The sequence below is a fragment of the Acartia tonsa genome, chromosome 1 (assembly GCF_053477335.1).
Source record: "Acartia tonsa isolate MP-2025a chromosome 1, ASM5347733v1, whole genome shotgun sequence".
Taxonomy (NCBI): domain Eukaryota; kingdom Metazoa; phylum Arthropoda; class Copepoda; order Calanoida; family Acartiidae; genus Acartia; species Acartia tonsa.
In genome coordinates this window covers 36,486,883-36,547,830 of record NC_137260.1, presented here as the reverse complement: position 1 = coordinate 36,547,830, position 60,948 = coordinate 36,486,883, and the positions used below count along the sequence as shown (strand labels likewise).

Here is a 60,948-nt window from a genome sequence, read left to right as displayed (position 1 = left end):
TATGTAATTTAATATACTCGCTCGCAATTTGTAACTCTTGTTTAATTTTTACAAAAAAATATCAAAGTTAAAACTAGAAAACAGTTATCAAAAATTATGACGGCATTCATAAGTACCGAAGCATAAGAATATCAAAAGTTTAATAGATATAGTAGAAAAAAAATTTTTCAACTATTCTTCATTATGGGAATGTTGACATACTTATAGAATGGACATTTTTAATAATAGTGTGGCTTCGCTACTAGAATTAGTACCTCGTAAAATGTGCATTTTATAAAGTACTTTTAAGTATCTATAATATGGAAGATTCAAAATATTCCAAATGAGGCAAATTTTGGAAAGTTGTTACATTTCATAAACTATTATATATATATATACATATATAACTGTATTCCTTGAACTTAGATTAGATTGGTGACAATCAAACTAAATTTGTCAAATGCATTCACTGTTTCGAGTTTATTTATATAACTTTAAACAATTTAGTCATTTAAGATATGATATACATGAATATTATACATATACTTGCTTTGTGCATTTCCTAGCAGGTTGAAAGCTTGTAACTTCTCTTACCAGTTTCACCTAGGGAGAAGATAAATTTCAAACTTTGTTTAAACATATTACACCTCATTCTATAGTAAATTCAAGATATTTTGTAAATCAATTCTATTCTGGGAGTTTCCTCCCATTTCGTCTGTGTTTCAGAGAGAATTACAAAATTTTCTGACTTTTTAAATTGCACAAAATGCTATTTTAATTTCTTTTTGATCCAATAACCTTGGCGGCCTTAGAGAGCCTGAAAACAAGATTAATTATTAAACTTTTGATGATACTTAAAGAGTAGTGTGATACATCAGCATTATATACTTAAATGCATATCTATGAACAAAACTTTTAGGATAACTATTAAAATTATAAAATTTAGCAGCTTTATTAATTTACAAAAGATACAATTTTGAAAATTGAATATTAAACTAATGAAAGTTAAATATAGAATTGTTGAAAGTTACTTGTTCATAATATTTAAATTTCATAATTATCATTAATTCTGTATGTTAAGATTGTGATAATGAACTTAATCTCAACATAATGACTGATAAAAAAACAAGTAAAATCTGTTCTTTAGATAGCTGATAGTGCGGTAATCTGTTTTAATGGATATATTATTACTCGGATTAACACCTGATTTTCATGTTTTCTAATAAAATGAAACTTGCATCAGGCTAAAATAACGATTCACCTCTTTAATGACCTTAACCCTATCTCCTCCCCACCTTCTAAAAGAACGAACTGACCAATAAACTATTCCCATGTTAGCAAACTAAATTGAAGATAATTTTTCTTCTGTCATAATATCCACGTATATTCTACATCCATTTCTGTACTTTATAACTTGAAACAGGGATAAAAATTAATAAAATTTCCATATTTGAATCATTTTATTTTTGTGTCTTATCCCTAAAAACAACCCCGTCCTAATTTGCAGCATGTTTTAGAGCTACTTTTCAGAATGATAGAAATCGATTTCCCGTATCGCTTCGAAACCGATTAATATCCGGTGGATTAGAACCGGTTTTCATCCAAAAAATTATGTCAATTATCCAATTTTTTACGAATATAAATCAGGACTTAAAAACTGCTTTTATATTCCTATAATTGTACATTTTATAACCGCGGAAAGCTGTTTATAATACGACTCGAGAAATAACTATTTACACGTCCCTATTCTTCCTTTTAACATGTAGGTTCAGACAGGCTTATTTATTTGTATAAAATATTTCAATTTTTTCTGGCAAGTTTAAGCGCGAAGGTCTTGACTCAGGCTGTTTGATAAATTGAACTTTTTATTTCAACTTGGCTTCTTTCTCTTGAATATTAAATAGCAAAATAGCTTATGTAAAGTAATACATACTATACATATATGTAATTCTGTAGATTTAAAGTAACATCTACTCTAAAACTAGAGCATGTTCGTTTGTCCGTATTTCTATCTCTATCTTATAACTAAATGCGTCCTTCACTTCAGAGGCAGTTTTATCTGATGTATTAAAGTGGCAAAAAGATTACATTTTATGTATTCTATAATTTTTAAGATATGCAATACCAAAATAATTTGCAATTTTTCTTAATAATAATTCAGTTCTATGTTCTTGTTGTTTAACTGATGTTAATTTGTTGTTATTACCCTGTCTACGAATTTATTGTTCTTGTTTAAGTAGGCATGGTTGTGTTGTGTAAGAATAATACAAAAAGATAAATAGATCTTATTTGCTCGCTGGGTTAAAATTTAAATAAACCCAAATATTTTGTGTTCTTATAATATTAATCATAAAATTTTATACAAAGTCTTTTTTTATTTCCAATTATATTTATATTTTCTTTAGTTGTTATAACAATGAAGAATTATTAGGCTCTTAAGATCTCGTAAACGACAAATATAAAATCCCCAACAACAATATTTTTTTGGTATAAGGTATGGCCTATGATTCCATTGGCCAGGGGCGAAGCCATTAATACTTGATAAATGAGAAATTTCAAGAAAAGGATGCCATTTAAGATCTTTTGTATTGAATTTAAGTTAGGATTTCAAATACTTCATAAAAGATATTTAAAAGTATAAGTTTTTTTGTAAATAAGATAGAAATGTGTATTTACTGATTATATATCACACACCTCAAATAAGTCTAAAGTACATAGATTAATACAAAAATATTTATTTTTTTTCGGAAAATGTTTAAAACTTTCATTTAAATTATATAAAAAAATTAACATGAATACTATTCAGAGATATGACTTTTATTTGCGTTTGATTCAAATCGTTTCTAAGACTCGTATTACAGACAATTACCAACAAGAAAGAAAATGAAAATCATGATTTTTTAGACCTCTTAAATTTATTTTTCCTAAATTCCTATTGAATGCGACACAATGATTTAAATTGACAGTAAATAAATGTTAACTACAAGCCGTTCAAATTTAAAGACTTTATAATTGTAAACGGACTATGAACTAGGTTAGGATTTATAAAAGTAGACCACATTCACACACCCAGCAGTTCACACACCACACACACACATACACACACTATCCTAAACACACACCAACATACTTGAAATAAACTTGAGATGCACCAATAATTGTCTTCAAAGTCGATTGTTTACACAATAATGCGAAAATGACAGAATAGTTATTTCTTTCATCGTATTATAAACGGCTTTCCACTGATATAGAATGTACAATTATAAGATTAAAACCAGTTTTTCTAGCCCCGAGAAGCCGAAGGCACGGGCTAAAAAACTGGTTTTAATCTTGTGATTGTACATTTCTATATTCGTAGAAAACTGGATATAATACGATGCTAGACATAGTTTTTTCGTAATGATGAGAACCGGTTCCTATCCACCGGATTCGAATGAATACGATAATAGTTATTTCTCGCATCGTATTATAAACGGCTTTCCGCGGATATAGAAAGTACAATTATGAGATTAAAACCAGTTTTTTTAGCCCCGAGGTGCCGAAGGCAACGGCTAAAAAACTGGTTTTAATCTTATGATTGTACATTTCTATATTCGTAGAAAGCTGGATATAATACGATGCTAGACATAGTTTTTTCGTATGGATGAGAACCGGTTCCTATCCAACGGATTCGAATGAATACGAGAAAAAAATTAAGCAATTTTTAAAAGCGATGGTTATAAGGGTTATATAATACTTTTGTATATGGGAGTGTAACAAATTAAAAGGGGTTGTATCCACTACCCAAGCAAAATTATGGGGGTTAGATTTAGATACACCACACTAGATTTACACCCTCCTACACCCCCCTTGACAAGGATATACATTATACACCCTCCTGATACACTCCCTTGATATAACCATGGGGTAAAATAAGGTGTAAAAGTCATACACCTATTATTCATTTATTTTTACAAACCTGCTTTTTTATAATTATTCAGTTTAGCCGTTAATGAGATCTTACGGGATATACATATATAATCTCATCCACACATGCATTCTAAAAAGGCAGATTCGCAATTTCGCTTAATACTTTTGTATATAATATGACATAATAGCCTGCGTGTTATTCAAATTTACACAGTTAGCTACTCTAACATTTATTGAAATCAAATGAACATTAAAAGTAGAGAAATCTTTTCTCCTTTGCTCTTTAGTAAAAGTTAAACAGTAAATGCACATCAATTATTTTCAACCTCAAAATTGGCGCAGAAAAGACTTCTTTACAACTGTAGTGAGTAAAAGATATTAGATACTAATAAAATGTATTTACTTCAGACTTTAAATTTGACTTTAAATTTAAGTAAAACATCAATTAAAATTTTTAAGGTGAGGACATCCATGTTTATTCTTTTTATAATTTTTACTTATTTTGAATAATATTTGAATTATCCTTTACTAGATTGAAACCAATTGGGTTGGTTTAAAGAACTTGAAGCTAGACATTTGTAGTAGATCCTATGGCACTAAATCCATTGAAGTCCAAACTGTGCATTAAAACCTGTTTTTGTCCAAGGCATTTTGTCCAAGACAAATTTGAATTATCCTTATGAGGATCGTTTCAAATACAGGATTAAAAAGTATAAAAATCATTCTGTTGAATAAGTCCCCTTGAAAATATTACCTAACCATTTCTTTGTAAACCCGTCTTCAATTAAAGACCTTAGAGGCTTAAATAATGAAAAGATAAAATATCTAAATCTTACTGAAATTTTTTCCCTAAATATTATATGTTCTACTTTAATGCATAATAATATTTATTTTAAACGTGCTGTGATATTTCAGGAAATAAACATCTAAACCACAGCTCTGGAATGTTGATCTTAGAAAAAACTGATGACATCATCCGGAGCATCTCGGGGCTAAGTTTGAAAGGGTATGAATGATACCAGCGTCTTTGTTTTAAAATTTAAAAAAAAACAATTTTTCCTTAAAAGACCTACCTGGGACTTGTAAATTAATAAACATACTACAATATCATACATTCATTTGAAAAATAAAAAAATGTCAGGGAGTAAGGGAGGGGACAATGGGCAATTAATTCAATTTAGGAGTTTTTGAAGAAAGGCCATGAAAACCAGAATAATCCCGAAAATATGGTGGAAATTGTAAAGTGATTGTTGATTAAATCTAGAAAACCATAAACTAAGAAAAAAGTTCCAAGAAAAAAAGCAATCATTTGAAAATAAGATTACCAGTATTACAGACTGACATAACCATTCTGTAATTAATTACTAGAAATATCTCCCTGGATCTCTTCAGATGACAGGGAAAGAGAAAAGAGATTTGGGGGCAAGTGATGTGAACACGGAAAAAAGGGGCAGGCAGGCGTGTAGCTGGATGGGCAAGTATATGACCCGCACGCCTTCCTGCCCCTTTTTATCCTGTTTATTTCCCCCACCTCCCTTCTCCATTTCCCTTTCTCGTCTACTTTTAAAAAGGAGGTGGGGATGAAGGGAGTGAAATATAGTATGGGAGGGGGGCCTTGTTTTTATATTTGAACTACTCTCTGTCTGCAAAACTATATATATTCAAAACTAACATAGCGAGTAAAGGCATTTCTTGCGCAAGTCCCCAAACTCAGTCAGAAACTGCTAAATTCTTGCACATTCCCTTTAAGCCAGTCCCCAAAGTCTGAGACTCCTAAAAATTGAATATTCGATCCATTGTCCCCTCCCTTACTCCCTGAATAAATGTATTATGTTGGCTTTAAAGTATAAATGAATTTGATACCAATAAGGAAAATGTAAATATATTTTATGTATACCCAAAATCTATTTGACTGTAACTTTTAAAGAAAATAAGATCAGCTTAACACTATTACAATACAGCAGAAAAGTTATTTTTAAACTTTAGCCAAATTCCATTGATATATGTTGTATTCCATTAAATAAAAAATGTCAAATTACAGCAAATTAAATATGAGCTAAACATAAAAATTAGCTAATTGTCAAAATAGCAATTTACCTATTTCAGATATAAAGAATCTTGTAAAATTTTGCAGTTTTGTATGTCTGTTCATAAAATGCACACAATCTAGACATTCAATTTTCTTAATGTAGATCTTATCACATTATGTAATGGGCCCACACATGGGGTATGGGTCTCATTCCTAGGCGTGCATGGGTGCCCCCAAAGACGTGGATGTAATTTATACCATACAATGAACATTGAACAATGCTTTGCTTACAGCATGAAGTAAAATTGGGTGTTATAGTTAAACAAAAATTTAGAATAACCATCAACAAAAATATAAATCACACTCATGAGGGGCGTACGTACAGGTGCTATGAATGAGGTGAATTGGCCCCACACAAAAGAGCAGACTTAGAACATTTTTACTTTTTTTCTTTTGAGCCTAACATTTCAAGCATACATTAGAGAGTTTGCGGGTTAGACAAATATAATAGAAAATAATTGGTCAAAAATGTTACTTTTCATGGCCTTACTGGGAAGTTTAGTAGGTATTTGTCTTTACAGTTTATACATGTTATATCCTTATTTATGTTGATCTTAATGCCCATAATAATTCTATAATAACCTATGTTTACCCCAATACCAAACACATTCTATATTTGTTTTAAATGCTTACAAATTGTTGCAAGTTTCTTTTGCTGAAACTTTCTGAAAAAAAGAATGTGCAGTTCAAGTCTTGCACAATAGACCTGTTCAAAATTTGGTTTATTTTTACTAGACAAAGAAAAATTGTGTGCAAAATGTATACATGCACAGCACTGTTTCGTTAGTGTCTTTACATTTATGCTATCTCAAGTATTTTCTATAAAACAAAATATTTTTGCTTTTTCATGAAACGTCTTTGATTATTATGCAGCTAATAAATGGTAAGATTCAAACTTATTACTTTTTCTGTGAAACTAAGAAAAACTTGCATTATCGAACAGGTCTATTGAATACACAGGCCGTAGTAATGGCTCACCTAATTAATTCTCATTACACACATTTATTTCAAGTAGAAATTGGCTTCTGCTTGCAAAGAAGAAAAGTTTTCTTATCGTATAACATAAAACGGTAAGGTTATTTTGGTCTAAATCTAAAGATCTCGGAAATTCAGGTAAGCTTTGTATATGTTCTTGACCTTCCCCGCCCATTACATACTATAGGTCGGCAACCGAGCGGTTGCAACTGAAGTTGTCTCTGTCAGAATGCAATGTTGCACTTGCGGCTCCGAGCGCCTGAAATAAAACTTGATTGCTAAGGCTGACCCAAAGTAGGGCGGAAAGTGGCTATTTTTTCTCCAAGCTGGCCAACTTTCATAAACATATGCAGTTATTTTCTACTGCTTGTTGAATCCCCCCCCCCCTCTCCCTTAGGGGAATGTAGATCCTTTTCAAGCGGTTGTAAGGGGTGGACACCTAGGAGGGTGTATCCACTAACCTTAATTTTGACATGGGGGTGGATACATCCCACTTCTGTATGCATCTGATTTTCAGTTTGTTTGATTTTGCTGCTTTTTTTGTGATATTATATGACTTAAATAATTATTTCAATTGTAGAATAAAAAGTACAGTACATTCGTAATACATTGAATTATAAATAATTGCAAAAATATATATTATCATTTATAAACATTATCATATGAATTATTTATCATTTTATCAATTTAGACACAAGTCATATTAATTATGCATTAAGCAAAACATTATCCAAGGAATTTGTATGTCAAATATTAATACTCTATGAATAAATTATTGTAATATTACATGAATAGAAATTGATGTAATTTTATTTGAAAATTTACAAAAATTCACGAAACCTCACTGAAAATATTTTTGTGTAAGACTTGTTTTTGTTAAAACTGGAATGTTCTATAAAGTTGTGACTCTCGGTAAGTCTACATTCCATATTACAATATACAATACTAGCGAATACGCCCCTAGAGGCCTCAAGTGGCATTTTTTAGAAGAGGGTGGGTGGGGTAAGTTGACAAACTACTACCACTTTCTATTTTAATTTTTAAAAATAAAATCAGAAAAAAATTATTTTCTTGGAAGATTTGAGGTACCCTCCCTCAAAATAATCCCAAACCTTTCCTGGACCTCTAAGAAGCTTCATTTTAAATGAAAACCATATCAGTATATCTGTTAGTGAGATCTTAATGTATAGAAACACAGAAGATATCCTGCTTCTTTTAAATCAAACTTCAAGCTTTATTCTCTTCTCAAGTTTTCTATAAGATTTAAAGGAAAGTGATTTTAATTAAGTAGTATTTATTTGTCTTAAAAATACATTAAATCAAAAGTGAAATAATGGGTTGTTAGGACAATTTTGTCTTTGAATGTCCGTTCCTGTCTGTGTAAGTTTACCTACAGTACACGTTACATATATATTTGTTTCCTTCTTGAGACAAGGGATCAGGATTTTGAAAAGTTTATTAATTTCCTATAAATCTCCATATCATGCCAAAATCTTTATTAAACTTTTCATTTCGCCGGGAAATTTTAAAATTATTAGTAATTTTAAGATGAATTAAATTTCTAAACCACTGTATCTGGTTTACATCAATACATATAAACAGATGTATATATGTATATTGTATATAAGGTGCATGCATAAGATTTTATATTAGGGGCTTACGCTCCGGAAATTATCACTATATTACAGAGTTTCCCAAAAAGCTGGTTGTCTGGTTTTCGAATATGGTCCAAATAGGTAATGGGACCAAAATCTAAAGTTGAAGATGCCCCAATAAATTATGTGGCTTTTGTAGGCATTTTTATGGCCAGATATTATGTGTGTTTGCCCATTTGACCGCCAGCAACCTATATAATTGAAGAAAATAGGGATTCATCTCTATCATTGACCCAAAGTTTGGTTAGATTGGACGCAGGACCAATTTTTCTATTTAAATGTTCAAAATTTTATCATACATTTTGGGTGCAATAATAAGTGTATAGCTGTTTTCTATAACTTGTCTGGTAACTTGTCCCTGGTTGAGAGAAATTCAAAGGTTACAATTAGTAATGTTATATAATCTTAGTGTTAGTTGGGACATATAGGAAAACAATTGCAGCATGCTGAAATACAATAAGATAAAACAAGGATGACAACATCCATAAAAGCGAAGCACTAAAACGGTAGGACAAACGGACATTAACACTTGTACAGTGTCAGAACTGAATAATCATAATATAAAAGTATAAGAATCAAAGCAAAATTGTAAGTAAATTTGTTGAAAAACTGCTTGATTCAGGATAATGTTTATGGACATACTAACATTTTTAGGACTTGATTATAGAGTTGCTTCGCTGATTACATTATACTTTGTTGTCCCAGGAATCAATATACCAAAAATCAGATCAATCGGATGATAAGATCACATAAAAATTTGTTGTTAAAAAGTAAAAAAATCAACATGTTTAAAATGGACGTACGGACATTTTGGTGATGATTATAGAGTTGCTACGCATTCTAAATCGTACCTAACTATTTAAGGAATCACCATGCAAAATTTGAAATCGATAGGACAATTCTAACATGCCTAAACTAACGAAAAAAGCTATCCGTTACGGACGTACGGACGGACCGACCCTAATTATAGAAAAGCTTCGCTTTTAAAAAACATTGTATGAATAAGAGTTTTTGAATTTAATTACATTTAAGTTAGATTTGCAAATTAAGTTTGCGTATCTTACTTTTAATCTATTTATTTTCACCTATATATTCTTCAAATACAATAGTCCTTCTAATTATCTACCTATCTCTGTTTTATAAGATTTGTTATTGTAGTTAGACAAATAAGTGGTCCGATCCAAAAGTTAGTTTTGGCCAGGACAAAGATAGGTATTCTATAAAAAAAATATCTTTAGTGTGATGAGTAGATAACAAGGATGACTAAATCAATCATTAGCCAAATGGCATGAATATGTAACTAATAATATCAAAAATAAATTCTCACAAAACCATTTAGGCAGAGAAGGAGCGAAAATATATTTCCAAAGTTTATAATTCATGCATAGAATAAGGAGGAATAGAAATGAAAACCTCAAATATTTTAGGGAATATTGAAGAAAAGTTGCGCTTGCGCAATAAAAACATAATATGAAACTTGAATGGTACACATGTCAAGTTGGGACAAAACTGAAAAAATATCTTTTTAATGAAAATATATCGAAAAGTATTAGATTTTTCCTCTAACTTTATGTCTCTACTGCATAGAAATTAAATTTATGTTTATCTAATATTGTTTACATTTCACCACTGTCAATGTACTTTATGACGCAACTTGCGTAATCACTCGATTACGAAATGTAAACGTAACTTGTGTATAACTCAACAATTAATAAAATAATTTATGATAATAATTGAAATTAAAATACTTAAAAATATATAATTGGATATAAACATCTTTTACTCTCAGACCTTGAAAGAATTAAAAATCAGCTGCTAAGGATTTTTTGTAAACAAATTTATGCGCAACCCTAATACAAATGCCGTGATCATTATTTCTTAACCAAATATTTTTAAAGTAATTTTTTTTTACTAAATTCATGTTGAAATGATTTTTTGTTTAAAGTTTTGCTAATACTATAAGGTTTTAATCCATTGTGAATAGGACAAATATAGCTGGACGATTGGCTGTATGGCTTTTAGTATACTATTAAAAAAGGCATTTATTTTTCATATCATTTCTCGATAATATCTGAAATCATATGATTTTACTACAAGCCTTGTAGCCATTTAGGGCTTTCAAAAGTTCCAATTTTATTTCAGGCTAGCCAGGCAGAATCTTCTACCTGGATTCTATTCTATACTTTATCTTCTTTGAATTCATGTTGCAGACAGAAATACTAAATTACATTTTGAAAACTTGTCCGTGTGCATGGTTTTGGCAATGAAATTGTATTTTGTAGCTAATCTGTGAAAGAAAGTGTTTCTAATCTTCATTATTACATCAGGGTAGGGATATGTTAAGCATAGACATTTTTTTCACCTTTTCACCAGAAAAATTCGAATTATTGAACATCAATTTCGTAAATAATTTTAAAATCAATATTTTAAAAAATACATTAATTGGACCAACTTTATTTTTTAATACGTTTAGGTGTAAGGAAAAGTAATTTTTCTCCAAGTGACATATGCCTGGTCTTTGGAACAATCCTGCTGATTTTTAATCTATCTTTGCTTTTAGCTTATGTTTTACTTTTCTTTTCATAATTTTTTCCTTCTTTTAAAATCCCTTTTTTATGTTTATATTCTGTAAATATGATATCAGCTTTTAATTATAAAATCGATGCCTTATTTGGTGGTGATTTTTAATGAAACATTTAAAATAGAGCCTAAGGTCCATTGGGTGTTAGTGAAAAAGACACAGGCTTCTCATTCTTGTAAGTGTCCAATCTATTCTACAATTTCTTATTCTCTATCTTTCCTTCTTTCTCTCTTCTTCTCTATCTTTCTCTATCTCTCGCAATCTCTCTTACAATTGGTAAATGAGCTGGTGGGCTCTTCAGTTTCCAAACTCATTGAAACCGCCCTTCCAATTTGGGTGTCCACTCGCCAATTCTCTTTCTCTGATTCTCTCTACATTTCCCAACCCCATCAGTGCCCCCCCCCCCCATTCCCACTGACGGGCTGAAACCAACCTCCCCTCTACTCTAGTTTGCTTCCAGCCTCTGTTCAGCGAGGACTCTTTGTTATTGTTAAATTCAAAGTAATAAATGAAATATCCTACAATAAAAGCTGCTGACCATAGCCTATAGTGTATTATTATTGGCTGCTTATTTAGACGCTGGATTAACAGACCAGGCGCGTAAGCTGCTGGCGGATCTATCATAGCCGCCGCGCTGGTTTCCGGTTTTAAAAGTTGTGATTTATTGTGGCTTTTAGCAAACAGGTTAGGTATAGTTTCTCTTACATATTTAGTCTTTCCTTATTAGGATTACAATGTTACTTAGTTAGGTATTAGAATTCATTACAGTGTAATTGAGCAGGATCTTTTAATCCAATTTTATACACATTCTTTAGGAATCTATGTTTAAAATGCAATTAGAGGGCCTCAAAAATTTGTATTAAAAAAGTTTTCTTTTGATTTTTAGAATGTATTGTTTTTTAAAATATTTATATCTTATTATGTATTCATCTTTCGTACCATTCTGTAACTTTTTACTTACTGTTTTCCGTATCAATGAAAAGCAAATCTTTTTTAAACAAAACTCAATATAGTTAGTGAAATTAGGATCTCTTATATTCTATTATATTGATACATATAAGCTATAAATTAGAGATAAAGACTAAGATCACATTTCCACTTTCCTAACCAACACAGCTTTATCAAAGAGAATGGTAGATAAGTCACTCTAGTAAATCAATGACCATTTAAACTTCCCAACTTTTATTCTTATAACATACATTGTTGAATGTTCATTTTCTTAGCTTCTCTCATCTTCAACATTTGTTGAAAACTAATTGGTATTCAGTGAGGGTGGGTCACAATGACCAAGCCAAGAGTGTCTTTCCAGGGCAAAAAATGGTTGTTTTAGTGCACTAAATGTGGTCGTATGTGGCATTTTATTGCCTCAAAGTTGTCATCATTGCCACTAAGACAACAATGCAAGTGTGTGATAGTGGTATCTACAAAATTTTATGTTTTTGTGTATCTTCTCTTGAAAATATAACAAAGCAAAGTTTTATATATTTTTTAAATTTTCAATGTTTACATAAATAATACAAATATTTAATAGTTAAGTAAAGAAAAGGATGTTTTATCTAATAAAAAAGTTATTTGTCGAAATCTTAAAAAAATATTTGAGATAAGTTGTGATGTTTTACTGCGTGTATTCAATTGCTATAAACAAAGAAGTGACATTTAAAATTCAAAGAAAAAATAGTAAATCTTCAGATGAAGTATTCCTTTCTACATCTGTAAACTAAAGTAGCAAAACAAACCATCTTTGCAAATTTTTGGACCAATTTTGAAGTGCTTTTTAGAAATTGTAAGACAAAAGAATATCATAGTGACAAGAGAACAATTAATAGTTATTTCTCCCATCGTATTATAAACGGCTTTCCGCGGATATAGAATGTACAATTATAAGATTAAACCCAGTTTTTTTAGCCCCGAGGTGCCGAAGGCACGGACTAAAAAAAATGGTTTTAATCTTATGATTGTACCTTTTTTTATTCGTAGAAAGCTGGATATAATACGATGCTAGACATAGTTTTTTCGTATGGATGAGAACCGGTTTCTATCCACCTGATTCGAATGAATACGAGAAAATAAAATTAAACATTTAATTTCATATATTAACATTTTATCTATACATGAATGCTACGTATACACAATTTAATTTTAGATATGAATGAATCCAAAATCTTTTTTTTACCAAAAAGCAACAAGCATTCTTTATTTGTATTTCTTTTTATAACTAGATAAGTATATTCATACTTCATATAATAAGTGGTTCTTCTAGCATATAAAAAAAGTTAAATCACAGTATTTTTCTATGTGTGAGACTATATTATACTGTAATGTTAATACAAGATCCTAGTAGTTGTATAAAAGTAGCAGGAATATATATCTCCATCAATTATATTTCTTGACATAACTATAAACATTGTGTTGGTTTTGTTTAAGGTATATTATGTATTATTAAGTTTATTTGTAGTTTCTTACATCCTTTAGGTTATCTTTATTACCTTCTACAAAATAAAGAAAATTTTATTTAGAAAATGGATTATTAAAGATAATAAATTATATAAAGGGAATCAAACAAGTACCTAAGTAAAAATTTATTAAATAAGAAGATACGTGTTACTCATTTGAAAATTACAATGTAAAAAGTTGATTCTTTCAGGCACGGTAAAATTAAATCCCTAAAATAAACAGAAATCTTAAATCCTACTAATTTTATTTAAAAGAAAATTACAAAAATAATGCCTTTTATATAGCAATAAAAAATTAAGTATAAAATGTATTGAAACATGTATTGGAGAACTTATTTTATTACCAATTTTTACAAGTATTGACTCTCCTTACAAACTTTCAATAGTTTTAAAAATATTCTTTTAAAAATGTAGAGTAACCTCAGAAATCTCGGGGATTAAGACAATGGACTATAAATGTATGTGATGTCCAATGATAATAATCAAAATTTTCCCTTTGTAAATAAAAAAATTAGGTATTGAAAAATTTACTACTAGTTTAAGCCAAGCGATCAAGGCTTATATAATATATATATATAATATATATAATATAATAATAATAATTTATTTCGGAAAAACAGAAGAATACAATGATTACAATGGAAAATAGCCGTGTGGCTATACGGATAGAGTAAAAACACTGTGCGTGTTGTTAGTCCATCCGTTTACAAAAGTACTATTACAATTTACAGTTAAATTTATAAGTTATATTTAAAGTATAATTGCATCCATATATCATGCATCTACTGGTTGCCTATAGGGGATGTCGTGGTTGTGATAATATGTCAATATCACACCAATCACTGCTGTGATTATGGTCCATAGGACCGACATGCCATTTGGTTAGTCCACACACCGTGCTGTCCTTATCCTGAAAAAGGCGACGTGCACCAGATCCAAGCGTCAAAGAACACGGTGTGACCATATGACCGTTGGTTTCCCATTGGTGGGTTGACGGGGGGGGGGGGGGGGTTGGAGGTGGGATTCCTAGTGAAATCGTTGGTTATGTTTGGCTCGGTCATGTAGAAGTGACCGAGTCATGACCCACAGTGTCAACTAAAATTAATTTGATTAAAATTGTAAATTGTGTAGTGGTGATTCGATCTCTGAATTCAAGGCATCGTTAAGACATTTTTAAAATTATTAGAATATTGAAGTTTTTGTGGAGACTAAAGCAAAGAGTGAAGAAAAAATTTGACCTTGGGCTAGATTTTTGTAAAACATATTTAAAGAATTGGAAATATGTGTAGAAAAATTCGTTGAATTTCAATTTAACCTTTATCATTTCCAGGAATTTAGAATATTTTGGGTAGTATGATGATATTAATATTAGTATTGGGGTAGGGCAGGAAACGTGCAAATTGGGGAGGCTAAGGAGCTTTGGGTGGCCAGTGAGGCTATTGTATACGCACAAACACAAAAACATACACATAAACATAAACACACGCATTCGTTTTTATACAACAATGTATTTGACGAGCATACGACCCATATGTTATAGGCATGCGTTGTTGTTGTTGCTAGCTTCCCGGGAAATCCGTCCCTAGCATCCCTTCCCCTTTATCCCTTTGACAACAAGACTTAATATTCACTAGAGGTGTCAGTGAGGTCAAAGAAGCCGAAAGTGTCGTCTTGAAAAATGGTTGACCCGGGTGGTAATAATAAAAGGGGGTGGAGAAAAAAGACCGACATTGGGGGAGGAAGCTGCCTTTGCGCAATTTGATTTTTGACCCGGCCGGTTTTTGTCTTTGTTTATTATTATTTAATATGAAAAATGGGGGTAAATTAGACCTATTTGTAAAGGCTTGCCGGGACATGTCACGTGACATGATTAATTCTATTTAATTGCGACTTTCTTGTTATCTAATCATTGCTCTTCCGGTGTTCATACGATTACCATCAAGTTACGTTTAATTTTAAATCTGCCGATAAGTTAAATAATAAGTTTTTCTGTCATGGTTGATCATAGCAACCTGCGACTGTTGATCGACGCTGCCGAGGAAGTCTTGGCTCCCTCTCCCGAACCCGATGTTGGCGGCCCCGTTCCCTTTGCGGTTCCAGATCCTCTGCCAGCTCCGCCGATAGTTTACTCGAGTGAAATTGCTGATTGGTATTATTTTGGGAAGGGCCTGCGCACTAGCTTCCGCGATGCGTGCCGGTTAGCTTTTCGCGCAGGTCTGCAAGAGATTCCCAACCGCGAGTCGCTCAGACTTGTCGACGAAGGCATTCGGCTGCACCGCTTGTTAGGCGATGCAATGCCTACTGTCGACCGCTCGCGTGAAGACAACCAGCATGAGTTGTCGGTCCTCGAGGCTCAGTGCAATGATTACAAGGAGGCGGTCTTAATGGCTACCTCTGCGTATGATATTGTGCTGGACCTCGAGTCGACCATTGAGATCAGTGACAGCGAGCCCGGCCTAGATGGCCAGTATGATGACTGGTCCATGGATTCCGAGTCAGAGGCTGGGTCCGCCGGAGCTAGGTCCGATGTTGGCGAAGCTGGAGACGATGCCGCTGGAGACGACGCCGACTCCCGTGCTGAATCCGAGAATTCCGACGGCCCCACCTTCGAAGAGGATTCCGAGTCAGAACACGAGGAGCGACGCGAGCCAAGCGTCGAAATTCTGGATTAGTTTATTTAACATATTAAAACAAATAAATATATATATTCACCATCCTATTATGTACAAGAATGATTAAACTAATTTGAATACTCCTATATGAATAATAATAAAACGAACAATGATATTAATAAAGACTCATTCGGCTAAAAACTAGTCATTCCAAAATATTTATCTTTTTTGGTTAGATAGATCCAAAGCTATTCTATAATTATACTTAGTCCACTGTTATTATGTGTTTTTGCACCATGGAAGATTCGATTTAATAATTATTAAATTATGGATTGTTTACGTCTGCGACTAAATGAAATTGTTGAACTTAACTTGTTGGATAGATAGATCCAAAGCTGCTCTATAATTAAACTAATTCGTTTGAAAAGAGAAGAGAAAATTTTTTGTTTGCTGTTACTAAGTATTTAAATCGGCTGAGTGAGCTTTGGCATTACTTAATCTGTTCGACAAAATATAAAGTGTTTGCGTAAACAACTTTTAATTGGTAAAAGTGTCGCTGCCGTTAGATTTGATAAAGATTTTATTTTTTTCGAAAAGGAAGAGGAGTGTTTTAAGAATACTTTGGGTATTAGTATAATTTGCAATCTAATGTCCCCTCCCTTCTTAGAAACCTAAAACTGGGATAAGATCAAAAGTAGTATCAAAAGTCCAATAAAATCAGTACATACAAATTATTATAGGCTTGTCAAGTTTCAGATGTTTTTAAAGCAGTTGTAATTGAAGTTAAAATATATACATATACATACACCATGATTTAACTGGGCTCAACGTTTATACTAGGAATGCTTTATCTTAAACGATTTGTTTTTGAATCTATACACAAAATTTTGTTTGCTCTGTCCTAAAAATATAAAGAATTTACTTTTAAAGCAGACATTTAGAGACAATTATATGAACCAGAATAATATAATTAGTTTTTAAGGATTATTTTGAAGTAAATCAATTTTTAAAATATGTATAACAAAATCAATTTAACAAATCTAAGTGTGAAAAACAAAAAGCGACAAGTGACAGTGATTTTAATAATAAAGTAACCAAATAATTTATAAAATTTTAAACAAAAATTTCAAGTTTTTGAATTTTTTACCTTCCCCTTATCCTTGGGCCGGTCTATAACTATCATCGATCTAAACTTGGGTAAACTTTAATACTATCAAAGTTTAATACCAACTCTGAGAAAAAAAACTTTACTTGAAATTTACTTTACCCTCTTTTGTTGTAAGTAAAGCGAGCAGTCGATACATTTTGAACTATGGAAAATATCATGTTGTTATATTTTATTTTGAAATAAAAAAAGCAGGATTAAACTATGGTTTATAGAAAGTTAAAAAAGATTTCCTTAATCCAAAAATACCTATTTTGAACTATTGAAAATATAATGTTTTTTACATTTTATGTTTAAAATTACTTGCCAATACACAGTGTGGCGAAGGCAGGATTAAACTCTGGTTTCTAAAAAGTTGAAAATGTGTTCCTTAACCCAAAAATACAAAATTTTAATATGCAACTTAAGTGAATCCTATTTCTTTGCTCCATGGTGCAATGTAACAATTCTTATAAGATCCTGTAACAGATTTAAATACTTGTTACCTTAAATGTATGTTATATTTTTGATTTAGAATATATAAAATAGAAATTACTTTTATTAGAAGCAAAATTACAAACAAAAATCAATATTTATGTACAAAATTTCACCATAATTAGTAAATTAGAATTTCCAATCTTTCTTTGATAGCAAGTGTTAAATAAAATTATGGTTATTATTTTGTAAAAGAATTATGTTTAGTTGATATTAAGACCCTAGAATAGAAAATACAAGTTTTGAAATTACTTTAATATTTGTTGATTATTCACCGTATAACGTCACAGAATGGCAACCCATCACAGGTCAAATCCAGAATTTTTTCCTTTGAAAACTTTTGATTTTTGATTTTGTTAAAATTTTTTTTACAGACGGGTGATTAATAACTTTTAATTAAAGTGAATCTTAATAAATAGATAGACATAAGATTGTAGACATAATTTAAATCTATTTAGAATTATTTCAATAAAGAAGTGTGTTAGTTATAAATTAAAATAATTGCTATAAACTTTGTCTGCTAAAAATAGAGACAATTGTCATATCAAGTTATGTGTTTGTTATAAATTAAAATAATTGCTATAAACTTTGTCTGCTAAAAATAGAGACAATTGTCATAAAAACTCTATCTATTATTCTGATTCAGAATAATTCATGCTATAAGTTATAAAAGATATCATACTTTGATATTTGAAGCGATAATTTATTTCAACAATAGTTGGAGATATTTGTTTGCAAATTGTTAGTAGATCCTGAAATAACGTTAATTTAGTTGGGAAGTTGAATCTAAATCTACTTACTTAATATTGCTGCTGGAAAATCTGTAATATAAACTAGCGAATACTGCTGAGAAGTTGAAACTAATTTAGCCTTCTTCAAATTTGTTGGTAGAGATAATCTTTATAAAAAGGAGAAAAAGTTTGATAATATAAACTAGCAAATATTGGTGAGAAGTTGAAACTAATTTAGCCTTAAAATTATTGGAAGAGATAATTGTTATATTACCCAAACGTTAAAGAGTCATATTGAAAAATTAAAACAGCTGTAAAAAATATACAAAACACTTGTAACCTCTAAATGTTAAAATTTTTATAAGTTTTTTAGATTTATGAAAAATAAAAATTAAAGTTACTAATAAAGTGTACTAATTAAAATTTGTTTCAGGTAGAGATAATATTACTAAAACTTCCATTGCGATATATTTGGTACTGTTTCTTTGAAACCCACAACTTCAACTGTAAAAAGATATTATTATTTGTTCTTAGAACTTGCTAAATATATAATGTCTTTATTGCGATAATTGTTCCTGGTTCCATAATACCTTCAAAATCTGGTGTAACCTGAAGAAATATTATTTGTCCTTGGAACTTGCTAAATTTCTGATATCTTATGTAAGATATTTTGACAAAATTTTTCCTAGTTTGAATTGCTAAAAAATCTTCTTGCTAAATTTCTATTGTGATATATTCTGCTGTGAAGAGATATTATTAGTTGTCCTTGGACCTTGCTAAATTTCTGATATCTTTATGTAAGATATTTTGCCAAAATTGTTCCTGGTTCGGATTGCTAAAAACCTTCTTCAGAACTCCACAATTTTTCCTGAAAAGAGATATTATTACTCGTTTTTATAACTTGCTAAAATTTACTGTGAATTGATATTATTATACGTTCTTGGAACTTGCTAAAATTTTACTGTAAATTAAAACTGTTCCTTGTCTTTAGAACCGTACTTAATAATATTTTGAACACTTGATATATTAGTCACTGTAAAAAAGGATAGACACTGTAAAAAATGTCGGATACTGAGCACGATATTTCACTTAGAAATATGAGAGAGGAAAGGGATAGAGAAATAAATAATGAAAAAGACAGTTTTTATCAACCGAGAGATAATTTTCATGAACCTAATTATGAAAGGGAAAATTTTCATGATTATGATTATGACAGAGATAATTTTCAACAACCTAATTTTGGCAATAATGAGTATAGATATCAATGGAGCAATAATGATGATTATAAAGGTTTTAATAGTAATCAAGAACGGGAATATGCAAAAAATGGAGAGTATTTTCAGAGAAATTCTAGACAACAAAAACGAAATATCAAAAACTTATTTTTATAGCATTTTAACAAAACTTATAAATCTATAATAATAAAAGAGCAGCTATTGATTAATAACGGAAAAAAAATAATTTCTTTCCTATGGCTAGGTCACATATATAAAATACAATTTTAATGGGCTTGGAATTAGAATTCGAAACCTAACCATTTGTAAGCCTGCAATTTGTTACTTTTCATAAGATACCATTTAACCCTAGCTAAAGAGTAGCTACTTAAATACATATCAAATTTTACATTACGTTTTAGCAATGTCAACAGTAGGCCTTATTGAAAGAGTAAATATTCCTTCTATTTCACTTTTTTGTTCATGTTTAAAGTCAAACAAAATGTTCACATACAATTGAATGTGTGAATACAAACCAATAGAAAGGTTAATTTAGGTTTTTAGAATTTTGGACAATACATAGCTTGAAAATACATAAAAGGAACTTAATTATTAATCTAAAAAGACAAAATTTTATAAGGGATATGGGGGTTGGGGGTGGTAGTATATATGAGGATGAAAAAACCTGTTTTGGGACACAAACTCGAAAATTTGTTTCGCCGAGTTGAATATTTTAAATTTTTAATGCACACTGACACACGCACGTACATCCTTTTACTGTGGTAACACCTGTTTGTACCTAAAAACAAATATTTGCAAGATATTTACCTTGAACTCCAATTTTCATTATTGCCACCCCCTCCTTCTTCCCATTCCTGTCCTCACACTTTCTCTGATTTTTCATCATATTTGTAGTTTTAAATTTGCAGAAATAGTAAAAGGGCCTATTTTTCAAAAAAAAAGCTAGATGATGAAGTAAAGAAAGAACAGTGAGTTGCAATAGTGTACAAATATAAAATTGGTGGCATTGAGTCGGTTTCGTGTCTTTCTCAGTGTGCTCCCTATTGACCTGCAGCTTACTCTGAAGCGCAGAATTCCAGACTGACTTACCCTAATTTTGGACGCACAACGCTTCATAGAAAACTAAAAGTGTTTTTTTATTTAATGGTAGAAGAACATCGCAAATAAATAAGAATTTTACCATACTTCAATATTCTAGATATTTCATTATTTGAAACAATTTGAATTAGATATTGTCCTTTTTTTTATCTTTTACGTATCCATTTAACTCGTTCTTTCTTAAATTGTGATTCTTGCAATGTGTAAACAATCAAAAACACTTTTTTTTTCATGTTGGAAACATTTTATAAAAACATTTTAGTTTTAAAGAACTACCAACTTAAAAAGATTTGTTGTGTTGCTATTGTGATATTTAGATCGGTCTTTATGTAAACATTTATTTTATTTCATTGCCTACTGGCCAACACAAAAACATATAAAAACAAGATGTAATGTTAGTGTATCAAGTATCTCTCATTACCCTATCCACATATTCATATTTATATAGTGGTTTATTAATAAAGGAATGGCAAACAATTAACCACTTGTGACAATCATTTTTAGTATTTTTTAATGTTAGCATTCAAACTATCACAAGTTTTCTTGAACCTTTAAACATATCAACAAGTAGATAGAAGTAAACAAACACAAATATGTAAACTTTTCAATCTGTACAATTGCTGTTTAATTTTAATTTATCACGATAAAACTGCAGACATAATCTGATAATAGAGTAGCTGCGCTACAAAAAAGACGTGAAAACACAAAGAATAGAATGTTTGTTTGGTGTATTGTTGACAATTATTAATTAAAATCAAAGACGGAGCCCGATTCTTAATAATAATAAAATATTTATTTTAAAAAATCATCGCATGCACCTTACGTCGTGGGGTGAGGTCCTCTTATTTTAACTTCAAGCGATTGTCCAAGAATCTTAGCTCATTGTTCATTCGAACTGAACGTTTTGCTCTATCAACAAAATCTTTGTTAGACTACCTTTGTCTGAAAGTTCTAACTTTGCATTAAAATGAGTATCAACTCTTTATGAGCCAAGAGGTTCCCCTCTAACCTAACTTCGAAAATGCGGCGGTTAATTTTTGCTTAACATTTTTAATTAAAAAGTTTTCTTAAGGTTTTACTTTTAGTTTTGTTTTTGCAGATGATCAATAAAAACATAGAATATACAATTCTAGTCAAACTAACCAGGAACTTCAATAATTTCGAGCATTTATTTTTATTTACTAAATTTCTATTCAATAATAATCACATCTTTATCAAACAAAAAGAACTAGGATTTAAAATATTCTTATATAAATAAAATTAAAGGTACAAATTTATTGTGAATGAGTTCGTCCTTTTGATATTCCTTTCTCTGGAATTTAGAATAATCATATATAATTCACCTGACATAACAGCAGTAGAAGTCTTTGTTTTACTATTATTAATAGTGACACCTCCCAAATTGTAATGGGACGATTTAATTTATCTGTCGACTCAATAGATATAGTTTGGCTTATTTTTAATAGTTAGCTCGCATGTCAATATGATATGATTTTACACTCTTTTATACTAGTGTACACTTTAAGGAGAATTAGTGCACCATATGTCTGGATGGTTCGGACTTTTAATAGAAATACTTTCTCAACATTTGCTTCATTTAAATGTTGAGAAAATTGTGCTGAGCTTACTAGGACTACTCTCTCCGTCTATGGACTCAAACTTTATATACATTTATGTTAGACTGGCTTAATATCATATTTAGGTAAAATAGGCTTTCCCAAAATAAATAAATTTTTCGGTAAATGCAAAATTTATTGTAAGGGATTTTTTCGACTTAAATTTTTTGAGCCAAAGACATCTTGTAGTCAAATTAATTAGTCCGTCGGTCAGTCGGTCATAATACAAAATATATGAATGCTCATATTTTCTCCATTAGCTCTATGATTACTTTTTAACGTTTGTCCGCATATGATTTTTTGTACCTCGCTACTAAGGGGTTTTAAAACAAGATTTTGGGAAGGTCTACTATATGTTATATGTAATAGTATACACATTGAACATGCACCTAAATGTACATTGAAAAATTGAAAATATTTTCTCTAAATCCTTTTCCCTGCATTTGCAAAGATTTATAAAACAACATTCTATTTTTCTGTTGTTGAAGATGCATACATATAAAAACATTGAATACAGTAACAGTACATAAAATACATTTGTAAGTTGTTTCTACTCGAATTCATTCATTATTATTTATCATTTTTGTTTCAAAATGATACAACTTACAGTAAATTATCAACCCATCCAACTACCAGTACAAAGCCCACCTATGTAAGACAATCAAAATATGAATCATTTTAAAATTCGTTAATTTGTCAAATGCGATACTAAAGTCAAAGTGACAATAAAATGTATTTTTAAACATAAGGCTACTAATGGTTATAGAATATACGTGGTTATTATGACAGGGGAAAAGTTGTCATCAATTTAGGTTGCTAACATGGTTTTCATTTATTGGCCCATTCGTTCATACAGTAGGGGGAGAGGGGATTGGATAAAGGAGTTGGATGGGGGTATCGTAATAAGTAATAATCTATTCATTAGGTTAATAGTCGTTTAAACTCATTTATAACAACTTTCGATTAAAGAAAATAAATTGCTTCATAGTTCATATGGCTATAATATGTATATTTTTTTTGTAAAAGTTATTATCGTCCATTTTGAACTTTAAAGTACAATGTGAAAATTAATTAATTAACTGCGCTAATCAAAGAATGAAAATAACCATTGGAACGAGGCTCAAGAAAACTAAAAGTAAATAAGAATTATTATTTGTTAAATTCAATTAAATTAATTTAAATGTTACTATAAATAGTTTACATGTTGCAGCTATAAGAACACACTTTTAAAGACGCACAGATTTATTTCTATTGTAAATAAGCTTCGCTGCAAAAGTTTTTGCAGCGGCCGCGTGATAGAAGCATAGGACACACAACATGCGACACCACATCAACTTTTGTCAAGGTTCATGCAACCACGGAGGGAGGGATAGAAAAGTGAAAAAATACTTAAAAATATTTATCGTACCTTAATATAGGTAAAATTCACGCAAATTTTCTTTGGATGTGTAAGAATGGAGATAATTGAGTAGTTTGGATTACAAGCCTTCTGCTCTTTACTATGCCTTAATTTAACACCACCCATACTCCGATTGTGTGCTTGAACGTTTAACTTGAGCTAGTCCTAGTTACTATAAAATTACAAAATTTTCTCGTCCTAATCAATGACTCAAACATTAAGAACAATAGCTATAGACAAGCATAAACACATTTACTTTCAAATTCTAACTAATATTGATTTATCTATTCTTCTAACCCTATATTCTAACATAAAATTTTCCGTGTTTTGATAAGCTTTACATGCATAAACATTAAGCATAATCCCATTTTTACAGTCTCAAACTTAAAGAATAATCACAGCAAATTTTTAGGTTATTAGGGATGATATTGAACTGTGATTTTTCAATATTTAACAAGTATAAAACTGTTCCATAATGTGCCATCTGTCAAACTATTAAATATAGTGGTCAATGTCAAGAAATTTCGGCAATACCTTGGCCTAATAAACTGTAAGAAAACTGGCACAATATTTTAGGTTGTGCAAAAATAAGTTTTAACAAGCTTAATTTCTTGAAGTACATAAGCAATTCATATGGTACAAAAACTTAATGACTTTAACTATTTTATTTCATACCTCCCCCTATATTATTACTAAAGGGTAAAGTTTTAATGGAGTAGGTAAATAAGCCACCTAAAATCTTTGTTGATAATATATTTATGAGGGACGATTTTTTAAAAAAACAATGTATTTAGATTATTGCTCCGTTACTAAAATGCTGGCTTCTATATAATAAAAGTGCAATGAAAAGTTATAGATAAGGTAATTATCAACTTATTTATTATTCATAAGCAACACATGCACACACACACACACACTCAGGAAAGAGAGGAAATGTGTTGTTATGCTCAAATCCGAGTAATTAAGCTCTAGAGTAGACACTCTTTCTAGGTTATTTAGACCAATGCTGGATAATTGATTAACATTTTATTTTTTTATATTATATATTATTTGCTTTTCTGTTCTATTTTTCTTGTAAAAAAACTATTGTCATGCTTGTATTTTTTCTCAATATACCTAGGTTTTCTAAAAGGTTCTCTAAAGAAGGAAATAGTGTAAATAGAGTCAATACCTGACAATTATACCATCTTAAAATCTAATTGAATAATCATCTAAAACCAGTTCTAAGCCTTACTGATCGTTATTTTTTTCTAAGAAATGTAAAATAAATAAATGAATTATTTCCTGTATTTTTATTTTTTTAATCAGAAGAAATAACGATGCAATAAATAACTATTTTCTTAAGAATACCTATACCTTGCTACTATAGCTCAATTACTGTGAATACACGCAAATATAATTAGTTTTTTACATGAAAGTAATATGTTTTTGCCCTAATTTATATGCAATCTTTTCATAGAATAGATTAAACATCAGGGAGTGAGATGATAGGATAAAAGGAACCGGCCATGCACTGCTGAAAAAAGTGCTGTCTTTGGGAGTTGGCTTATGGATGAAAATGTATCTGCAGCAGTTGTAATCAAAGACTTATGTCTTGCTTTTGGTTGCAGGTTTTGGAATTTTTGGCAGCTGATAAGCATGCAAGGATCTCTGTTTGCAAATCTGGATTGTTAATTATAAAAACTTAGGTGGGTTATTGTAGCTGCGGCTGTATAGAATGTGAATAAAGCTGCAGGCCTACCTTTCAAATCTAAATTTTTAATCTTATAAAATTTCTGCCTCTCTATTCCTGGCAAATAAAAACACTGATTATTAGAATTATTAAGTTGTGTTGTTTTGGGTCAGGGTTGTTTTTTTATCATAATTATTAGAAAATTTATTTATATTTATATAAATTTATTGCTGTATTGTAGCTACATTTAAACTGTATATTATAACTTAAGTTCCTTAAAACCTAAAAAAAATTATTTTAAAATTTGAAGTTTTGCGTTAATTATTGAAATAACTGTCCTTACTCTACTTTAAAAATCATTAGCAACAAATATGAACCTAAAATTATTGTGTATTTCAAAATAATAGAAAATACATATCAATCAAAAAATAATTAGCTGTTGTAATTATTGGCATTTAAATGAAAGCTACTATTTACTAGTAGCTTCGCCTTAGCGCTTAGAGGTTCTTTCTCCTCCAGAAAGTGGTTAGCGTAACACCCCCCCCCCACTCCATTATTTTTTTTTTAAAGAAGAAAGGTTTCTAGCCCCACTAACTCCAATACAATTAAATTGTCTAAAACCAGACCTACTCAAATAGTACAGTTCCTGACAAAAGATATCTGCTTGTTTTTTAAATATTAAAAGATATTAAAAACAGTTGGACTTCAGCAACGCGTTTAATATCTAAACATGTTATTTTTTTTATAATTTTACGATATGCCTTGTAGTGTATAGTTTGTGTACAATAAGATCCCAGAAACTAATTTATTACCGGGTCATGGGTAAATAAATAATAATAATAATAATAAAATAATTTTTTTTTATAATTTCGCAAAGCAATTATAAATGATATATTTACTTCAGTGTATTGACCTCTTGAAGATCAGTAATATTCTTGCCTATTTCTTATCAACCTATTACTATTTTTACAACTATGCCGACTCGTTAGACCTGTAAAGAAATATTTTTTTTACTGAAAACATATATACATAGATGGATCTAAATAGTTTTGGCTATTTAATGAACACAGTAATAGTGTCTGACTGATTATGACGTAACAAAAAAAATAGCCAATGAGAGGTCGTTATTGACCAATGGTAAAATTTATGGTGGCCTCTCATTGGCTAATTTTTTTTGTTACGTCATAATCAGTCAGACACTATTACTGTGTTCCTATTTAATTTAAGCATTCCACTTTTATTATTTGATTATGAAAAATATGGTTAGATTTTAAAACTTGGTCTCCAAAATCTAAGAGAAAACCTGTTTATGACCCTAAAATTAAAAATTTTTCCTGTAAGAAAATAAAAATAGAAAAAAAAATGTTCTTAGAAATTTTTAATAATCCAAATATTGAGTAGGTCTAATATACATAGAATTCTAGATATATAATATAAATAGAGAGTCAACCATGCGTGATGAGATCCTATATTGACCGGAGATATTACACATTTCCGTAGCACAATGTGATAAATATGGGAACAAGAGCCTAGACACTCTATAAAATTACCAAGTAAATAAAAAAATTATTTTATTAATCTTTCCAATAAAAGAAAAACATTTAAAAATCTTTTAATAACAGTTTATTTTTTATTTTCTTTTAAAACAGCGTAAAAACTACCCAAAAACTAGACTAAATTCTTTTAAAATACATATGTTTGCTTAGCTGAATTATTCAAACTTGTTAAACAACAAATGTGAAATACTTCATTTCAAATAAGAAAACATAATTTTATGATAGTTTAAATTTTAAAAAATATTTTTAAGAGTGTATGTAGATGAACAAACACTGAATATTTATTATAACAATCTTGGATCTGTCATCAAGCACATACTTACATAAAAAGTGATCAATAAAAGACTAGAAATCTTTTTTTTAAAGATCATATATATAATACAATGGCTATAGCAAGATCACCTCTCCCTATAAAGGTAGGGGAGTGTGGAGAATAATAATCACTGTTTTAAAGATGTAGTATTATTTTCTTGTCCCTTTTAATAGTATATTACTTATCATTTACATTTTAACATCACAGTGAACTTCCAAATAGATTGAAATCCCCCCCCCCTCCCTCAAATTCTAAGATCCCAAGAAGAAATCTTAGATGTCTTTTTGATGATTAGAAACTAAAACTCCTCGAAATAAAAAGTAAAGAATAGTTTTTCTTATGACATCCTTTACAATGTGATTATTAATACTGAAAAAGTATACAATACATATTTGTTGACATAATATAACGTATAATATAACATATTATTATTGCATTAAAGAAAGTACACTTCCAGTAAAGCAGCTACACTATAAATGACAGTAGTTATATCAGGGATAATAAAGGATAATACAATGGGCGATACATCTTTAAACATTTCCTAAGATGATAAATAAAATTTCCCCTCCATTTGATTTAGATTACTGGTTGAAAGGTTTGGACACTACTAGTTTTGAACCAATAAAACCATCAAGATTTAGAACTCATAAGGATATAATATAAAACTTTGGGCTCAATAGTTGTCTAAATCCAATGTACCCTAACTCTAGGAATTGTTCCCAAGTAATTCCAAACAAACTAATCCATTTAATAAATAATATCAATTTATTTTCTTTTTTCATTTTAAATAGTTATTTATCACATCGTGTTATAAACAGCTTTCCGCGTAAATAAAAATATGCAACTGTAATATTAAAACCAGTTTTGTTAGCAACGAGATGCCGTATTGACAGGCTAACAAAACTGGTTTGTATTTTTATTTTTGTAGAAAACTTGAAATAATGCGATACGATATATGATTTTTCAGCGTGGCCTAGAACCGGTTCTAATTCATCGGATATTAATCGGTTTCGAAACCATATTGTAAATCTTTTTGTTTTCATTTGTTCTTGTGCTAAAATTGTTCTTTTTGGTAAAAATACCTCTTTTAAAATTAAAACATGCCTAGAATTAAAACTTAATCAAATGCTAAATTAAAAGCTTATTCTTCCAAACTTAAAATTTAAAATATAAAACTTATTTAAAAAAGGAAATATTTTTGGTGTAAAAAGGAATTTCAATTAGCATACATTTACATTTTAAAATAACATAAGATACAACTGGACTAAACCTGAGTTCTCAGAGCTTTTTAAGCTGAACGTTGCAATGATCTAAGTCGACTTTATGTGATGAAATTTTACTAACATAATATTCTAATAGCATTATCAATATTGAAATGACCATTTTATAAATCTACAAGGATTAAATTTGTTGGGATGAATTTTTATATTGTTCATTTTCCTATCAAAATTGAATTAAAAACTCAGAGAGGAAGGGGACATATAATAGTGTAAATGTTACTCATTCGTTGGTTTATAAAATTTGGGTACTTTTATTGAAGTTTGGTTGTTTGTTTTTACAACCAACGATTTTTATCTTCTTAAGGAGTAATTTTGTTTCACATCATTGGTGATTTACATTAATTTCTTGTCCACTGTCTTATCCCTTAAGATCCCTGTTCAAAACGACTCTAAATCCAGCCTAAAGAAAAAGAAAACAAGGAAATTAAAGATTCTTTGTTTTTTCCCCATAATTTATTTAAAAGTATCCCCCTAGCGGAGCTACTCTTTAATGTAAAAGGTTGCGTTGGTCGGTTGGAAAGTTTTCAATATTATTAATTAATATTTAAGTATAGATGCATTATACAGACAACTACGTGTCCTAAGTGGCAGATATCCTTTCCTTTATTAGCTGGTATATAATATTAATAATTCTTGTAATAGAAATTATGTCATAGCATTTCTTTTCATAACTAGCTTATTATTGTACTTATTGTACTATAGCTCTAATGAAGACTATTTTCTTCACTGAATATTTAATGATTAATACAATGTTTATAAACAAAACAGAGATATTGCACTAGAAAAAGTATTTTATTATATCATTTTCTCTATTAATAATAATGGCTTCACATATCATTACTTTCATGCCTTCTGATTCTTTGACAAAGCCAAAAAGATTTTAACTTTTCCACCAATCCCAAAATATGTCAATGATTTCTGAAATTATATATTTTTTAAAATAAATATTTGGGGAGCTTATGTGGGGTTTGTAGCTTTTTCACCTTTCGTGATTGTTCCCTAATTTTAGTAATAGAAATAGCCTTAAACCTATCCTGGTCAAATAATCATTTATTTAACTTGCAACATATAGGGAGCAAATGTTTCCTCGGGTGCCCTTTCCTATTTTTTATGGAACACTGTTAATGAACAAAAGTGAAAGTAAGTATAGAAGAGGGCGGAAACCTATTTTGAAAGGTATAATTAAAGCAAACAATGTTTCAAGGTGGGGAGGGACAGGAGTGGTCGAAATGAAAAAAAAAATAAGGGGAGAGGGGGCGAATATGTTAGGGAATATTTTTGTATTTGTAATTACATTTCTTTGTGAGGTTCATCCTGTTGATAAGTGTGTGCTAACAGTTTTACATTTTAATACAATTATAGCAAATACAAATAATAATTTTTTTTTTCAAATAAAAAGTAGCTTTAGTTGGTTGACTTTAGATAGTAGATACCCAAAACTTTAACCAAGAAATTAAATAGCTTACCATATTTTAACAATACATTAGATTTCTTTTAAATTGTGCTAAATTTGAAATCATATGAATATGTGAAATTGCCCGCACACCTTTGATGAGATAACCCAATGTAACACCCACAGATATTTACACGTCTGCAAAAATGCTTATTTTGAAATAAAAACACAAATGTCATAGCAGGATTAGAGATTTCCAAGAAAATTGGGTAAGTGGAAGATAGAAAAGTAAAACAAATTGGATTTCATGTATTTGTATTTCCTTTACATCTTTTAATTTCGAGCCTCTAGGTTTTACATTAAATTCTCAGGATAAAATAACCTTTAAAGAACTATCCCCCAAACCATTTAATTTCGTGTACTTCTTTATTATGCAAAACTATAGTAGAACCACAGAGATATATGTTTATAATAATACAAGAATGTTACCATCCTTTATAGACAACTATAATAGACATTTAGTCTGTGCTGAATATTAATAAGAAGTCAGCCATTCATAACTTGTTGTAAAAATATCAGAGGCCAGCTCACACCATTTAAAGGCAAACTTGGCCTCTCCCCAACGCTCCCCGTGATAAACTCAATTCCACGTGATTTAATTCCAGATGCTAACACAAATAACCACTATCAATAAATGGTTTAAAATTTGACCTCGAGCATGGTCGTTGACCTAGCATGACAAGTTTAAGATACCTGTACTGTCCTAATGACAATTAACAGTAAATAATTCACAATTTTTTCTAAAACCAAACTCTTAAAGAGCTTATGTTACTAAATTTGAAATCTGTTACAAAGTCTTCTTTTTGGAAGAAAAAATATTTTTTGATTATATTGGTAACTTGATCAAAACCAATATTCAATATTATAGAAAGATACATGGATAGGCCAATGGAAAATTTAGTGATATTTATCACGAACTAAGCTTCAAACATATTTGTGGGAAAAGGAGAATTAATTTGTCTTCCATTATCCTATCCCTGAAAGCCCGATATCTTGTAAACCAATATTGTTTATATTCTGTAGCACAACGTGTTGTCTATACATAATATTGAGTTTACATTTTTACCCATTTTTCCCTAATATTAAACAGATTTATAAATATTAGCTAATGCAAATGTAAAAACATAAAAGACATTTTCTTTAATAAAAATCTGCTTAAACTTGTTTTTTTTTATAAATGCAACCTGTTTAAAGATTTGAAAGATATATATCTTACATTCTTATGACATTATTATTTTTTTAAAATTCTTCCTTACAATTCTTTTTATTTTGAGTAATGTAAATTACGCAACAAATGTTAAATATATTTTATTGAAAATAAGGTTTAACCTTATTATCTTAGTTTGCTATGCGTAATTTAACATCAAACTAATACCTTAAAATTATTTATGCATAGCTCTAATCCTAACATACTCAAATAATAATTCGACTATTTTCCTATCAATTCTATTGGTGCTGATTCTCCCATTTCCCATGAAAAAAAAAACAACTTTCAAACTAATTGTCTCCACAAGCACTTGTGGGGTTGGGTCCCCCACAGGGAGGAAATCGACCCTCAACTATGAATTTTAGATTTTAGTTTTTTTAAAAATCTATTTCTTTTGTGGAAGGGTTGCTGCTATTTTTTCTTGGGGTGATATACATAGTTATAAACCTTCCATGGAGATCAAAATCGGTTCAGAGGTTAGCTACAATAGACACTAGCAAACAAAAATTACATTCTGTAACTTTTATATAAGGATAATGGGAGTAAGTTGACGAGTGTTCCACCTTACAAATAACAGATTCTAGTGATAATCTTACTTAATCTCATTATCACACATATGTATAGACAATATCAGGGATCATTGGGTTGGCATTTTATCAAGAAATTAAAATAATAATCTGTTTTAAAGATATTCCTGTAGCTTTCCCTGTGTAATTATTTTCCATCTATGTATATCATAAATTCTTTCCCATTTCAGTGTTTTTGAATGATCACTTCTTTTCCTTTTAATTTTCTTTTATTCTAAATTTAGATTAAGTACAGGTTAATCAAATGACTTTTGATATTTGTATAATATTTGTTTATTAGATTTCACAAAATCGAATACCTCTAATTTAAGTTGTTGTTTTGTTATTTTTTCGTTAACTTTGCTTTTGTCCAACATTGTTCCTGGAAAAACTTACTTTTTCCATTCTTTCTGAAAGGAGGTACAACTCAGAATAATGAAAATTGGATAATTATATCAATATTGTTTATTTATAATTTGGTCCAGAAGAAACTTTTCATTATTACAATATGCTACACAAAAGTATCAGAGGTATACTGATAAGTAGATGTAAAATAATACCAATTTCCCTGAAGCTACAAATGCAAAATATATCTAAAGACAAATAATATGTTTTTACTGCTAGGGGTTGACAGTCGCGCCCCCACCTTGGTTGTGGATGAGGGTTGCTGAGGCTGGGAGTTGCTATAAGGGTGGCTTAAGGTGGCAGCTGCTTGGGGCGGCTGAATCTTCCTCTAAGATGCTGCTGCTGCTTATTAAATGTTGCCTAAACTAGTTTATTGACTATTTCAGCGTATATAGCTGCTTAAAAGCCGATTTATCAAGCTGCTGTGGCTAAATGAGGGTTTTAGTTGAGGTAAGTGAACCGTTGAGTTGCCGGGGATTCGTGTGACTGAATTTTATATTCGGTGGATGATGATGGTTAAGGCTTCAAGTGGCTTATTATTTCTTTCACAATTGCGATGATGCAGTGAGGCTTAATGAGTTGCTGTGAAAGTCATGCGGCTGATTGAGTCTTTAGTGGCTAAGGATGCGGCTACCTAGCCCTGATAACTGCCATTGCATAAATTGTTTAAAATTAAGGATAACTAGAAGTAAAAAATATATATATAATTGTGTATGTTACCTAAAGAAAACTACTTTTCCCTCTATATTTGATTTTATAATTTTTGCAAATAAGCCTAGATACAGAAATACATTCCTATCTCATTTTAAAATGCATCCACCCCTTTTTGCGGAGTTTCTGCAATATGACCACATAAACAAATATCATATTATAGTAATGCATTAAATCAGTAGGTTTGTTTTAAAGCAATCACTTGTCCGTTAAATTCAGAATATAGAATGAATAAAAAAAAGGACAGAACAAAAAACAATAAATGTGATAAATAACTTTTATTTAAAACCTAATTTTTGTTTTTTTAATTATAATTCAACATTTTCATGTAGGCACACTTCTTAGGAAGGCTAAATGCAGCTTTGATTAAATATGAAAGTAAAAAATGAGTATTTTTGTGCGCCCAATATGCCAAATAAATCAACAAGAATTATTTGCTGGAATTATACAGTTTGTTAAATCCAAATCTGAGTGTTTGTATGTTGTCGTGAATCCTAAAACAGTTGTTCAGAATTCAAAGATTTTTTACTTGATCTTGATTAGCTTTTCTTCTTGAAATGGAGTACAATTTGTACAGATCTTGTAATTGATTTTTCTCGGCCACGCAATTTATTAACTAATTGAGAAATCTAGCAAAAGGTGAAATGGTAGATATTAAAGATACATTTCATTTATACAAGCACATATAATTTATAACTCTTGAATGCCTGTGTAATTATATCCGTCTGTGTTGCTGATTAACTTTGCTGTGCTAATTAGAGGCAGTATTAACATTTTGTTAAACTATAAAATAAATTTAATTTAGTTTTAAAAGAAACAATAATATTACACAGTTATTCTAATGATTTTAAATGTACATATTTATAGATAAATGTACTTGATTTAAAGATTGTTATGGAAAAAGAAAATAACTTTTGATTAGTTTTGAAAATTATATAAGGCATTATCCAAAATTGTATAAATCAATACAAACTTTGGAAACAAATCAGACAAAAAAATACTTGTATAATCACAAGAACTAGGGAATCAATGATTTTTTTTAGAAAAAATAAATTAGCCAAGACAAATGTCTTGATTTTTTTTTTACATCGAAACCTTATTTCAATTTTTGATTTAACCTTTTCTTACATTTTATTGGTGTATTATTTTTCTTCAAGTGCCATATCCGTGGATAATCACTTTTCCTTGTCCAAACTTTATTTTCCCTGTATACAGGTACAGGAACATATTCTCAACAATTTAATGACTTAGAATCTGGCAATAATAATTTTTTGTTTTTCTTTTGGGCTTTCACAGTGCCGGTTTAGCAGTCACATCACCCCCTCCCCCCTTTTTATTAAAATAAATTAAACTTAAGACATGAAAGGGAGGGATTTTACCCCTGTATCTAACCCCTTCTGGGGCCTTAACCCTGCTGGGCCTAAACCTGCGTTGCCCTTACCATGCGGGACTAGTCAGTACTTAATTTAACCTAACACAACGTGACTATAAGTAATGAACACAAAAATTTTAGAATTAAAAGAATGGGTGTTAGAGCTCCACAGGATACGTTGTGTGAAAGTACCTTCTCTTTTGCCTTAACACCTCTACATCCACTCGTTTTTAAATCTTTATTTCCAGACAAAATAAAAGTAGTTAAAAAAAATAAAAAACTTCAAAATTAAAATTTGAGAAAAAGTTTATTTATATTTAACAGAAAGAAAGTAGCTTAGTTCTAAAAAATAACCCTTTTCCCCTGTTAACACATCCCTGTCTCTTCTGGTGGTCAATAAGTAAATTTGTTACGAATGAAATAAAAATTTGTTTGTTGCAGATGTTGTAAACATTTATGGTTTCCACTTTTGGTACACAAAAATATATTATTTTCCGCAAATTATACTACAGTGATTTTAAATTTGGATGGATCCCAATTTTAGGTTATTAATTTTTAAAAGAGCACATTTTTGTGTTGAATTATTTGGAATTAAGTAAAACAGAAAAGGTGGACTTTTAAGCTTATTCTTCATTTGTATGGGTCCATGGAACCGAAAAACGGTGGTCTCTTACTTTAATCTACTTTAATCTAATGGGTAATTTTGTACATCATTATTCATGATTAGGGATGAAAATGAATTTATCGTCCAATGTCTTACTTCTTAAGATCTCTGAATAAAATTCAAGAATCCATTGTTTGAGTTATGTGTGTGTTTCAAGACAAATGACACTGCGTTTTTACAAATAAAGATAATTTTTTTTTGAATAGTAGATTTGCTTTAAAACAAAATTGCAATATCGCACTAAAACAAGTTTAGTTGCGCCTGAAAATGTCAGAACATGATTTTCATAGGAACCAAAGATTTTAACAATAAATGTTTTCTTTTGTAGCCTAGGTTATCGTTGAACTAACTTCTGCCTTCAGATGATTGGATAAATAGCCTGAATTTGTATAATGATTTGCATCTGTTTTTCTTAAATTAGTTTAATGTTTTACGTTTAGAAAAAAAATTATTTTATGTTCAAATTAAATGTCTAAGTCATTAAAGTATAAAAATGTTTTTATAAAATTAAATGTACCCATAGTTAAACTCTTAGTTATACATGATTACTGATTAGATATGATGCTTTAGATATTTTTATTCTTGTTACTAATCCAAACTCTTATGTATTCAAGCAAAGTGCTTCCTACGTGGTAACAATACTTTAAGGCATATCTATACTCTTGTTTTAATAGACTATTTTAGAGTGCTAGTTTTAGATCCTTACAAGTAACCCTATCTTTCCACCTTCACTCTTGGATGTTGTTGAGTAAAAGTTGAAATGAAATTTTCCATTATAATATTATATTATATCCATCAAAAAGCATAAATTAAGCATGATATATAAAAGATAAATCTGGGTAGGTACTTTAATTAAAAATATGAAAGTTAGACCTTAGTATTTCTACATCTAGGCAGAAAAATGATTCTTATCAGTCTATTAACAATTGTCCAGTGAAGACTGTTCTAATTCTTAACACACAATTGAGTTGTCTGACTTATTGATATTCGAAAATACAGGGATAGATCAATGAACTAGTAATAAATTTGCAAACAATTGTTAGATTGACAGTAAAAGACGAATTCTTTCTCTTCGTCAGAAAATATGTTATCTCCAACTAAAAGTAAGTGCAAGTTTTTAAAATACCTTTTTTTATTTGAAGTAAGGTAAATTCATAAGCCAATTATTTATCCCTAAAGCCCCTGATATTATCAGATATAGAGCATTCATATATAGAGGACGATGAAAGGTAAATTCGTGTTCAGATTTTGTACAGTGCATGTTCTATTTTGTCTGTTTAACAGAAATTTTTAATAATAACTTATTAAATTAGTATACTGTACATTCTCGGGATGCTGGGTACCTGTCACTAGAAACAAATTAAAATATTAATGTGTATTGTTTATGTACTTTTCCTATCTTTCACATTTTTTGCAAGACCAAAAAAAGATTTCCTTGTAAATAATGTAATATCAATCAACTTAAACTAATATACATAACATATTACTTTTAATATTAAGTTTTATTATTCATATAATTATATACTAAATTATGTATATGTGTATATCTTCCTTCTTTATTTTTTATGACTTTAGCTCAGGATATGTAGAAAAGGTACACAAAAATAAAAAAATAAAAGATATAAAGCAATAAACAACCCTTTGATTTGTTTTTAATGACATAACTACTTGCAAAAAGTTTTATTCATCGGTTTTCTTTTCCTCAATTTTAACTTATTATTATGAGTTGTGGATTGCTATCACCTCAGCCTGTTGTCATATCTGAAAAATGTTTCATGTCAATAACAGGCCATAATACGAAATTATTCTAAATAAAAAAAGCAAAGTAAATGGCAAGAAACCAGGGAGGGCGGTGAAACTAAATTTTATAAATAGGTTATCTTATTGCTTCGCTTCAAAACTTTGGGTACTTTTATTGAATTTATTATATGATTCAAAAATATTAAATTCAAAGTTTTTCAACCACAAATCTACAAAAAGGTTTATTTTTCTAACACTAATGGGGATGTATATCAATTTATCGCCCACTGTCTTTTCCCTCAAGGTACTGGGGAAATAACATTTTGTGTTGCGAAATTTATTGTTAGTAAGGATCATTTCCTTAGATCATGAACACGATACCATTACTAATCTTTGATTGACATATCCCTGAGACGATTAACATTATTGTTTTATTTCAGGATGAGTTTACGGTACGCCTATGTGGCGTATGTGTTATGCCTGACCTACGTGGGTAGCTATTCATCCAGCTCTCCTCTGGAGTTTGGTCCAGCACCTAATGTCACAAAAGTACAGGTAATGATTGAATTGCCCTATTTTTCATGTCGTAGGAATGCCAAGTCAAGCTGTATACTTTGGCACAGGATATAATTTTACCAAAAATAAATGTAAAAATTATATTGTTCTTAAATAATTTCTAGAGTTCAGCCTTGCATCTAATGTGATTATAAAACTACCCTGTTTTCTTTAAGCCTTATAATGGCTTGCAGTAAGAACTAGACATTTTATACATTTAAACTTTTACTTTACATTTCCCTAGACAACTTTGCTTATTTAAATCATTTTTGCTCTTTGTTTTTTATTTTATTTTTTTAGGTTGATTCTCCGGCATTTCTTCATTGTCCTGTTCTTGGATTTACTGATGAAAACCAGGTATATATCCTAAAAAGACCATCAACCGTAGAGTATTTTAGCAATGAGTCTTTTGGGACAGGATAGAAATGAAAGTCCTTACAGACACACAATCAAAATAAATAACAGAAATGCTACTTTCCTAGGCGTTAATGGCTCCGCCCGTATCCTCTGAGGGCTTTGCATAGTTTCTAAATTTTACAAAAATTAAACAGACAGACGGATAGACACAAGTCTAATTTGAATTATAGATATTCTTTAAACAATAGTTACAAACAAAATTATATCCTTAGAATCTATCATATTTTTAATTAAAATTCAAACGAAAATATACTAGATAAAAATATCATAAAGTAAATGTTGTATTTAAACTTATATTGAAACAAGGTTATTCCAATTTACATAAAAAATATCTGTCATTCTCCAACAATTAAGGTTAAACCTGAGATGGTTATTGGTAAAAATTTGCATTTTCTGAATATTTTAAATTGTCTTTGAACTGGAGAAAAAAGAAAGAAAATAAAATGTACAAATTTTTTTTTCTTCACACAGTACGTTGAATTCAGGAGCGTGCACAGAACTTTTAAATGAGGAGATGTTTATATAAGTAAGGTTTATGGATGTCCATGGCGTCCCCAAAACAATCCCCCCATAGCCACCAATTAATTACCCTTTTTTAGTGGCGAAGCTACTCTATAATTCAAAATGTCCGTCCGTCTGTCCGTTTGTCTGTCAGTCACGAAGTGGGGGAAACGTGATTTTCTCGGCTCCTATAAAAGATAGAAGGCTGAATTTTTTTAGAAATTAAATATGTTAATATTCTTCAATTTTTCACCAACTTTTATGAAGATTTGTCAATTAATTGGGGTGCTAGATCGATTCCTACATTTTTAAGTTTTCATGATTTTCTCAACTCCTATTCAAAATAGATGACTGAAATTTTTAGGGATTAAATATCCTAATATTCTTCATACTTATATCAAGTTTTACCTATTGGTTGGGGTGCTAGTTCGACTCCTAAATTTTTAAGTTTTCATGATTTTCTCTACTTACTATTCGAGATAGACAGCTTATATTTGCAGGGATATATGTTAACAGTTTTCATATCCCCACAAAGTTTCATTAATATTTGCTTATTGGTTGAGGTGCTAGATCGATTCCTAGATTTTCACGTTATAAATCTTACAAGGTTTTGTGATTTTTTAGTTAGTTAAATGTTTAGTTTTTATATGAAAGTGCTCTATAGTTCACTTTTTCCGGATATTTATCCATATTTTTTTAGCTTTGCTACATATATATATTTTTTTTCTTTCTTTAAACCCTATAAAAATCCCCCCCCCCCCCTTCCTTTCACGTTACTGCTTATGGATTATACGGCACAGACAATATAATATCTTATGACAAATGGTTAAAATACATTATTCCATTTCTTAAGAAAGCTTTTAAGTTCATGATTTCTCGCTTCATGCGAGATGATTATCAAACTGTATATATAACTATCCGTCTATCTGACAATCTTTCTATCTATCTATCAAATAATCTATCTAACTTTACTTATATCTCATTATCTTTCCATTTAACTATCCATCTAAATTTATATCTAGCTAACTATTTAAATATCTATCTAACAAACTATCAAACCACTATCTAACTGAATATCTAATTATCTACCCGACTATCCATCTAACAATATATCTCTGCTAGATATCGTGGGTAAGGCGGCGAGACTGGCATATTCTAAGCAATGGAGAAGCTACATTTTCAAGTGATGATAGGTGGGTCTTATTTCAGATTAGATTTTTGATGCGTAACATTTCTATTATAAGAATCCTACCTCCCTCACTGAAATACTAAGAAATGTTGAATACCGCTGTTAGAGTACATGCTACTTGAGTGTCCTTAACAAGAATAAAAACACCTACAGCAAACCCTTGATCTAAAGGCGTCCAATTTTTTTGAGGTGGGTAAAATGAGAGGTTTCAAAGGTTTGTTAGGGGTAATATAACATATTTCTAAAATTTCTGACGGGGGTAAAAGAAGGGGTCTGGTTGCTTATGTATATTAGGCAAAGTTGCAATTTGGGCATTTCCCGTTGCTACATGACTAAAAAGACCAAATTAACAATAAGATTTGATTATTTTATGAACAGGCAAACTTTATATTGTTTAATATGAATGATGGTGCAATCACTTGTATAAAGTTGTATTACATAGAGAACGCATAATAACATGTATATAACATAACATAACATATGCAATGCATAGAACAAGATCAGAAATAAAGGCAATAGTCAGTTTGTGTATCTGTCTACTTTAGTTTTTAAGTCTATATATCCTGGGTAAATTTTATATTTATCTGGGAGATTTTAGTCAACCTACCGAAAGAATTTTGTCTTTAACCCCTCCCCCCTCTCACACACACAAAAAAAGAAAGTCTTTTTCTTTTTATATAAAATATCAAATGGTTGAATGAACCCCTTATCATTATCTATGGCCAAGCCAGAAGGATTTAAATATAACCAAAAAACCAAGCATATTACCTATCCATTTAAATTTGAAGAACAGTATAGAATATATAAGTTTGTATAGTACACAAATTTACATATCAATTGGGTTGCTCTAAATATTCCTTCAAGGATTCAGGGACAGGGTAATGAAATAAATGAAAGAAAATCCGCTCCTTCCCAACCATTGAAAATATGTGCTCATTATCAAAGATTGGACTATATTAAAAGACACCACTACTTTAATTTTAGCTTTCAGACATTAAGTCTAGCTGAGATGTTTTTAAATTAAAATGCTAGGATGTAAAAAACTTTTTTTGTATTTATATGTTTTTTTTAATTTTATCATAATTGAGCATTCTTTTTTTATCGTATTACAAGGTACAAAATGTATAAAAAGATCAAGATAATATAAGGTATCTAGCCAAACAGAGATTCAATGTGAATTCCAATATTTTGTGTAATACATGGCCTAGATTTGACCGTCGTTTGCATTCAAAAATTGTCCTGTTTATAAATTGATACACACATAATTTAAGTTGGGTACTTCAGTGACAAGTGGCGTGCACAGCGATTAACCAGCCACCATTAGGGCGTGATAAAAGGTTAAAGACGGCCTTCTAATTTTCAATTTTAAGAGGGTTGTTGACACCCCTCTACATCCCCTCTACCGCACGCCAATGCATCAGAAACTCAAACCCAAATTAATAGTTAGTTCAGAAAAAAAACTCAACATTTTTAAGCATACCTACTTAACCCTCAAAGTATGTTTGTTGTCTAAATTCCGATTCCATTTATAGGATATCAGTGAATTACCAGAAGGATGAAAATGATTGGGTGCTCCAGATTAAATATGTTCAGCAACGTGATTCTGGCCTCTATGAGTGTCAGGTAGGATGTTATTTTAGGATAGGTTAAGTAGAGTTCAGTAAAGTTAGAATGGAGTACAAATTCTTGTTTGATGTGGGGCAGTATGTCATTTTTAGGATTAGTAGAGGAAGAAGAGAAATAAGTGTAAGATTCTTTTTAGGTTAGGTAAAGTAGTGTAACCATAGAATTCTGGTTACTTGTTAGATAGGACGTTATTTAGGTTAGGATAAGTAAGATTCAGAATATTAATTATTGGATTTTTTCTTCTATTTTTTTTATTAGTATTTGCTTCACTAGGGAACAGTTTAAATATATGTTAAAAGCCATTTACAAACAGACATTAAAAATATTTAAAAATGGTCAATGCCAAAAGTGGATGGACAAACAATTTATCGAAAAGTTAAACTCAGAATAGTAACACAGACATATGTGGGTACACCCCTTACTCTTATTTTATATTTACAAATGTGTAGGTAACAACCGAGGAAGGGCATACAATACAACGAAAAGTTCAACTAGATGTAGTCACGCCAGAAGCTATTATACTTGGAAAAGAAGAATATCATATACAGCAGGTTAGCTTACTATTAGTCCATAGAGTACTTTAGGGGTTAAACTTAATTTTAGTATTTAACTTAATAATATGTACGAATATACATCATCTAAGCTGTACATAAGACTTTAAAAGATGAAATAGGCGAAAATCACCATAGATCCTATTGGAAGGTCATCAAATAAATGGAAAATTCAATTGGTACAGTAGTTGAATTGCAGTCTTAAGCTATAGAAAAATATACCTTACTACTTTAAATGTTTTTAATAAACAATTGACGAGCTAGGTTTTCAACCAACCTTTTGATTTAAAAAATTATACAAAAGATAAAAAAGACCCTATCTGTGGCAGAAAAAGAAGGCCAAACCAAATTATTTTTCATTAAAATATATGAAAGACTACATTTTACCTAAAAAATACTATACTATTTTTAAAAAGATGAAATGAAGATTATCAAGTACCCTTAGACGAATCTAGTACAGCTTTTTTCAATAAAAACTAATACTATGTAAATTTTCTATGTTATTTCTTGTGTGTATAAAAAAAACTGTGTTGTTTTGAGGTCAGCAAAAGTAATGAATTTAACTTAACATGAAAATCCTGGGCTGACCCCGTTGCATAAATCTTAAAGAAAGATAGAAAACATATATGGATAGATAGAAGGAGAAGGAGAGAGAGAGAAAGAAAGAGAGAGAGAGTAACGGGAAATTTTGTAGCAAGGGGTGCGGCAAATTGAAATATATTCTTATGTTTTCTGGTTTTTGCTCTTCGCGAACATGAAATTCCCATCCGCCCTTGCAAATGTAGGCTTACAAATACAGGGTGGCACCTGAGTTTTGAAACAAAATTTTATCGAAACCATCCTATGAAGCAGTACACTGTGGGCTAGAATTGAATCAAGACAAAAGTAAGTGCCGAGCCCTGGGACCTATGTTTGGTGAAAATAGACATAAAACCATGATGATTCCAGGTAAAACCAAAATATTTCAGCGGGGGCTTTTTGAGAAAATTAGATTTGAAAATTTCAAGTTCAATTTTCACCCGCCAGGAGTTGCCGCATAATCATGACAAGAAAAGCAAATATTATTTATTTTAAATTTTGAACAACTTTGCTTTTATGAAGTCCTTCTTAAAACCTCTCTATGTATGATTTATTTTAGGCTGAATTTTCGTGACCTTTGCAAAGCAAGTGATAAAAATGGCCATTTATTAACTCCCTTCAGGAGTGGTTTTATGAAGAACTTTATAAAAGCAAAGTTGTTCAAAATTTAAAATAAATAATATTTGCTTTTCTTGTCATGATTATGCGGCAACTCCTAGCGGGTGAAAATTGAACTTGAAATTTTCAAATCTAATTTTTTCAAAAAGCCCCCGCTGAAATATTTTGGTTTTACCTGGAATCATCATGGTTTTATGTCTATTTTCACCATACATAGGTCCCCTGGCTCGGCACTTACTTTTGTCTTGATTCAATTCTAGCCCACAGTGAGTAAGCTTTGTTTGTCTGTAGCCAAGGATCTCGCAAAACGCTGAACCTATATGGTTTTCCTTTATATTGAATCTTCCTGTAGTTCAAGGGAATGTTTTTAACTATTTTGGGGGAGGGTATATTTACCCTTTTACTTTTTTCTTTTTAAAATTCATTTTCCTATTCGTGGAACATTGCCGAGAAGAATTTAAAAACGCGAAGGAACTCAATTCTTTAAAAAGAGTTGATTATTAATCTGTGTTTGCCTTTTACAACGAAGCGATTCTACTATTGGTCGTAATCGATTTTATTTATGAAATTTTGTTAGCCACCCATATTAATATATCTGCATATATATTATATATGTACTGTTGGATAAATCCGTTGAAAATATAATCTATCAAACTTTAAAAGCAAAGGAAGCCAAATTTTTCTTTTAAGAGGAGGTTACTGTATTATATATATTGTATAGCTTACATAAGCAAACTAGATTAGAATTAATGGTAGGGTTATACTTAAACCATAAATTATTATAAAATAGATTTTTGAATATTTTGTTTAAAATATGTATTGTATAATTTTGAAATATATATGTTTTAAAAAATCATTTCTAACCCCCCCCCCCCTAGCCGTAAGGACAGACATAAAAAGTGAATGTTAGAGTATATTCATATAAAAAATTTGGAAATTATTTACCCCTTTCTTTGGTGGGAGGGATGGTAAGCTGTGTATAACAAATAATTGACAAAAAATCACACTAGTTTTTTAATATGGTATTATTTGTTATCCTTGACCTTGGTAGAGTAACCTTTATATTATGTATGTATGTCTTTTTCATTTTATAAAAATATTCGGATCAAGTCTGAAATGCGGTTGGAGAAAATTTACCTATTTAACCGTCATTAACAATACAAATTTGGATTATCATCTACCAGCTATCAGAGTAATTAAATGCACAAATAATATTAATTATTTACTTCCGTGAGTTTGCTCTAGCCGACTTTATCAACTTATAGAACGTCCACACGTTTATGTTGAAAATAACTTGATACGCATATTTCTTGTTTATCCCAATATCTCTTTTTTTGTTAATTAAGGAACTGTATTGATTAATAAATTATGCATATTGTATACTACCAAACTACAACATGGTTGGAGAGACACGTTTATTCAATAACAGAATAATAGTAAAACTATAAATAACATTTCTCGTAATCATTCGAAACCGATTAATATTCGGTGGATTAGAACAGGTTCACAGCCCTACTGAAAAATTATGTCTAGCATCGTATTATATCTAGTTTTCTATGAATATAAAAATGTACAATCTTACTATTAAAACCTGCCGTGTTAGCCCGTGCCTTCGGCATATCGGGTCTAACAAAACTGGTTTTAATCTTATAATTGTACATTTATATATCAGCGGAAAGCTGTTTATAATACGATACGAGAAATAACAATTAGAGCATTGACAAGAAAAATTCAAGGAAAATTTTTTCCCTAGTATTTTTTATGTTTACTAATCAATCACCATATGAAATAGTGTTTGCAATCAAGTATAAAAATTTGAAACTTGATTAATTTTTAGACTAACTAAATTCTAAATATCTTAACATGCAATAAACATTACAATAGATATAGATATCTAAAGTATATCATGTGTTAATAATGATAATAGTTTTTGTCAAGCTGTTTGAAAGACTGTTTATCTAACGATTTTAATCGAATTGCATGATCATAACCTTTAACTATTACGATAAGTGACAAGTTAAAAGGGGTTTAATATAAAGAAGATGAAAAGGGGTTAGGTAATCTAAAAGAAGCCACCATTGCAAGACTCATTTTTTTATTACGTACTTTAGCCTGAGAAGAAGATGTGTATCTGTGGTTGTGTATATCCCTGTATGGTATGAAAGCCCCGTAATTGTATTATCAATAGCGCACAATAATTTTCTTCACTCTCTAGCTAACAGAGTTTTGTAAAGTTAGACGGATTAGAAGCCTGTCATCTGTAATATCTATGTCTGTCCATGTATATATTTTCATTAAAGAAGGATTAATAACTTGAATATAAAGAAGTTCTTTAATTTTAAGGAGAATTTAAAACATTAAAATCAATTGAGCTTTTTGAAGCTTATTGTGAGTTTTATTTATACAATTCCGTGGCATCGTGTTTATTTTTTTTTATCTAAAGACCTTTTTTGAGGCCCTATAACTTATAATCTAAAAACATAATTTTATTCTTTTGATGTTAAAAATTGTGGATTTTTATCCTGCGTCTTTGATTGATTTCTAAGCAAATATAGCTCTGTTGTTAATGTAGAATCTCTATCTTTTTCTTCAATACCTACTTCTTGGGTTTCTTTTATATACAAAAGAAAATATTTTTATCCATGTTTGAGAAAGTGTATGTGCTATACAATTTCTATCTTGGAAGAAAGAAGATATAAATTGTTGATAGATAGGCAAAGCAGTAAAAAAAGAACTGTACAGAAAAGAATAAACTTGTACTAAATAAGAATTAAAATTATGTCTCATCCAGTTGGGTATATTTAAGATTGAAATCAGAATAATAAAATGTGCTTTTTAGTACTTATAGAGAACCTTAGTCTGATGTTAGGACAGATGTTATTTTATTAGTTTGTTTTCTAATTTGCTAAAACTGTGGCATGCTCTGATATTATTAAAATACAATGAAGCTGTTTTCCACTAAACTAGATTTATAGTCTGTAAATAATGATAAAACCATTGGGTTCGATTCACAATATAAAAGCTTTTACCTTGTTGAGTTGTTGTCTATTCTGGTAAAATATTCTCATTAATAACACTTTGATTGAGTTATCTTTGTCTTGAAATCAAAACTACATTCACTAACAACTGACAAAGCCATGACTTTCTAACAGCACAATAATTTTAAGGCTCGGGCTGCCGCTCCGCGGTTTTTTTCTATTGCAAAGTTCAATAAAGATTTATATACTTGATTTGGCTCTACAAGATAAATCAATCCAGAAAAATATTGTAGAGAGAAAAGGTTAGATTGATTCAAAATTCCTTGAAATGGCTAGAATTATGTCATTTGAGGATACAAATATGACTATAGAATTATTGAACACTTAAAGGAATAGAGAAAAAAGTTAGCAAAAAAGACCATATTATTTTATGCACTCTAGTAAGATAGTACACATAAAGAAATTAAGAAAAGTATTTATGTCTAAATAGATTTTCCTCTCGCACGCAAATTGTTTTAAATTTTTGTTTCATAACATATTATACAATGCTTTTAGATTTTAACAATAAGGTTATTTTACATTAGATGAAAACAATTACAATATACTACAATGATTTTTTATTGGTAAATTGTAAAATTTTAATTTAATTCAATATAAAAAGAAATATGCCATCCTTTCGTAAGATCAATTTGTCCAAACTTAATGTTTCTTTTAAATTTGTGTAATAGATTTAAAATTATTTTCAATATCAAATCTAAAAGTTAAAAGATAAATTTCCAATCGTCAAGTTGAAAGTCATCATGTTATTGGAGGATTGGGATAAAATCATCCTTTCAAAATTTAATCTTATTTTTATACTGGATAATAGGTTTTCAGATGCAAATAGCATCATAATATCTTTAGTAAAATTCAGAAGATTTTTTTCATTTTTAGGTAAAGAAATGCATCATCAACATAAATCGGAACAGCGACGTGGAGCTGCTTTTCTGCGGCTTTGCTTCGATTTCCACTAAGATAAAATTTAAATATAATTTTTTTTCTTTTGTGTTGGTCCATCTCCGGCTCTATGTAGCTGGTATGAAAAAGTAGCTGGTAGAGTAAAATATGCCTAGTTTATTGCATTTTATTTTAGGGTTCGTTGATATCTCTGATCTGTATACTTGAGAACGCACTTGTGGACCCAGAATATGTGTTCTGGTACCAGGTATAAACTTTTAATTTGATACTAGAGCTTGCAACTCACTCCAGTGATAACTTATGGGAAAATTGATCGAAAATTAGTTTTCGGCCTCTTTTTGAAAGCTTAAAACTGAGCTTGTTCTTATTGAGCCCTTCCAGTACTCTTGCGAGATTTTAACGGACACACCTTATTATTCACAAAATTACTTGCTATTTTTTGTATCTTTTAACTGAGTTGGATTATATGTTACGTAAAAAATATATAATTATTTTTTTAAAATTCAATAGCATAAACTTGATATTTAGTTCAGATTATTGTATAGATTTTTTATTAAGCATTAAGTTAAAGCTTCCCACAGTGTTTGCATTGATTTACCATTGTTATCCGAAATTTTATATTTTAGAATGATCGTATGATAAACTTTGATATAAACCGAGGAGTGACAGTTCAAACCACTCATGGCAGAAAGACCAGCTCTAAACTCAATATTCAGAGGTGAATATAAATTTGAACCTGGATTATCTTTTTATAAAAGTAATAGGATCTGTTTCTGTGTGACTTACTGGACTTTCTTTTTTACAAGGGTCTTAAAAGGGTGTCAAAACTTTTTTTCTTAAAAATACAATTAAAAGTTGGAGGTTGATTTCTCCCTCCTCCACCCACCACAGGAGCCCCTAAAAGCTCACACCCCACTGTCCATAAAACTACAACCACCCGGGGCTTACACCCCTCGATTTTAGTTTAAGGAGATTGTCAAAACCCTGTGCACACCACTGAAGTCATCACTATTTTTGAGACTAAAATGTTTGACCATTGACGAAATCTTCTAGGATATACTAAGTTTCTTTTTTCGATTAAAATTATTGGTTGAAAAGTTTGGTTGTTGCTGGTTAGAACTAATAAATCAAGATTTACGTTACAATTCAAAAGTGTTAAGCCAACGAATGGGTAATACAATCATCATATTACATCCTTAAAGTATAAACCTTGAAGTTATAAACATTCGTGTATTTAGTTTTACTTAACATAAAGTATATGATTAATGTCACTTTGACTAAAGTAAAGCATTTGATGTTTTTACTTTAAGTTATTATTAAATAGTTCTTATATTAACTTTTTAAAAATATAATACTTTTTAAAAACTGCTTTTATGTAAGGTTATGTATTTTATTGCTTACAAAAATTGTTCTATTATAGATTATAATAATTGGAATTAATACTTTAAGGTATTTGGTTACCTACATAACAAAATATTTTTTATTAAGAGAACAAGTGCAAAGCGTTCTTTTAATTCATGTTGCTCTTTTTTTTATGTACAATAATCATATTAATACTCAAAATGTTTAAATTTTAAATTCTTGGAAAGATTTGTCAAAATATTGCATTGACCTATCTGAGCATCCCTGACGTCTAGTCAACAGACAAGGTCACAAACATGAATTTATAACTTTACACAAAAATTGTAACTTTTATTACTTTTACTTGTTTTCAAAAAAAATCCCCTAAAAGTTTTTTTCTTTGGGTAAGTTTTCATGAATAATACACTGTTTACTATAATTATTTGCTACGCATTTTTTTTTAGGAACGAAGCTATACTTTTACATAATCTGTCAATCTGAAACTGATACATGTATTTGGAGTTAGTTGTAAATATTTTTTTTTTTTTAGTGCTAAACTAGAACACAGTGGTAACTATACCTGTAGACCACCAAGTGGATTGGCCGCTTCTATTCAAGTTTTTGTCCTTGGTAAGATTTCTAATTTTTATAAGCAGAGCTACTCTATGGTTAAGGCATGTCAGTCTATATATTTAATCTAAAACTTTGAAACAATGTATTCATGAAAATAATTGTGTCTATAAAGTGTAGGAGAGATAAGAATAGCGGAAGATTGTCATAAGGACAGATTTGGAGAGAAAGTGTAGGAGAGAAAGAGAGACAGAGAAAGATAGAGAGATATAGAAAATGAAAAAATATCTTTAAAAAAAAACAGAAATGAAATAAAAGAAACAATAGTAAAAAGAAATGAACAGAAATATTATGTTTGATATCTTAGACAGTTTCAATTTCCTAACTCATGAATATTCTCTATTCTTAACTAAACAGTTGGGACCAACAAACCGTGTGTTACTGTGCGGATAATAGAATGTTTATTTCATATTTTTATGTTATGAATATTCAACATTCTTAATTGATAAGTTGGGCGAACAAGCCATATCTTTGTGTCTAGAGAAAAAATATTTTTTTCTGATAAAGGATTGGTTTGCTGCGGTCTACTGATTAAAATATTAAATATGAATTTGTTTACATTTAAATTAAGTCTAAAGTAGTAAATTCCATACTAAATGTTAGTCTTTAAAACTTGCCAAATACCAAAGTATTAATTGTTTTGACTGTCTGTTGGTTTGATTCGACCACAGTCCTGCAAATCTCAAGAAGTATTTATCCTATTTATTTTTTTAATACATTGTAAAATTCTTGTTGTCCCTAACTGCTAAATATTTTGTATTTCCAACGCAGAAATATTACGATGATGAAACATCTTTTAATTTATTGATATTTCTAAGAATTCAAGTAACTAATAAATCTTATAAATAAATAAGGAGAAAGTTCTATAGCTTGAGTTAAATGAAATTGTGTTGTCTTCCATGACTGAAATAAAAACTTTATGGTAAGTGGAATGTAATAGTGAGGGTCAACTTCGCGTCCCCTCCCCTCAAGGTCTCTTGAGGCATAATTTATAAAATAGATTTTAATTGTAAATATTTACTAGCTATTGCGGCCATCTATCTAGCTATATTAGTAGCCGTATAATTTTTGTGAACTATCTTGAATAATCATTTATTTAGGTGATAAGCCCCAGCCCCTGACTAATTCTGCTTTTTCACACAACAGCTGGTCCTACAACATTTTATTTATTAACATTCTGCCAATATTTACAATTATTTACTGCTGATTTCTTCTCTGTTAGTTATTTTGTATTTGTGCATATTGTATAATGTATCTTGATTCATTCAGAAATATTTCATTTAATCATAATATTATGTAAATAATGTGTGTAAATTAAATTTTTTTCGATATAATGCTAATTTTTTCATGAAAAATGGTCTAGGAGTATTTTACTATACCCATTATACGTCTTACAGGATAACTATAGGAACATTTGTAAATATATGGGTGCGGGGAGGGTTATCAATTGCTAATCGAAATTGAATTGACATTGTTTTTTTTGGAAAAATTTAGCATTATCATTTTTAAGCTCATAATCCAAACCTGATGTTTTGTAAATCAAATATTTTCAAAGAATCTCTGATTGAAGATATTAATTTTTTTACACAAAAGGAATCTAATTAGTTAAAAAGATACTTTTCGGATCATAGATGATATTTTAAAGAAAAAAATTATATAATGATAAAAACAAATTGGTCTTTTAAATAATGGTAAAACTAAAAATACTACTTCAAAACAAAAATTAATATTAAGATTAAAATATTTTACCTTTTTTCTTTAAATTCGTACAATAAGACCCACGAAAAAGTATTTTTTTAGCGTTTTCAGCCCATATTTCTCGCTGAATTATTATTAGATGCATATGTCCTTGTTCTCTATAGATTTCCACATAAAAAGATATAAAAATATTTAATTAATAAATATTTTTATATCCTCTGATGTGGAAATTTATAGAGAACATATACATTTTTTAATAATTTATTGAGAAATATGGGCTACAGACGCTAAAAATTACTTTTTCGAGTCTTACTGTACAACTTCCAAAATTTCGAACTAACATATTGACACTGAAAAATAATTCATCAATGTAAATTTATTTTAAAATGTAACGCAAAAAAGGTTACTAACAATATGCTAATTTTTTGCACCGCCGCGCTGTTACATAATTTAGGCAGAACATATTTTGACCAAACCCACAGAACTTTTTTATTGGTTAAATCAAGGCCACATCTTAATAGGCATAGGGATGTTGCTTCTGAAAAACAATTGCCTGCAACTGATCTACTTGTAAAAAAATGTTATTTTATTTATGGATAAAGGATTGTGAAAGATATATTTTAAAGGTTAAATATTCCACCCAATATTTTTATCTTTGATTCGTGATATGTTTAGTTTTGGAAATTTTAAAAATGATTCTTTAATAACTAACTTTGTGATAATTTTGTTGTAACATTGTTTTAAAATAAAGATTTTAGTCGTCCAATATTTAGACGACTTTTGAATCTGGGAAATATATTTATCATGAAATCATTTATGGTTAAAGGGATTTTATTTTGGACCGACATACGACTGAGCCGCTATTTCAACGTTTTGTAGAGCCAAAAATTATCTGTATGTCTATATATCTTCTTATTATGGTAATTCCTACGTTTATGAATTTGAAAATATTATTTTGGCTGCAAATTTGTGGCTTAGTCTCGGCTTGTTGGCGGTTGGTGAACAATAATATAATTAATGTATTTCATTGTCATTATTACATTTACTTTAACCATTAAGCATGTTCATAATGATATTATTTTGATAACTCTTCATACTTCATTCAAAACAATGAATTATTATCAAACTTATATTAGGACACTCTAAAAATGTTAAAAAGGTGTAAAAACACAGTACAAAGAATATTTTTAAATGGGTTTAGGAAGGAAAATAGGTAAATGGAAAATAATTTAACCCTATCCTTATTTTAAAATTGCGAATCTTTGAATAAAGATCCGAACAAAAAAAAACTAACTTTTTGATTAAAGATTTTAAATGGCATAAATTTTGGCCTTTCTTTGTATTCTGTTTTAAAAAGTCACAAAAATAGATATAGTATTATCAAACTGTTGTGTATCTTTAATTAATTGATTATCTTATATAAAACACATGAATGTAATTTCAAATGTATTTTATAAATAAATATCCTTGTAATAACTTATTTTTTCCTTATCTAAGCTTCTTTATATTTCACATTTATAAGCTCGTCTGTAGTTTTGCAAAATTGTATGTATATATTTTTGTTAAGTTTACAAGTTATAGAGTTGCTTGACTAATAAAAAAATGTAATAATAATAGTAAGTTGGTACAATAAGGTGAATATTTGGCATGGTCTCTATTATTATTATTTGGGAGGCCAATAACTTTTTGACCGGTCATCTATTCTTGACGTGGCACAATAACAGGAATCTTGAGGGATAAACAATGGACGATAAATTTATATACATCCCAAATGATGGAAAACAAAATTACACCTTTATTGAAAAGTTTGGACACTAGTAGTTTGGAACTATTCAAACAAAATCCAATTAAAGTATCTAAATTTTTGAGCCAACGAATAAGAAAACGTGGATATGAAGCTTTGGGTACTAGTCAAATTTACAGTCCAAGTTCTCATCCCTCCCAGCATAATATAGATTTATTTATATTTCTATAACAGAAACTTTTCTACATTTACGATATGTACGTAAGTCTGTCTGTATATAAAGTTAGTTCTGATCCTTTAGTTAATAAGGTATACAGGAATAATCCATCACAATTGTCTTTGCTTAAATGTGAATATAAAGGACGTAATCATAATTTATTGGTAAGAGGTTTATCAAGTAACAAGAATGAATGTAAGGTATTCGTGGTTATAATGACAGGGGAAAATTGTCCTCTTTTTAGGTTGCTTACATGGACATCACTTATTGGTGAGTTCGTTTATCCAGTATTAAGGGAGGTTATGTGGTAAAGGGGTGGGGGGTATCGTTTTTTTTACCCATTTATAAATGTATTGGATCATGTAAAGAAAACGAAGTTTCGGGTTTCGTCTAATTTTCACGGAAGCTTCTCTCCTTTATCTAGCCCCTGCGGGGTGCTCTAACCCTGCAGGGCAATCACTAACACTTACCTAACCTGACCTAGAATAACCTTTCAAATCTGAACCTTTCCTATTTAAAACTAATGTTATGTTTTTGGTCAAAAAAGTAACATAATCTCCACGATTTTATTCGAGAATAAAAATTATGTGTATTTTAATTTTCTTATAATACATGTAATATCTGTATTTGATGGACTTTTTATATGACAAATAAATATAACAATACGCAATCTATTACAGTGCAGTCCTATAGAAATAACATGTTTTAAGTATGTAGACAACCAACCCCGTGTATTATAATAGTCAGAACACTTTCTAGAAGCTCTGCCCAGAAAATTGATGAACTTAATCCACCACATTTGTTTTATTATTCGCTAAATACCCTAAATTCTCACCTAATAACTGTGAATTGAGCGGTCTAGCAATTTCGTTTAGGGACATACACACACATACAACTATTACCTCATTAAAAAGGATAACAAAGATATGTTAATATTTGATTTTTTAGCATCATTAGTTTACCCCATTGAAGACTAGACTAGATTATCAAAATCTTTAATAAAAAAATCAAGCAAATAAAGTATTTTTAGCTCAGAAAAAAAACACAACTACAAAAAGGCTACTTTAACCTAAATTAATTTATAGATCCACTAGTGGCTTCGCCCCTAGCCTCTAGGGGCTTCGCCCCATGAGGTAATGGAAAGTCAACCCTCCAGAATAATTTTATAGTTATATTTTCAAAAAAGTTATTCTTTTCCGAATTACTCTTTGGTAAAATTAAACCCAGGTTGTGCGCCGTTTGCACAAAAATTTCAATTAGTAAAAATTAAACCCAGGTTGTTCACCGTATATCTCGTACGGGGTGAGCATAAGCGAGTACCCTGTATGCGGCGCAAGCTCTGATAGTCCCACTGATTGGACCACATATACACAAAAATTGAAAACTCTCCTCTGTAAATTTTATTTAATACCTATAATTGCAACAACTTTTTAAAGATGTCAATTTTTAAAAGTTACAAAAAGCCCCAAAAAAATTTTTGGTGAATTTTTTTTTTTTTTTTGGGGGGGGGGTTCATGGGGGCTTCGCCCCATGGTGCAGTGGGGTTCCTCCAACCCAATTACTGGTTTTTGTTTACAAAAAAAAAAAAAAATTAAAAATTTTGAAATAGGGATTTTTTTTATTTTTAGTGGGGTTGGGGTGTCCCACCCTCCTAGAAAATAGCCTAAAACCACCAGAGGACCAGTAGGTATATTCCCAGAAGAGTAGAGCCCAATTTGTTCAGCAGTTACTGAGATTTTACAAAAAATGTAAAAAAAAAGTTTGGGGGGGGGGTGGTTTTTTTAGTTTTTTGGGGGGTTGGGGGTGTCCCACTCCCCAGGAAAATAGCTTAAAACCATCACAGGACCAGTAGGTATAATCCCTGAAGAGTAGAGCCCAATCGGTTCAGCGGTTACTGAGATCTTTAGCTTCAGACGGACAGACAGACGGACAGACGGTCAGACGGTCAGACGGTCAGACGGTCAGACATCAAGCTACTTTGTATTATAGATATCTATAATACAAAGTAGAACGATGTCTGTCTGTCCGTCTGTCCGTCTGACCGTCTGTCCGTCTGTCTGTCTGTCCCTTAAGATCTCGGTAACCACTGAACCGATCGGATTCTACTCTTCAGGGTATCTACCTATTGGTCCTGTGGTGGTTTTAAGCTATTTTCTCGGGGGGTGGGACACCCCCAACCCCCCCAAAAACCAAAAAATCCCCCCCCCCATTTTTTTTTTTTTTTTTTTTTTTGTTTTGAAGGAGATTTCCATGGTCCTTTACGATTTTCGCAATAATTTTTTTTTATCACCTCTTGGGGCAAAGCCCCTAGAGGCTAGGGGCGAAGCCGCTAGTTTAATATAAGGACGGTTATAGATTACATGGTAGTTTTTATACTTTCAACTAAATTCAAATAAAATTGACTTAATTCATTGAATCTGCTGTGGTATGTTTGTGTATAAACTGAAACTGCATAAAAAGTATTCCCATACAAAGCACCAGACTGAATATAAAACATCCATAATATGTCAAGAATAAAGGATTAAGTAAGTTGCTAAATATTTATTTTTATTATTATTTAATTATTTTTTAGCCATGACCCCTTAATTTGAATTTTGATCATATTTAAGAGTATTTTGTAGATATGTGACACTAGGGACCTCTAAAAGATTTGTCTCCAAACTGTTTGTCTGCCTGCCAATCATACTTTATGGAATTTGGGCTATCTTAGCCGATTTCATTTATTTATCTTTTTTAGAATAAAGGACAATTGTGTTGTTTTATATTATACTCATGGCTCTACAGATCCTGAATTCAGCCTTTATAACCAACTAATTGTAGCAAGAAGTCAAGGCTTTTTTAAAGAAGGATGGGGGGGAGGGGGGTAAAATGAAAGTTTTCAAAAGTATTTTTTAGGGGGAGGTAATCTTATGCATTTAAATAAAATTTGGGGATGCCGTTACTCTCCAAAATTTGTTTGGGGGGGAAGAGTAAACATCCCTTTTACCACTCCCCCCCCCCATTCCTCATAGACATCCTAAAGTTGTAACTCACCCATTTTGACAAGCCGCCAATTTAAGAAATGGGTTTCGATTCCCTTTTTTTCTATCCGTCTATCCGTGACATTGAATAAAGTTTCCATATGCTGTATATTGTTATGTTGACATTATACTCAATAGAAAAGAATCTGTATGGACAAGTACAAATATATAAACATAACAAAAATATATGTACCTATCCTTATATAAAAGTAATAGGATATCTGGGTCTGTCTGTTTATGTGTACCTAGGGATCTTACTAACTCCTGAACCGATATGGCTCTCCTTTACAATGTAGCTTAAATTGTAGGTTATGGGAAAATTATAACTATTTCCAACACCCTCTTAATAGGAATTTCACCGAGAAAAAATTACCCCTCCGATATTTTTTCCTTTCTTTCTTTTAAAAACTAAAATTAAAGACAGAGGTTGGTGGGTGAATTCCTCCCCCCCCCCCCTTACCACCAAAGTGCCATTATAGGGTTCTAGAAGCGTAGCCACTGTAGATATAAAAATCAAAATTTCTAAAAAGATGGAAGAAATATTTGCCATGATAAGAGACAAATTATTAATGTAATTCAACACTTAATCAATAAACCAAATCATATTATGACATTTTATTTGTTTCTGTAAAAATACTTTTCGTAAAAATGTATAGAATTTTAGCATATTTTTGTGTCTAAATGCATTACCTGTCATTTTATAGACTCAGTTTTTACAATAGACATTTTGATTAGAGGATTTTTTTACTTCTATTAGCAGAACTGCCCATTAAAAATCGTAAAGGTCTATTAAGGGTTGTATACTGTGTAGGTGTGTGTTGGATTGATTTTTAAACCTCGATTTTATCATATTAGACATGTGACTCTTATCAAAAGTATCTCTTATTAGTAGCGAAGCTACTCTTTAATTCGAAATGTCCGTCTGTCCTTCCGTCCGTCCGTCTGAGACAGAATAGGGGAAACGTGATTTTCTCGGCTCCTAATAAAGATAGACAGCTGAAATTTTTTGACAACATTCCCATTATTAAGGATCACAATTAACTTTAAAACATCAAGGGCGGTCGGACCGCTTTTTAGGCAGGTTTTAGGCTATTTTGTATTTTTCACATTTTTCTCCATATCTTCAGTGTTTATGGTCCGATTTTCAAAATCTTTTCAGTTATTGATATTGAAATTAAATTTCCTGTCGTTTACAGAAAACTACCATGACGGCCACACTGCCATTTTCCAGGTTTAAGGCTATTTTTGTATTTTTCACATTTCCACCATATCTTCAGTGTTTATGGTCCAATTTTCAAAATTTTTTCAGTTAGAGATATAAGAATTAAATTTTCCGTCGTTTAAAGAAAACAACCATGACGGCCAGACTGCCTTTTTGCAGGTTTTAGGCTATTTTTTGTATTTTTCACATTTTTCTCCATATCTTCAGTGTTTATGGTCCGATTTTCAAAATTTTTTCAGTTATAGATATCAAAATTAAATTTCCCGTCGTTTAAAGAAAACAACCATGGCGCTCAGACTGCCTTTTATCAGGTTTTTGGCTATTTTTATGTGTTTTACAAATTTTCCCGTATATTTGGTGTTTTTGGTCCAATTTTCAAACTTTTTTGGGATATCAGTATCAAAATAATTTTTCCTATTGTTATGAGAATCTTTTATGTAATCTACTTTGACCGTCGTCATCATTAAAAATAAAACAAGGTTTCGTGTTTATTTTCTCCAATAAATCTATTCTTGTTTTTAATAAATACACTTTAAATCTACTTTAACGTATTTCCATCCACGATTTTTTGTGCTTCGCTACTTATGGATGTTGTCATCCTTGTTGTGTTGTGTAAGTTAGGGAAAAGCAAATCAAAGCTAAGTTGAGTGGTTTCCCTCAAAGTGCACAACACGGCCCTATCCCCTTATTTTGAAATATATGAGGGTGGATAGGTTATCGTTTGTTTGTTTATTACTTTAGATCAGGTTAGGTTAGGTTACAGCAAGTACTGTGTAGCTCCGCATGGCTATAACATTTTAGTTACACGAGTAAACATTGTCTGTCTCTACTTTACTTTTGTCTTTCTGTCGCAATATTCGTCACTCTTTCCTTTTTTCCCAGGCACATTTTGATAAGTTAATAAATCTTTTTGTTGGAGCTATTTTTGATATTGCTTCTGTACGAACCATAACCCTAAACACTAAAAGGTTAGAAAAGAAAATGAAAAATATTGTATAACATTAACTATCCTTAAAAATAAAATAATAACCCCATTTAACATATTAGAAATTATTTTAAATCGGGTTAATCCTCTAAATAGTTCGGTTTTCTGCTTGGGCTAAGTTTTCTCAGGGTTTGGGTGCAGTTAAGAGGGTGAATTTTTTATGGATGGGATTCAAATAAAAAACTTATCTAATAACTACCTATCCTTGTTACCTTGCGTTCTACCCTCCTCAAACTGTCTTTATTCCCGTGAACCTTACCATTTAAGGAAATTGTGTCAATTTATTTTGTATTCCACTTTCATAGAAATTGTTTAAGAACAGGAAAATTGCATTCAATAAATTCATTAAATTTCAACACAAGATTTCAAATTGAAATATCTAAATTTAGAAGTTTACAATAAAAGTAAATGATATTTAATTATGTTTTTTCCTGTAGGATGTTGGATACAAAGTAACTGCGAGGTTTTGCCTTCATAATTTTATACTTATTGCTGCTATGTTAGATGGGTGACATTTATAGTTACAGAATGAAGATAACCTTTGCCTAAAACAGGACATAGCTAGAACAATCAAAATGTTCACAGAATTGGCTCTTCTCAGATAAGTTTGTGAAGAATATTTATATTCATTACGAGATTAATGTGTTTAAATCAATCAAATTATATCCAAAAAAAACCTATGCATGTAAATTACAATAATGTTTTGAAGAAAAAAATCAACTCATATGTCATAGTGGCTAGAGACATAAAAAAAAACCCCAATAATGCGTAAATTCTATTTATTTTTATTTAGTTAAATATATATTCTATTTTTTTGGTTCAGAAATATGGGTAATGATCTGAGTAATATATTAAAAAAAGGTAGCAATAAAATATTTAGATTTTGTACCCTTCCAATAACATGATTGAAAGGCCTGTTTATTTTTAATATTCATATAAATCTTTATATTTTATGTGTTTTTTACCCACCTTACCCCTAAAAACATGTATATGTATTTAACCCTCGCTTCCCCCTCCTACATGTAAATAATACCAACTTAGTAAAACATTTTGAGGGGTTAAAAATTTTGATTTGTGCGCCATTTTACCTCCCCCCATGTTGATATGTTTTGAAATATATTTATCAAAAGACTCAAATAGGGCTATTTATAGACATATTTATTCCTGAGTATATAGAATATAATATAATATAATAAACAAATAAGTTTGTATAAAGTATATTGATAGATTTATCGGCTTTGTTAGAATATTAATAAAGCTGTCAGCACATTTTTTTCTCACTGCGGGAAATTTGCATATTGCCAGGAATAAAGGAGCTGGATCTTATGTTCTTAGCTATAATCATGTAATAATAATTAATTGAAATGAATAATTATGATTCAGAGGCAGACTAGATTGGTAAGCTTCAAGCACAGCTGAATGTGTTCTATGCTATTTTTCAAGCTGAAATACAATTTTCATGGAATTTATTATTGCATCACCCTGGTTTTATATAGTATTAAAGTGATTCCATTTTAACCCATCCTAATGTATGATGCTCTCATAGGAATTAAAATAATGGATAAGGTTAAGCAAATGATTGTTTACCATTACTTTAATAACAAATGTAGAATCATCTAAAAAAAATATTTCATAATTAGGCAGGTACCTTTTTACATTATTAAATTACCCCCCCCCCCCCAAAAAAAAAAAAAAATTTACCCCGGGGGTAAATTTTTGGAGGGATAAAAAAAGATTACCCCTGCCAACATATTTCAGGGGGGGTAATTAACCACCCACCCCCCCATTTTACCCTCCCCCCCCCAAAAAAAAAAAGCTTGGACGACAGCCAAGTTTGTGCCTTCAATCTTAGTTATGAATTTGGAATTGCCCTCGTAAATGAAAAATGCAGAGAACAGATTAGCTCTTGGGTTTCATTTTGTCAAAGCTTTTAACATAAAAAAATCTGTTTAAATTTTAGTATGTTCTTGACGAAGACAGACAAACATAAACACGAACATATTCAATATATGTTTGTGAAAAATGCATTAACATTCTTTTAAAAAAACCTAATATTTTACTTTGAACACAAAAGTATAAACAAAATTTATAATCATATTAAAATATTGTAAAAAATTAAATTTTTTGCTGGCACCATTACAAAAATTGGGTCAACCTTCTTTTCCACGGATATTTAAATTCTAATCCTTAACTTGAATTTACATAAAAATCTAATTTTCTGGTTACACTTTGTAACATAAACAGGAGAACTAGGTGCTAATATATTTACAGGGTGTTCTATATTATACTCATATAGTTATACTTTGTATAATAAACAGGAGAACTAGGTGCTAATATATTTACAGGGTGTTCTATATTATACTCATATAGTTATACTTTGTAACATAAACAGGAGAACTAGGTGCTAATATATTTACAGGGTGTTCTATATTATACTCATATAGTTATACTTTGTATAATAAACAGGAGAACTAGGTGCTAATATATTTACAGGGTGTTCTATATTATACTCATATAGTTATACTTTGTATAATAAACAGGAGAACTAGGTGCTAATATATTTACAGGGTGTTCTATATTATACTCATATAGTTATACTTTGTATAATAAACAGGAGAACTAAGTGCTAATATATTTACAGGGTGTTCTATATTATACTCATAGAGTTATACTTTGTAACATAAACAGGAGAACTAGGTGCTAATATATTTACAGGGTGTTCTATATTATACTCATATAGTTATACTTTGTATAATAAACAGGAGAACTAGGTGCTAATATATTTACAGGGTGTTCTATATTATACTCATATAGTTATACTTTGTATAATAAACAGGAGAACTAGGTGCTAATATATTTACAGGGTGTTCTTTATTATACTCATAGAGTTATACTTTGTAACATAAACAGGAGAACTAGGTGCTAATATATTTACAGGGTGTTCTATATTATACTCATAGAGTTATACTTTGTAACATAAACAGGAGAACTAGGTGCTAATATATTTACAGTGTGTTCTGTATCATAATCTTATAGTTATTTTATGCAACATAAACAGGAGATTTTATATTTACACGGTGTTCTATATTATATTACTAGAGGCTTTGCCCCAAGAGGTAATTAAAAAAATAGGTACCTCTGGTGCTGCCACAACTAATTTTAAATTATTTTTTTTTAATTGAGAGGGATTTTTTTGTTTTTTGGGGGGGT

The 60,948-nt window shown here is 30.1% G+C and overlaps 1 protein-coding gene across 2 annotated transcripts; it reads left to right on the top strand.

Moving 5' to 3' along the window:
* Positions 1–11,635: 11,635 nt before the first annotated feature.
* Positions 11,636–52,026, top strand: LOC145318371 (zwei Ig domain protein zig-8-like). 2 transcript variants are annotated; one of them, XM_080159670.1, is made up of 10 exons: positions 11,636–11,872; positions 37,351–37,465; positions 37,766–37,822; positions 39,506–39,576; positions 41,105–41,195; positions 41,648–41,749; positions 47,057–47,128; positions 47,508–47,599; positions 48,773–48,852; positions 49,953–52,026. In XM_080159670.1, the coding sequence occupies exons 2-10, from the start codon at positions 37,352–37,354 to the stop codon at positions 50,057–50,059; spliced, it is 786 nt and encodes a 261-aa protein (XP_080015796.1). In that variant the 5' UTR covers positions 11,636–11,872; position 37,351; the 3' UTR covers positions 50,060–52,026. The 2 variants fall into 2 exon arrangements, with proteins under 2 accessions (XP_080015796.1, XP_080015802.1); XM_080159676.1 differs by lacking the exon at positions 11,636–11,872 and adding an exon at positions 24,764–24,832 and having other exon boundaries at positions 49,953–50,504.
* Positions 52,027–60,948: the final 8,922 nt, after the last annotated feature.

Coding starts and splice junctions, on each gene's coding strand:
- LOC145318371 (XM_080159670.1), top strand. CDS start 37,352: ATGAGTTTACGGTACGCCTATGTGGCGTATGTGTTATGCCTGACCTAC. Junction 37,466..37,765: donor CTAATGTCACAAAAGTACAG/GTAATGATTGAA, acceptor TTATTTTTTTAG/GTTGATTCTCCGGCATTTCT. Junction 41,196..41,647: donor CTGGCCTCTATGAGTGTCAG/GTAGGATGTTAT, acceptor ACAAATGTGTAG/GTAACAACCGAGGAAGGGCA.